Here is a 72,089-nt window from a genome sequence, read left to right as displayed (position 1 = left end):
TGCACTGCTGTCACTACTATACCATCACAATTTCACTCCTATACTATCGTAACTTTATGACTAATCACCTCCAAGAAGCTTTATCAGTCAGCTTTGTCTGTCAGACCAATGATTAAATAACAGAGAACCACTAGCAAATAACTCCAGGCTGCCCTTACCAATAGAAACACCGCAGTGTGACCCACAGAGATTGATGTTACTCTCAGAGATTGCAGCCATACGGATCTGGTCAAACGCCCGTGTGAAGAAGGTAGCAAAGGTGCTGGCAAAAGCAACAGTTCTGTCACGAGTGGCACAACCAACTGCAACGCTCACCTGAAAAGAGGGAGATCATACAGGAACAGTTAATTCCTCATTTATCCACTGTTTCCAGTAGATCATCTGTGCAACTTCAAACTCAAAATCTCCACCCATTCCTGCTCCTACTTGCTGGCATTTCCGAGAACAGAAACAGAAGCAACTCACTCTCCTAGTATCTGTCCCTCCAGCACCTCTGCTCCTCACATCAGCTACCTGGTCTTGGTGATCCATGCTGGCAGCAGCTTCTTTATCTGCACCAAGCAGCAATCCAGTTTTAAGCCTTATCCACTACCCTCTTCCCTGTTCTCCTGGATCAAAGACTTACACTTTCAGTCCAAAGTACAATATTTAATATCTGCAGCAGACAAAATATTATTAAATGGGAATGGATTTATCTGCATTCTTTGGACTAGTATTTACAAAAATGTTCCTTCTTCAGCAGGATGGAAAAATAGAACAAGATCCTTAATTCATCTACTGCTACAATTATCCCCATACATTTATGTCCCATGTTACACATTTTACACATGTTCCTATAGGCAAACTTTTCCCAACTTGATGTAAATCCAAAATACCTGACTGAAGCTCAGGAAACATGCCCTAAAATCTGCAGGAAACTGCTCATGGGTCCTTTATTATTAATCATTCAGGCAGAAATTTGTTGCCATTTTAAATGTGTCTTTAGTTTTATTTGCAGCAGTGAACTCATCTAGAATCAGCTGAAGACTCAGTCCAACAGATGACTTACCAAATTATTTCCATCATTTCTGTACAATTGCCACAAGGCTAACTTTTATTAACTATTTATCTGTCCTCACCTTTATACCCCAGTCTAGCATAGAGCTCACTGTCATGTTGTGTAGTGGTATTCCATTTCCTGTGAAGAAAAAGAGCCTAAAAAGTCTTCAGAATGGACTCTCTACAAATCACACTGTAGGAAATATTACTATTGCTCACATGTTGCCATATCCACACATTCTGCTGAAAAGCATTGTCACGATAAAAATAAGAAGTTTACAGACTTACTGATCAGAAGCAATTCGGCTGTATTACATTTGTAAGTTCTACCAGAGCCTAAGGTTTTCTATAAGTGTTAAGCAAAATTTAATATCCAAGAACACACATATGAAAAATATTAAAACCCAACTTTCTGAAGAATCAGACTGGCTGGTTCCAGAGCCTACTGTGTAATACCAGCACTTTACGAAACCAAGAGACAAGAGCCCAGTTACCATGTTCTGCTCAGCAATGTAGCATTCAATGTAGCGACCAGGATGATCTTTCTTGAAAAGTTCTGAGAAAGTAGAGTTCTTTGTGTCTCCATCCAAAGCAATCACTCGATCATTTGCATGGCCCAGTTTTGCAAGTGCAACACCATAAGCTTTGCGGGTAGCCCACTAGGGAAGGAAAGGCATAGCAGTGCTGTTACAAGTTCCTGCTTCTAGAAACTTTTTATCCTTTATCTTTCCTTGAGTGCATGCACATAAAATTTAGAAAGTAAAAAAAAAACAAACCCAACACATTGTAAACATTAACACTGTGAAAAATATGTATGAGAAGAGTGCCATGCAGGAGAGTAAACAAGAAAGTGAAACTAATAAAGCTACAAAATTTGAAAGCTTACTCAAATAAGTCTCCATTAATCAGGTCTCAAAAACAAAAACAAACAAACAAGAAAATCAACATGACAATTTTTTACTCCCATTTCCAACCATGGAAATTCAAGGAACCTCACAGAGCTTAATTTTAAACACATAAAACAGTTTGGATAATTGACAATGATAAAAAAAAATTAAGAAAGGCATTTGAAACTTCCTATTTTAAGACATTCTTTCAATATCCAGGTAAGTTGAATATCTATACATCACCATATGGCAATAGATGTTTACCAGGATACTAAGAACAGGAGGAAAGAAGTGATAGTAGTTGAAATAATGGCAAGGTACACTATAGTGGACACTGTGCACAACACAGTCTTATACTTGAAACACGTCTGACAAGCTTTGAGAAAGGAAGGCAGTACCTTTTCTCCCACTTTGTAACTTGGTGGTGACGGCATCTTAATGTTTCTAATATTTACTACAGGAGCATCTTCTTCAGGGAGGGCAGGAGAAAGCTTTTTCTTGTTTTGGATTTTCTCTTCTATTTCCTGAATTACTTGTTCAGCCATGTTTTTTGGAAGTGGTTTTCCATGCCAGCTTTCCTTATCTTCAACACCTACATGGTGTTGAAGAAATTAGAAATAAGAAAAATATCTGAGCCTTTGTCTGCAGGTTGTACTAAGTGCAGTGGATTACGACAGCCAAACATTGTTTTCCAAGGAAGAATCTCTGTAGGTTCATCCCCACTTACAATAGTAAGTGAGCACTTACAATAGTATTCAATTGCATTAATAAAGACATGTCTAAACATATAAGAGAAGGAGTCAAATTCCAAACATTTTGAACTAGTCACCATTCAAGACCACAAACTTTCAGTGTCTCAGTACCAAAATTGATCTTAAACTGGCACAAAAACCAGAAACCAAAACAAAACACATCAAGAAGTAAACGCTAAATCAATGTGAACAGTTATCATGAAATTTCTACAGTTAGACCAAAATCAAACTCAGCTAAGTTTCAAACAACAGTTAACCAAGCTGTCTAATTCAAACAAGCCCTCAAATTATACAGCTTTGTTTTAATAGCTTCTGATTACTCTTATGTTTGTGCATCTGGCCCGAACAGCCTCTCTGCCTGACATGCTTCTCAGGGAGTGATTTGGAATAACAAAATTGTTTGCTTATGTAATGTAAAGGATCGAATAAATGCAGTCTTGTTACTAATAATTTTTAGCTGATCAGAAAGAAATTCACACTGTAAAACCAGTAGCTGATTGGCAACCCCTGACTGGCTCAATATGCATTGACAGTATTTTATGGATACAATGCTAGGTAGCCAGCACATCTCATCTGCAAGAGTCACAATCATTTTTTTTTTAGCACTAATGTTGAGAAGGGTAAAGAGTTGAAAGACTTTTTGCACTCAAAACATATACTACACACATGCACACAAAACAATGGATGTTTTATTACCTGATATGCCTTTGCCTTTAAAGGTCTTTGCAATGATAGCTGTTGGCTGATGCTTGGCCTGACCAAAGGCTTTGCAAAGTTCCTCCACACTGTGACCATCAACAATGATTGCATGCCAGCTAAAAACAAACAGATCAACTATTTCTAAAGTGTGTTAGCATGTGACATCCTCTGGTAGCTAGCAATAACAACAATTACTAACTTTGTTCCAATGCAGTGTCTTTTCAAGAGACCCAAGGTATGCCAGAAACATAAACCAGCATCATTTAAGACCATAAAATAATATGGTCTTTTTCTTAAAAACAGAATTAATCACCAGTTAACAGCTACTAGGCAAAACCCGTTACATTACCCCACTTTTTTCAGACAGAACAGCAATTTTTTTAATCACAAAAGTAAATTGAACATCTAACAATCAATTAAAAAACAAACAATGAAAATTGATCAAAATCTTTAGGTTGCCCCATCATAATTTGCATGGCTCATATTGCATCTGATTGTTTCACTGATTCTTCAATCTACATAAAAATACACATTTCTAAATGAAATGAAAGCCAAGAATTTATCTCATGAGTAACGTTACTAATGCCCTTTTTTTCCTGATTTACTTGTTTTATAACAGTACCTGTGGTCACATCCCCTTACTATGAGAAAGAAATTGAGGCCCTGGAGTGCGTTCAGAGAAGGGCAACAAAGCTGGTAAAGGCCCTGGAGCACTAGTCATATGAAAAGCAGCTGATAGAACTGGGATTGTTTAGTCTGGAGAAGAGGGAAGAGCTTATGGCTCCCTGCAACTACCTGAGATGAGGTGGTGAGGTGGAGGTCAGTCTGCTCTCCTGGGTAACAGCAATAGGACAAGAGAGAATGGCCTCAAGTTCCACCAGGGGAGGTTCAGGTTGGATATCAGGAAAAATTTATTCTCTGATTAGGCCCTGGAACAAGCTGCCCAGAGGTGGTGGAGTCACTGTCCCTGGAGGTTTTCAAGAAACACGCAGATGTGCTACTTAGGGACATGGTTTCCTGGGCAGGATTGGAGTAGGTGAGTGGTTGGATCTTTTAGGTCTTTTTTCAACCTTAATGGTTAGATGAAATCCTGTATTCAGTATGATAAAAACGACATGATCTCATTAACATATCTCACTAAGCAGTCCCTCTTGGTGCTGGTTTCACTTAGAATTGAAAACATATTTGAAAAATTCTATAAAAGGTGAATAAAAAACCTGCAGTTTCAAGTGGAGGAACATACTGAGCATTTTCCAAAAACATACCCAAAGGCTTCACAACGTTTCTGGTAGATTTCAACATGATGCTGCAGAGGTGCAGGGTCACTTTGTCCAAGACGGTTAACATCAAATATAGCAACAAGATTATCAAGCTTGTAAAACCCAGCAAAGGCCATTGCCTCCCAAACGGAGCCTTCAGATAATTCTCCATCTCCAAGCAGACAATACACACGATAGCTAGAAAAGGAAATTGAAGTAAAAATTGGTTTGACATTTAAGCAGAGCTAAATAAAAAGCAAAATTCTCCTAACAATTCACCGTGAGAGCTTGTTTTAATTCCAAACATCGGTCAAATCGTTTACCTCGGACAACCTTATGTAAACTTAGACATATTAAAATGCTTCTAAGCTGTTGCATGCAAAAAAATACTTAAGTTGAAAGGTACTGTGCTCCATTTCAAAACTTTGTCTCTAAGAAAAATCAGGTTTTAATCTTTCTAGTACAAAGTTTGAATGAAAAAGCCTGTTAAACACTGTCACTGTGACTCAGCAAGAACACTGACAATGCATGAAAGATTACTGTCTGCTTCCTCATTCCTTGCGTATACTCCCTTCCCTGGAAGGCCAACCAGTAATTTCAGGAAAATATAAACCAGGAATGAACACAGCTACACGTTAATGCCTGTTGCACAACCAAATTAAAAAAAAATAAATCACAATCATAATTTTTTTAGATTATGCATGCACCAAAGCTTTGTATTTAGACAAAACTGCAGTACTGCCTGATCTATTCTATGATTCAGCCTCTGGGTTTTTCTTCAGTTACCACTTGTGTTTTTGGATGACAAGGCTTATTACCTATTAAAATTAAAAAGGAGTAGCATGTAAGCTTTCAAATACATAGTTTTAAAAAAAAGTTTAATCAAATAACCAAGATAGCCATTAGTGATGTATTTATTTTTACTAGACATTAAAGCATTAGAGATTTTTGATCTAAATCCCACCTGCCTTTAGCTAAATCTGAACTCCGTCCATACAAGCTGCTCCTCAGTATTGCATGTAAGACCACCTTTTTCCTCTGTCAAGTAACCACTGGTTAGATTTTTTCCACACGTAGCATCTGCTAAACTCAATTAAAATCAGCAAGTCATCTTTCACAGAAATGATTTCAAGCCAGTGAAGTGTAGGGCACATTAACTGGGCAGCCTACGTTTGAATGTACTAGAACTGTCACATGAAATACATCAACTGCATCAGGCTACTTTCCTCCTCATAGAGATTTGCCTTTAGACATCTACTTTCCTTGTGCACAAAAGAAATGGCAGAAGCAGCTATTTTTTTCCTCTGTGGAGTCGAGTGGTTTCCAGGTAACATTTTTGAGTCCTGTTTTATGACTCAATAATGTTATTATTGACCACAACAGCTCCTCACCCAGAGTTCACGTTTTCCGTTATTTGTCATCTGTCTTTGAACAGACACATCCCTAGTTTGCTCCTTCCTTCCAAAAGGACATATCAGCCTGAAAATTGCTATCAGTTACTCTCTGGAAGTTAGAAGCTGCTCCAATAACAAAATCTCTGTGCAGGATCATCATTTTGCAGTGCTGTCAGATCACAAAATGAACAAGCAAATGCACTGATTCTTGCTAATTTGATTTCTTCAGATTTCCACTGGCAATGACTTTGTAATTATCGGGGTAATATGATTTTAAATCTGAATTTAAAGTTGAGACTTGGAAATGGAGAAAAAAAGAATACAGGATTTCTTCTTTTTCCCCCACGATTGAGATAAAAATTTATTTTCACAAAGTACTCCCATTTAAATCGTGAATTAGAAAGATGGAATTACCTGGCTCTGTCAAAGAACTTGCCAGTGTATGCCATTCCACATGCAGCACCAAGACCCTGACCAAGGGATCCAGTGGCCACATCAGTGAATGCTTGTCTCTGAAAATAGAAAGACAACAATTATTTTCCATTCAACAAACAAAAGAACTAAACTCCAGCATTAGGAGATGGTTCGACATACGTCAGAATCTTGGCCTCGAGAGTACAGTGCAAGTCTCTCCATCTAATCCCTGCCCCCCTTCTTTCACAGCTGCACATGTACCTCAATATCAGTACCACAGGCTAACTGGGTTCTCTGAGGGGTGTTACATACATCCCCAAAATTTCTAAACTATGCCTTGGATGACATCAGTTAAGAACTGATGATTCTGTATTTAAATTTTTAATTCAAAGAAGTGATTTGGAACTCATAGTCCAGGGAGGTGAGCAAATGGAATACAAACCCTTGAAATACCTCAAATATGTTAGAGGGCAAAAAAGCTTTTCTTTATACAAGCATTTTGAAACAGAAAATACTGATCTGTAGGGGATCTTTGCACCCTCATTCAAACCTGGACACTGATTCACTTGTGAAGCCACAATATCCTCATTGTCCTTCATGTAAGCCTTTATCTTTCCTGCACCGCAGCTGGCAATCCAGAATTGTAGCAGAACACACACTATGGCTCTGCAGAAAACAACACCCTGTATCAAAGGCAATGAGCACTCACTGGTACTGGATGTCCTTCTAAGACAGAATCAATTTTTCTCAAGTTCAGTAATTCTGCTTCTTGTAGGAAACCAGCCTCTGCCCAAGCAGAATACAAAACTGGTGCAGCATGACCCTAGAGAGAAACATCAATTTTAAGTTACAAATAAATAAATAAATAAATAAATAAATAAATCAAATTTCATAATATCCCACTATCAAGACAAACTCCACAAAGATGAGTAGAAGTCATCTCTAACCACAGAGTCGTTAGGAGCAAAATAGCATGATCTGAAGCCATTTAGTAGGTTGGGGTGGAAACTCCCATTAGTTAGAGATGGGTAAAGCAAATACAAAGCAAGTCTGTCTCATTCCTTTACCAGCTCAAAGCCAGCTCCTCATCCAATTCCTTCTTTTGAAAAGGCGATCACAAGTGGCAACTGTTATATCCCATGCAACAGATATACATCACCACATACAGTAGCACTGTAAGTTCTGGCTGAGACAAAGGGTCTGCTACACCAGAGTACATCATCTGCTGTCCCTGACACATTGTTATCTTTTCTGAATGCCCCTCAAAAGCCATGAAGTTGCATCAGTGTGAAAGGGCACAAGGCAAAAGGCAACAAGACACACTAATGGTCAGTCAGGACTGTGGTTTTATGCTTTGTCTAAACTAGTGTTTTCAGAAGTAATATTGACTTAAATATCATAGCAGCATAGCAGGAGTGCAAGCTACTCACTAACTTATCCCTACTTCCTCTGTGCTCCCTGCAGAGCTGACAGAATTAGGACACGTTGTGGCATGACTGCAACAGCATGGCAGCATTTAACAAGCAGAGCACAAACGAGTTAGAAAATTAGTTAGGCCAAAATAAGGCAGACTTGAAATTTCCTGATAGAATGTATAGACAATATAACAACCTTTATTGCTTAATATCAGAACAACTTAACGTAGTGAAATATTTGTATCTCTGTAGCAGAAAAACTTGACTTCCTTACTCAAGAGAAGTCCATTGCAAATATTCGAGAACTTGAGGAAGAGAGGTCAGTGATCTACAGACACCTCCTTGCTAGCAGACCGCAACCACACAGTGTAACAGCTTTTACCTTTGAGAGCACAAAACGGTCGTTGTTGGCGTTCCTGGGATCTTGCACCTTATACCTCATGGTATGGAAAAACAGCACAGACATAATCTCTGCTGCACTGCAACACGATGTAGGGTGGCTACAATCAAGACAAACCAAGTATTACCACTTGTGAATATCGATTGCTTAGGCCCACATTTTAAAAATATCACTTGACCAGTTCTCTACCTTGCAGCACTAAAAGACACAGCCGTAAGCTTTGTTTATAAGCCATCCACCGCACAGATGGAAGTTTGGTGATGTAAGACTCGCTTTGTAGAACATTCTGGAACTTTTTTTTTTTTTTTTTTTAAACAGCATAACATCTTACTTTTTAAACTGCTCATCATTTTACATTACTGTTAGGACCAGAATTTTGACTTCTAAAGAAGGCACTAAATAATACAGCTCTCGCAGTTCGTCTTCTATTGAAACTGAACACAAATTTCTGTAGTTCATTATTTTTAATAATAAATAACCAGATGAACATGGTAAAATATTAATTTGTTTAATCCTTGGCTTAAAGAGGGACAGCACTTTCCATTTTTACATCTAAACTGGTTTAAAAATAAAAATATCAAACTAGTTGGTTTAACAAAGATTCAGAACCAGCTGAGTTTTCTCTGTGCCACTGACCCACACGGGGCAACTTCCACAACAACTTTCAAGAGCAGCACGAAGAACACTTGAAGTGTAGGCCCTAGGAGCAGGGAGGCCCATTTCAGAAGCAGCTATGTCATAAAGAAGCAACAAATGTAAAGTTACACGCAGAGTTGTTTTCAGGTGGCAAATAATGAGTTATTCCAACACAAGGTAGGCATTTTATTCAAAACATAACATAAGGGCATACGATTACTGTTATTTATATCTTTACTGCAAATTAAATAATGACTTTTCCAGTTGCTGTGCACCTTGAAGAGAGAGCTTCACCTGAACAGTTGAATGTATCAGACTCGAGTTTACATTCACTTTCAATAAAGCTCAAAAACCACATGGAGTTTGTTTTAAATCCTTATTGAATGTGAAAAGCAGCATTTCTCAGCTCTTACTGCTGCAGTCTGCATACCAGTGCTGGAGTACCAGAAAGTAAGTGCTGAATGCAGGAGGGTTATGGCTCCAGAAACTGGCTCCAGCTTTGAGAGGAAAACAGTCTCACCTCACTTCCTCTTCTACCAACACTTCTGTTTCATCTTTAATGGGATACTCTTAAAACATAGGATCCGTTTTGTAAATCAGAACAATGTTACTTGAAGCTGTCATATCTCCTTTTGCTTTACACACGTACATTTACCATGCGTGTTAGGATTAGACAACACTTCCACTGGAACTTCAAACAGAATATTCTCTTCTGGTAACAACAAACCTCCCCTCCCAACAACCCCAGCAATACTCCAGTAACAGAATAAAAATCATGCAGAACACTAGCAAAACAAGAATTATGGTTAGTGTCCATCCCTTGGTAAGTACTCACAGACAGGGTACCAAGAATTAGCTTTAAACCACGGTTCAAACATATTAGTAGATATTTATGTATTTGAATTAATCAATAAGCCTTACATGCTTGTTTAAAGCTTTCATTCCTTTAATTTTATTAACTTTATACTTAACCATACTTCTATGAACTCCTGGTCTCGGTTAAAAAAGTTTTAAACAACCTAAAATGGTAGCATATAAAAATAAAAATCAAAATCAAAAGGTAGAAAATTCAATAAGTGACCTGAAAATTGAAAAAGTTAAAAATACTAATGAAGTTACTTCCCACTAACAGTTGTTAACCAAAATTTAACTGCATAACAGACACCAGAAATCAATCTAAAACCAGCTGCAGAATTTTGCTGAACAAAGCCATCTTAACTAGGTCAACTGCTCTCATGTTAATTCATACTTTCCTAATAAATTCTACTAAAAATTCCTTGTTGAACCTAGATGTCTTTGGAGTACCCATGCAGCTCATCGATACTATTCTCATGCAATCTTTCATGTTTTGTTCTCGACCAACAAATAATCCAGAACTCGGTGGCTCTCTCTCCCATTAACATTTCCCTGCCAGATAGCTTCTACAGTAGAACTGCTTTAACTCTGAAATGAATCCTTCATTAGGAAACCAAAGTGCATCAAAACCCTGAAAACAGTTCTTCTTGCAATTGATGTCCATTTAGATTGCCTCCATCTACACGTGCCTACATGCTTCACCTGATGAAACAGTAGAGGACGTTAAAAAGGAGGATGGAATGAAAAACAAAGCTAAAATGTTGAAGAAATTCTTTTGTGACAAATGATCACAAAATCATTACATGTTACGAAATCTAACTGCTGCTTAAGAAACTCTGTGAACTTCCAACTTCCACTTTCAGGAACGTAACTGCCTAATTCTAGGAAGCTGGACACTGCTCCAGAACTGCAGAAGTTTATCACTGGCTGCAAAAGACTCCACCAGTTTTAACCAAGATGTCTGCACTGCTTATCTAAAGGGAAAGGCTCCAACACGCCCCAATCCAAGTACATTCAATCTTTGCAACCAACTTAATCAATTTTTCTCCACCTAAGGCATTTTAGACTTCTTTTTTTTTTTTTTTAAACAGTCTACTGATTTTTTCCCACTAAGCTGAGATAGGACTCATCAGATCATAATTACCTATTTGAGCATCTTGAGGACCAGATCACCTGATCTTTTAGCTCTCCTCCAGACAAAGGCTGCATTTTCTTGAATAAAAGTACAAGTAAAGAACGCAAGAACCAGCATGTCAGGCCAACCATTGAACCACTTCTCTTGAAAGACATGCCACTCTTACAGAAATTACTTCCTTGAAAGAAGCAGGCATGTTCTGGTTTGTTTGAAGTGCTTTTATTGCAAGCACTTCCTTCACTTTTATAAATGACACCTTTAACAAATACTGGCTTCCTTAGCACAGTCAATGCAAGCATGCTTTTTTTTTTTTTCTTTCCCTTTTTTAACTGTAAGCCTGTCTAAATTTAAATTTCATTCAAACATTTACCCACCTACTTACACCATACCAGTGCCTTAAGTAAAGCTCAGTGTCTCATTCAGATTTCTAGAAAATACATCCCCCTAACATTTGTTTTAGAAATTAGTCATTTATCTAATATTGCATCAGACTTTTAAATTTCTTTCCCTTACATGTTACTCCACCACTACCCTCTTGCTAACCAAATCCAACATTAACCAAAGAAAATATATGACTTGACAGCATAATCCTCCCTCCAGAGCACATCTTTCATAATCTACCAATTATCAGGTTGTGTAATAATTTCAGGCTCTATGAGACTTTATGTAGCGCTAGAATTAGCTCTAGTAATTAATGAAAATATCTCTGTGCTCAGTACCATAGTACACATGAATAAAAAGCTAAACTGAAGCTATTTTTGCTATTTCTTCACCAGTATGGGGAAAACAGCGTTACTACTACATGTTGGTATTTCATGCCCCAGAAAAGAAAAGCAGAGGCTGTAGCAAGATCCCTGCTCTTGAATGGCACAAAGCAGGGACGGTTTGACCTGCAGACAACTGATGCTGCGCAGCTCTATGGCTGGCCTAAGACACACAGCAGAGCTGCATTAAGCAGCCTGGACTGACCAGGCTTTGCTCAGCACAGCCCCACTGCTGCATTGGTCGCCATGCCCTAGCTGGTTCCACAGATAGAACCAGAGCAAGGTTCTCGCTTGCTTCATGCAGAAGGCACGAGTAAAGTTCAGTTTCTCTGTGTGCTGAGAAACCACGTGAGGCAGACCGCGCCACAGCCGGGCGGGCAGTGTAAGGCAGCTCCAAGAGAAAGCTTTGAAACGTTTTACAGACCACGTTTCTCTGCTCAAACCTCAGCGTCCAAAGGATTCCTTCAACTGAAAAAAAAAAAAAAAAAAAAAAAAAAACAAACCCAAACCACACCGACACAGCAATAAAATCACCCTGCACTACTGCCAGTTTCAAAGAAGTCCAAAGGGAGGAAATTGCCACAAGACTGGATATAAAAGGCTGCGTGGAAGCACTCAAATGTATTATTCAAGCAGCAAAAATGGTTTTAATTTTACGCGGCTAAGAGCGCATTGTTTGCGGAGATTTTTTCCATAGGTAAAACACGATCAAAGGAAAGATAACCCTGGAATCTGCAGACATCAGAGCCTCGACTAAATCCTGTCCAGAGGCCTGAATAAACCGCCCGTCCGAGACCGCAGGCATTTCGCAGATAATCCCACTCGGGCTCACTTGAAATTCTGTGCAGAATTAGTTCCAACTGACGGGCACGAAATGAAAAAGAAACCGCTTGCGCCTCGGGCACGAATTCTTTGGGTTTCAGCCCTGCATCAACTCGGCATTCCCGGCCGCTGCCCGCAGTCACAACAACACCCGCCGGCTCCGGGGACCGACGAGTCCCGCCGCTGCCGCCCCGGGCGGGGCCGATTCGTGCCGCGAGCCGCAGAAGCCCCGCGCCGCGCCCGCGGCCGCCATTTCCCGCCGGAACGTCCCCGCTCCGCTCCGGCACCGGGGCGCGCGGCCACCGGCAGAACGAGGTCCTCCGCGCCACGCCTGCAGCCCTCGCCCTCCCTCGGCGCCGCCCCAGCCCTCCCGCCGACCCGGAGGGGATCTCCCCTTCCCCTCGGGCACTGGGAAAGGGGCGCAAAAAAGCTGAAAGAAGAGGGGAGCTGCTCCCGGTAGGCGGCCTCCAGCCCCGCTCACCCAGAGCCGGCCGCAGTCGTGGCCTTGATGGAGCCGACGCGCAGCCGGTTAGCCGCATCCTTCAGGGCCTGCAGAGTCTGCTGGTCGGGTTTGTGGTAGTCCTCCATGGTGCCGAAGGAGAGACGGCGAGGCTCGCGTGGCAGCGGCTGCTGGGGCCGAACAGGGACGTCGGCGCTCCGCGAGGGCTGTGAACAGCGCACCTCGGCGGGGCCGTGCGGTGAGGGCGGGGAGAAAGAGAGGGCCGGGCCGCCCCGCCTCCCCGCGCCGACACAGCGCCCCCTGCCGGCAGTGCGCAGGCGCAGTGTGAGCCATTTCTCGCTCCCGTCTGCGAGAAGGCGGGAAGCAGCGGCTCTTCGCAGCTGCGCGCGGTAGGCCGCGTGTTTGCAAGCCGCCCCTCGGCGCTCGCGGGGACCGACTCAAGCCTTTCCATCGTTCGATCCTTGTTAAGCACAGTTATTCCGAGCCTGTCCTCTCTTGGAAAAGAATATCGTTGCATCTAGTGTGATCTTCGACAGACAGGAGAAACTGTAGCAGAACTGCTACTTGATATTTCTTTTCAAGAAAGAAGTTACAATTCTGTAATACGCTCTCAAAGATCAGAGCATTCTGCTTTTGAGAAATATGGACTTCAGTTTAAAATACCGACTTCACCAGCCATCGGTCAGAAAATACATTGTCTCTAGCACTTGCAAACATGAGGATGCTAAAATAAAGCTGTGGCCTTAACTGGGCACATTGAATAGTACATACTTGTTCTAGAAAACCCTCGAAGTATTAGAAGTTACAATCTGAGGAAAAAGAAAAAGGTTTAAAACCACAGAAAACAAAAATACTGAAGCGTTCCACATTCCAGAAATCTGTATTTGTGCTCCACGTTTCCCAAGGACTCCAGCGCTGCTTTCAGTGGTAGTTTGTCTCAGAAGCTGCATGACAGTGTTTGGAAAGGTAATACCTTTGAAACCATGTTTTAAATATAAACAGTTACACCGTGGATATAATGTTGGTGTCTCCTTTAGGAAGGCGCTACTGATGGGTACTACTTAAGAAAACAGTGCCTTTGTTTTCAAAACTCCATGTTTCAGCAAACAGGAAACCACCTGTGTTTGTAATGTAGCCATGCTGGTTTGGCAATGTCAGCTGGTCAATAGCACCTGGAACTGATAAAATAGAATAGCAACTGACTTTATTCTTCCATAAACAAAGCGGTTTATTGTTGTTTTTTTTTCTTTTTTTTGTTGCTATTCTAACTGTTACAAACAAGAAAAAAAGACACCTCACAAGAGGTACTAAATTGGGAATAGGTTATGTGCCAGGAAGAAGGAAGAAATGGAGCCAAACCTGACAGTAGCAAAGTGCAGAGTTCATTTTAGACAGCACTAGGTAAAGGTTAGCTGGTGTGACTGCCACTTGCTTTGTTCCAATTTATATCCTACTTCAAAATATATCGCTTTATTTTCTTCTTGTGGAACTAGTTATCCAAATCTCTTACTTTCAGTAAGATACTTTGAAGTGATATAGACAGTAAAACTGGCATGTGGAAGTGTGATGAGAGTCAAGTACAACCTGATTTAAATTTAATAACTAAAAATGCAATCTGCATTGCCGAGAGCTTCCAATGACAGAGCAAGGCCCATTAGAGAAGACCACTATGAACTTAATTCGTTAATGCATTTCAGGAGTCACTGTGCAAACCTGCTCTTGTTTGAATGTACAGAAATTCTCATCATACGTTCTGTAACCTGCCACATCTGAGCTGCAGTCTGGAAATTAAACAGTACTTGGTAGCTAATTGCTATTGCATGGGAAACCATAGCAAAGAGATGCTAGCTGAAGAGGCACAGAAGAATGACTGCCAAACATGGTGGAGGCAGACAACTGCCATTCTTAACAGCAGTTTTCCCCACAATATTCCTGCTGAAATCTACTTACATTCAACAATAGACTTCTATCCTCCTGGAGCTATGGAGCCCAAAGGAACAGGTTAGCAGAGACCAAAAATCTCTGAAGTATTTGAGTAGCATCTACCAAATAATTACTGGTTTAGGGCTCATTCTTTTCAAATTATAAACCCTGCCTTAACTATTGGAGAAGTGACTGTAAGTTCAAACCCAGAAAACATGTAAAGCTCCATTAAGAGAACCTTAATCAAACGTTATAATTGCTATGTACCAGCGAGTATCTTGCTAGAGATCTGCCTGTGCTGTAGGCTCCAATAGGCCTAAGATTAACCTTATCTTGCAATAGAGCAAGGATCACCAAACTCTGAGCAAGTTACACAGCTATTCCTGTACACTTCCTTGCAACCTATCCACTAACTTTTTCTCAAGGCATCAACACTAACAACTCTCTCCAGCCATACAGTTCAAAGATAAGTCTAAATTCACTTGAGCCAGTATACTCCTGCAGTAAATCTCCTGATGACCCCTACTTACAGTGCTTTGGCTTACTCTGCAGAACAGCCTCCATGAACAGGATTCCTTTCAAATAAAATGAAATAGAAGATTTAGCCTGAGAAAGCAGCTAGTACACCTAGGTCATTAATGAATAATCTGTCCAACAGGACTGACTAGAACTAGTTTGTACTATTACTCAAAAACACATCTTATAGGTGTTGAGTCCTCAGCTCTGTCTTGTCTCCTATAGATCTGCTGATGTGGATGAAACCACAGCACCAAGTTACTAGCACTAGCAGCAGTTACTAGGTTGAACTCTGCACAATACTTATTAATTAAGACTAGTTAAAATATTGGCTGTCCTATGGAAGCAAATGACAAATTTTCTGTCATATCTGCTGTTAAACACTGCTCCTCAGACAGACGTTGACATCCGGCTCAGTTTCTCAGTGACATGGATAATTTCGTGCCAGTTGAACAGGCAGCATATCTTGGTGTAGGGGTTAGAAGCAGTGCATGAAGTGAATTCTTTAAATGAGGCTGAGCATAACTGAAGCAATAGCTATGATGCAAAACTCCAATGTATCAATACCTGACTAAAGATATACTAAGGAAACATGGGTGTACACTCTTCCAGTTTCAGTTGCAGATATTAAGCTTCCAAGTAAAACCCAGATGTTTATACCATGAAACAAACAAAAAAAAGCTTATTTTAGATATAAGTGTACTTCACCCTTCTTGATGGCTATTAGAAAATTGCCATAATGGAAGCAGATAGCATGAGAAATGTGAGATTTCCACACTGTGTTTTTGCTTTTAATGAGTTCATGTGCAATGTGAGACAGTGCTCAGCTAGAATACAGTTGTCGTTCCCTTCTCCTTTGTCAGCCTGCTGTGTTTTTCTTCTGAGTTCTTCAAAGAAGGCACTGAGTAGATCACACCCTCAACTTTGGCTCTATTGGTCCAAGCTGATTTTATTTTTTGTCTGAAGAGTAAGGCCTGCAGTCAAGTCTGTGTTTACAGTGTCCTTTAGAATCTTCACTGCAAATACACCCACCAAACTGTCTCCTAAGTATGCTGCAGAAAAGACAATCTCAACAGCCTTGGCAGGCTGGACATATGGTGCTTTGTTTTTTGACTCCAATAAGAAACTAAGGGGGATGATCTGGATGAGACTAGTATTGCTACGGCTCACAACTTGATTTCTTCCATTGTTATGAAGGCTTTAAGATAGACTTAGCTTAGACAATGTCATAGGCAGATTATTGCCTGCAACTCACCCCTCTTTCCCTGAATCCTCATGCTGTACTGAGTGCTTATTTACGGCATTGTGCTGTGAAAACAGCAGCTCAAGCATACACAGGATGAAATGCCACCTTGTGTCAGTGCCTCCACTTTGATCTACTGAAGTGCGTGTATTTCTGCAACTTTGATCCAGTGTGATGGACTGTAAAGCAACAGCTACAGTCATAGTATACACTGTGCACAACAGCCAGCATTTCTTCCACATTCTTGCATTTGCCCCTGAAACCATGTGCAGTACGGTTAAAATAGGGATGTAAATGTATGAACAGTCTTGCTTCAGTGTATACAATCACATCTCGTTAGCTTCAGCATAAACAACTGGACGGCTTCTTAAACACACACAGAACAATAGGATTTTTCCATCCCCTCCTCCACATATTTCACAGTCAGGGCATTATGTACACTAGAAACAGGGAAGCCAAGCTATGGCTGTCATTTGCTGAGATACTGCAAAAATGCATTGCTGACATAAGTCAGTGTGACTCCGTTTACCAGAGCAGGAGTTGCGTGTACTCAGCACCACTGAAATTCAGGCCATTTAGGTACTATGGGACTATGCTCCCAGTTTTACCTTAAAATTGCTCTCAGACAAAATTCCAAGATCCAAGTCTAGTAAGAACACGGAATGGTTAGCTAGCTTATGGTCCACAAAATCTAACCAACAGTAAGCAAAGGAAATGAGTGCAACTGCTGCACTGTGCAGCTTCCAGACTGTGCCATGAGCTGCCAATCACTACTGGTATGGATTGTCATCTGGCTAGCCTTGAACATATGTGTATAGTATGTATGGCTTCATTTCATCTGCAGTCTACTTTCAGGAAAAAGGAAAAAAACCCAAAACCAACAGAGTTAGTTATGTAGATGGAATTCCAAACACTATTTTTGTGCATGTATGTTATGGTGCATTGCAGTTTGCTGCACATGCAGTATATTTTCAGACCAAATTTGGTGCTGCACCTTTTCTGGAGATGCAGTTCATCTTGAGTAATGTACAAGGGTATCATTACTTTTTTTTTGTCAGTTGTAGCAAGTGGATTTAGTTCAGCCCAAGTGCATGCTTAAGTAAATACCCTATGAGAAGGATATTCAGCAGGCTGTGAAATAATCATCATCTCTGCAATTCTAATTGGAGCATGAGAAACACTTCAAACATCCTTAGGTTTCTGTAGGACAGCAATTGTCCTTGTTGCACAAGCTACAACCACTAAGATGGAAAATACAAAGTTCTCATGCAGCACCTGATCCAGAAGTGTGCAGACAGGGAAATCAATTCACCTTTGGTGTCTGAAAGAGCAAGTGCAGACAAAAGATACATACGTGCAGAATATATTTAGTAATCTGGAAAAAAAAATAATGTCATTTAGTAAGAAAAAAACAACAGCAAACCCTGTAAGATTTTTAGAATTACCTCTATTTGGTATGTAACCTATCAGAAAAAAAAAAAAAAATCTTTATGCATCTTATGTGGTTAAAAGGAATTCATTGTGACTTGTTTTGGCAATTGCTCTGCTGTTTCAGGCTATTTAGGGAAGTATTTCTACGAGTAATGGAGAAGAATTACAAGATTTAAATTGTAGCATGTAACGCTAATGCAGCAAGGTTCAGAGCTACCTGAATTTGTTTAATTTGAACAATTGCTAGTCATAATACAACATGCATTTTTAAAAATTTGCTGTCAAAATGAGTTTTCCCTTGATCCAGTTTCTTCATGATTATATTAATGTAGATATTAAGTAGGAGAAGTTTGAGGCATTTGCCTGCATCTGTGCTTAGAAGACTTTGAATACATGAGTACTGCACAGACATTCCATTACATTTGCTTTCCCTATTTATTTCTGCTTAATTCAGATTATCTCTCTCTTCAAAAAAGCTTGGAATTTGCTTTGCCAGTTTAGGCTCTGTTTAAAGACTCAGGAATATCTGTACACAACTAAGTTCAGCGCATCGAGAATAAAGTTACCATCAGTAACTTACACTGAAAGAAATCTTTAACAGCAGCACTTTTGTAAGTTACGTACATTTAGAATAAAGAGAAGAGACTTCTGCAATGACCAAATGAAGCAGCATTTGTTTGTTTCTCATACATATGAAGGAGACTGAAAGAATTCTCCTGCAGTTTGTCCTCTGCAACACTACGTTTTGACTATTTCTGTCCTTCCAAAGAACAGCTGCATTAGAAACTCTTCAAAAAGGGAACTGTTCAAGAACGAGTAAGATTGATTTATACCAAAGTTATTTGATTGTGCACACCATTATGCATCCCTTCACACGTGCAAAAATAGAAGGAAGGTATAAGGAAGATATTGTTCAGCATGACTTCAGGCATAACATTATTTAGCTGCTTATGAGTTTGAGAAAATGTTAAAAAATCCAATTTTTGTGCAAAGTGGTATCAAGGATAGCAAGAAATATTCTGCATGGAAACAGGTGTAGATGTAACAGTAAGATCAGGTTGTGGTGGTTTTTTTTTTTTAAACAAAACAAAACAATCCAAGTGACTAAAATGAAGCCACATATGAAGCTATGCCTTGTGCCCAGGCTCACTATGTCACTATGCAACATGACATCTACACAGTTTCCAGATCTTACATTACCAGTGTTCTCACAGCTGCATATCTGCAGAATACTGAGCTATGTTCATTTCTAGCTCCTTATTAAAAGTTCTGCATGAGTTTTTAACAGAGATTTTTAGTGTTCTCTAAGGGTTTCTTTTGTGGCAGGTTTTCCTTCCCTACTTAGATACCCCACGCCTTTCATCTTGAAGATCCAGGAGCAGGGCTTGCTGTAACCCCCCACCCTCAAATTCTATATAAATCTGAATCCTGTAAGCTCTACCTTCTAACTCAATTCTTGCGGTAAATTTGGAGCATCAGAGTATTCCTTTACAGCACTTGCTGCATGGGAAAATTGTATCTCTAGAGAGCAGAAGCTAACTTGATGCAGTAGAGAAGACAATTAGCATTACTTAGAAACCTCAGTCCACATGAAAAAGCCAGGTGGATAACCTGCTAAGCCTTTCCCATCCTTCTTATGAACCACAAGTAGCAAAGCAGGATGTGCAAGCCATATGCTTTCTAAATTAAGACCGTGTAGAGCTCTGCATACATGAGGCAGACTGGGAGATCTTGACTCCGTTGTTACTCTTAAAGCTTCTTGACTTATTTATGAGGAGAAAAGAAACAGACTTATGCATTTACATCACATACCTGCATCTTCTAAGCGAGGCCCAAGGGCAAGTGCATCCATTTTAGTCTGCATATAAAGGAAGCTTACTCCTTTGTGGTTATGTATTTCCCTAAGTTTATTTTGAAAATAGTGCTTCTTGAATTTTAAAGAATAGCTTATGGAAGAAATGTTTTTTAAAAGTTTATTTGAACTGACCAAAGAAAGGCAGTGAGGTGTGAACAGTCATGTCCTGAGCAGCAGATTTTGAGATATTATTTAAAGGCAGAAAGCAAAAACACAAACTACCTTCTGCTTTGAGTGAGGCAACTCCATTATGCTGCTTCTAGATACCTAAAGATTAAAAACGTAATTAAAAACAAATTTCGCATTGCTGTACCAAGAATGATAGTCTGTTTATGAATACATCCTGAAATATCTGTGGTTCTTATAGGCAAGACTGCTTTGAATTTTGGAAATACCTAAAGATATCTAAGAGCAGTATATATAAAAAATGTAAATATGTTCTTCTGTGCTTTAGGACACATCTTCACAAGGCTGTACTTGTCTCTCTACAGTACTTCCTTTCAGGTTTACTTACATGGTTTTGCTGTTCCTTTCCCAGGAGCTCACTTCTCAGGGTACTCACTGGTTCTCATTGTACTGCAAAGCACTTTCAGAATTGCGGTAACTGCTCTCTTTCCCCACGCTTTTTGAGCCTATTTAGAAGCATTCTGAGAGTGACTTTGTAGTTGCTGCCTAAAAAGGCCAAACTTTACACCTAATAGCGATGTTTCAGTTACCTACCACTGCGGTTTAACTTGGTAAGTCTGCTAAATTGAAGGCCACTCCTCATAAAGTTGGTAAAAGTGAATAAAGGTAAAAAAAAAAAAATCTGATTCTCATTACAGGTTGTGTGAAAATGGAGGAAAAAAACCCTGTTGAATATATGAGCTGAACTGTTATACTTCCTAATCCTTTGAACTTCACATTAAGTTGAAGTTTAAAGAGAAAAGTATCTGTATTAAAAATGGTATTTACTGATTTGACTGCATCCTGTTCATAAATACGTAAGTTGTATGAACGACAGGTTTCCTATCTAAAAAATGATTTGTTGCTAAGCCTGTTCTGTTATTCAGTGTAGTGACAATGAAGTGGAGCAGAATCCTTACCAAATATGTGACTTCAACTAATTTGGCCCATGACCATGAGCTATTCAGTTTATCCGTAGTTAAACAAAGCAAACCAGAAGTATTACTTTGATTTCCTCAACCAAAGGGGAGCACTTTGGGCAGATAACAGTAACCAGTAGCACCTAGATCCAGGGAAGACAGTTTAACAGCAGGACCACCAAAAAGCACTTCCTCAACACTGACCAAAGTACCTAACAAGTTAATGCTGGATTTCAGGCTGTTTCCAGTTTCTCCTCAGTTACCTTAAAGAAAATACACAACTCCCATACTTATTTTATATGATTGTTCTGTCTGGAGTTCAGCATGAACTAGCAGAACAACAAACACTGGTCCTCAGTGACCTCTCCCGACATGGAGTATGCTTCATCTCCAATTCTTTTGGGTAGTTAAAGTGGGTGCAAGCATCCAGTTATGAGAATTTGCTGTAAGACTGCGTAATGTCAAAACCTTTTCAACAGAAGCTCTGCTATGTTTTCTCTCCTTATCAGCCTCTGTTCTACTGTGTGAAATTTGGGTAGAACAATTACATGGCAGCAATCAGATAAGATGACAGCTTCAGATTCCCAAGTCTATGATTAGCACTGGATTTGTTGAGTTTCATGTGCCACGTCTATAAGGTTGGAGGGGGGAAGCATAAAAAGCACAGAAAGGGATAAAGCTCTAAAACCATTCACAGCTCTACAGTGAACCTGCAGCTGTATTTCTTAATGGAAAGGAAACTGGTCAGTTTATCAGGTTGCAAATGCAAGCAGCACAGAGGAAGGCCAGAAGCACTTACAAGTGACATATTATTCTCAACTGCCCTTACAGCAGGACAATTTATTTCATCAATAAGCAGCACTTGTTTTTGCCCCCAGTATGAACTGAAGTTTGAATTACTTGTCTGGAAAACACTAACCCTGAACTCTAGAAATAAAAATGAACCATTACAAGATTTTAGGAGGTGCTGAAACATTGTTTTGAGGTTTTATTACAAAAATATATTTGCAAACATACAAAATTTTGGATGAAAAATGTTCATTCTTAAACATTTATGCAATAACTTAATAACTGCAAACATACATAGGTGCTATAAAATCCATACCATACTAAAAATGTTAATGAAGCAGTATCTTCACTTGTTGACTTAAAATTCCTCTCATTCCCAGTTCCCAGAAATTTCTCCTGAAGGCCTCTTTCCCCGTCGTCTCCATCTCACAGCACATGCAGATGGCTATGGGACTGGTGCACCCACTGAAGTGGTAAAACTCAGGAATTGCTCAAAGCACATAACACACATTAAAAAATAAACTAAAAAACCAAACACAAACTAAGCCAAACAACCATATGCCCATACACTGACTAGATAAATATAAATAGACAACCAAATTAAAGATACTGCAGTATTTCCAACTTGAAGGGAAAATATTTCATCTTAACATTTGTGTAACATTGCCAGACAAAAGTGAGGTGATATATTGCACACATTCCTCCTGTTAAGATATGCTGTTCAAAGCAACACAAATAGCTGGCAAAAGGGTAGATGAATTGTTTACAATACTTTTAAAAACAAGAAGGCCCAAATTAACATTTTATTCTAAACATATTTCAGAAAGTGTTATCAGTGACTACACGTGGCACAGTGGGTTTCAGAAATATACCAAAATGAAGCAGTCAGAAATGCGAGCAAAACCAAGATACATCCAGGAGCAAATGTTTAAATATTGAGTATTTATGCACAAAGCTAAACATACATAAGAAACCAAAACAAATAACTAAGCTTTTTTAAAACGTTATTCAATCATTCCCCAAATCTTGTTTAATTTGGAAAGATACACTGCTTCTAAGTTAACAGATGTTAGGCACCTTTCATATAAACTCTGCATTATTAAATAACCAGCAGATCAAGTCTAACTACAAAACTGAGGATTTTGATTTTCCTGAATAAAGCAGCAGCTGCATGTTTTGTTTTTGATTAGGCTTAACTCTCTCATTTTTAATTTAAAGTGAGTTAAACACCAGCCACAAAAAAAAAACACGCTTAGACAATGCAATTAATGTGAAGAGTAAAGTCTAAACAAACCTCTTCCTTCTCAGAACTAATAGATATAAATCCATTAAGCCAGCAGATCCACCAATAAACTCCACACTTGAAAACGGTGAAAACAAATTGCTGCAATGACTCCGTGGTCACTTCTACATGCCCTAGTTATTGCTAACACAAACCAAGTATGGCGACAAGCTGCTAATTTTAGGTTTATGCAAAAATTAAGAGGAGCAGGAAATTAAAGTTCTTAAATAACACAGGCTACATTACAAATAAACTCAAGTTCTACACTGTAGTTAAGCTTGTGTTTTACAATGCAACTTATCTCTGAAGAGATTTATCTCACTGCTCATAAATGACAGACTAACTGCAGCATACTGGAAGACACCCAAGTAGGTTCCAGTGTCTATGGGCTATACGTAGAGGCCAGGCCAAATATCCACGTAGGTGTTCAAGATGAACAATTTTTCTTGCAGTAGAAGTGATTTGATTGTTTGTCTTCCAATTCATTTTTATAGCTGGGGGAACTGATAACATACTGCTACCAGTGCATGACAAAACCAAGCCAAGGATATTCAGCTGTCAGAGTAGAGTCAAACTCCCAGAACACCACTGCTGCTCTAAGCAGTATTATTTTTCTCAACTCTGTATCACTTAAGAACTCAAAATACAACTCTTTCTATTGTTACTACATATCTTTGGATACGACTGTATCTAGCAACAAATATCATTCGTTATTTCTATTCTTAGAAACACAAATCAAATCTTCCTTCAAAGAAACTGGAAGCTGTCTGTAAAAGCCAGGGAAATATGAACACTCACCTTTGAAAAAGTGGCTCTGCATTTGGCTTACACTATGCATTCACACCCCCCCCCCCTCCCCCACAAACTGCACATGGGTTTATTAAAGTTCTTCTAAAACAACCACCAGATTAGTTGAGACCTTATACCTAACTGGAGTGTTACTGTTCATACCCCCACACAGTATCCTAACTCCAGAATTTGTGTAGGAAGTTCCCATCTTCCTTAGCAAGGCGCAGAGTCCATATTGCTGAGTTCAAATGCTACAATTAAAGCCAATCAATTTCTTGATGAATGTGCAGGACGTTAGCATAATTCCCTGAATCCTGCACATTTTCTAACAAAACTACCATATATTTTAACTGAAAACACTGAACTCAAAGGCTGCAAAGAACTTCTCAGAAGGCAGGTAGTGCTAAAGAAAATATAGTTTCTACTAAAAAACTATGAAAAAACTAAAACAGATCAAATACATAAAAATGTAAGTATCTGTTGTATCTAAAACATACCAGTTTGTGAAAAGTAACAATTAAAGCTCATTGCTAGTCTGCAACAAAAATGACTGGGTACGTTGACTATGTTAATCTCCACTAATCCTTAGGATATGCATAATTTCTTTTTTTTTAAAGGAACTAAATCTTTTTCTTCAATTTCAATAGTGCTTGAGGGAAGGGGAAAAAAGCAGTGCATCAGAACTCACTACAGACTAATTTTTTACTGAATAAACCAAAAAAATTTTTTTTTTCCTTAAATTGCAAAAGCATCCTTTAAAATTAGTATTGCTGGAAAAAGTTCAGACCTGAAGTCCTGTTAACTACCTTTGTATAACTTCATGAAATAAATACAAGCCATGGGTAAACCAACACAGTAGCATAAGAAAATATAGTTAGAAATCTTTCTGATTTCAAATAAGAAAGTATGATGCTAAATTCTTACATTGCTGAACTAGGAAATAATATACAAAAAGCAGTAACATGTTAACTAGATACATTTCAGAGCATGAAGTATAGACAAATAATTTGGAGAGAAGCCAAGAGAAGAGCATGCAGTTGTTCCCCATCTGCTTAGTTCTCAACACTGCAGTTATGATACAACTGAGGAATGAAATCCAAACAAGATATGGTCCATCCTTAAGCCAAAAGGGAAACAAAGTATTTCAGTCATATCAAACACTAATGAACAGGAAAGTGGTCTTCCAGTGGTGGCCTCCTACCTACACTTAACCTGAAAGAACCTCAACTTACAACAGAACTGTTCTGTTGCTTAAAACTAATACAATCATTGAAGATTTTGTATATTTCTGATTGCACCTTTTTAGAGAAAACAGCCTTACTCACTTGGATATCTGTTTTATGTCAAACATGAAGCAGTAAGATTAATGAAATATTTAAAAGATAAAACGATCAGCACGAGCCAGAGACTGTTAAAGTACTCAGCAAATCACGTTTTAAAGCTTTTGTTTAAAGATTTAGCTACAAAGGCCTGGCTTCCAAATCCCTCTCTTCCCCACATCTGCCACCTTAGTCACAAGGCATTCAATTCTCACCTTAGAATTGGAACTAGGTTCCAAAATCAAGTCTTGTTCTGGTGTGGTGTAGTGTACTATACTACATATGTGCTAGCTTAAGTAGTACGTAGTCTGTAACCCTTGAGAGGTGAATACAGCTAGGAACAAAAGCCAGAGCAAACATGTGCATGATCAAAAATGCAAATGAAAGCTCATAAGCAAATTAAATCCCCTCCCCCAATAAAAAGAAAGGTCTGCTGGTGACAATCACAGTGAAAACCTAAATCACTTCTGAGAACATTACTTTCTTGAAGTATTTAAGGAATACTCTTTCCTAACGGGTTCAAATTCAAGACATTGAAAACTAAGTATCTTTTAAAAAAATATCAGTTTTATAGATGAGGCATAATTATTTCTAAAGTGGTAACATTCTAAGCAGATTTAGCTTCGATTATAGCTTAATGTTGTCTGTATTCTTGGTTAGGACTTGCAAGTAGACTTCATGAATAGTGCTGAGAAAACGGGAATCATTCTGCAGGAAAAAAAAACATCAGAAACATTAGTAAAAAGATGTAAAAAAAAAAAAAGTAAAATTTAAGTCAGTTTAAGTTGTGCATAAGAGTCGCAATACGCTGCTATCTATCTGAGGGTTAAGGCAAGGGAATTAGCTGCCTACCTGTACAAAAGGCAGTGCTGTACAGACAACACAGACTTTGAAACTGTGAAGGCAGCTAAAGTGATTACTAAGCACAATGGATACTCAGATAAAAAAACAGCAGCCCCAAGGTCAGCCCTGGCTACACAATTTCACTGTCTTCTATGCACTTTCTTTGAGAAGAGTACAAAAAAATTAAGATACAGTAAATTCCACCCTGTATACCGACATCCAAATAAAGGCTGCAGAAGTGTCAAAAATTACGTGAGTTAGTTCTGCCTGCAAAATCAGTCTGAGGATTGCAGTGAGTTATATGAAAATTCCGTGTCAAAGAATTACTGGGAAGTGAAATAGAAAGCATTTAGAGATATTTCCTGAGTCCTACTCCTTCAGATAGTAGGTAATTATCTAGGCTGAAGATGTACTCTTTCTACTAAACTCTACATAGTGAATATGTGTTCACCTTGGAGCACTCTGCAAGTACTCCTCTGCTGTGGGGGTACAGCAACTGCTGCCTATATACAGCAATACAGAAAGAGAAGACTAGAGACGCGGACATTCCGGTCAGCTCTCTGAAGTGACCACAGCAACTTTCTTCAGACCATTAAGGTGAGAATCTCTAATGAGAACAGCGAAGACCTCTGACAACTGAACTCAGCTGCAAGACTTAGAGGCAAGCTAGTTTTGTATCTTTAAAGAAAAAATTACACACTAATATGCAAAAACAGCCAACACGTAAATCTGGCAATTGAGATGATACTGCGGTCTGGTGTTGGCCCTTTTGATCATAATTTTTTAATTGGGAAGATATTATTTGCTACTTCAGACCTGCATTTTGAGTGCAAGACCAAGTAACATCAGCACGGAGAAAGCTAGAGAATCCTGAACTACGAGAATGGCTGTCATCCATGGTAACTCCTACTTGTTACCTATAACATAGCTGATCTGTCTAGCTACTCCCAACATTACAGACTTAATTCAGCTGAACTTTTTAGTCAGTAAGAATGGTACAGCTAGAACTTTTTGTAACTTCCATTCCAAATATACACACATTAAAGATGAGGAACAGCTTGAAGTAATTGGCAACAGGAAAGTTTTCCAAAGGAAAACAGAAACACTTAAAAGAAACCCAATCCTTGCCCCTCATACTACTGCTGCTATACTCATAACCTTTTCCTCAAGTGTTCACAAGTTGATGTGTGTGAAAGAAAGATTCAAGCAGAACTCTGTCCTTGCAAGTCATCCATCTTACAACTGAAGTCTCAGTACTGGCTACTGTACTGTACTTTTAACCCCACCCCTCAGATACTGAGTTTTCTTCAGACAGGACCTTTATTAGATGTATCAGTGCTTCCTGAAGCTGAGACCTACTGAGAACAGTAGGAGGTACTGTCTGAATCTCTGTTGTTCCAAGTGTTAAAGGTGATGAAGAATTGGCTTTATTTTCCACTTCAGTAGGTTTTGTAGCTGACTGCTGGAAAACACTAGGAGACAAGAGGATTGAAGGAGCTACTGTAGTTGTAGCTGTAACAAACTGTGGAGGTGCAACCTGCAGAAAAAAGAAAGTTAATAAGCACCGTGTCCAGAGGAATGAACGCTGTTATAAAAAAGACTGTAGAAATGAACATAAACATATTAAAAATCGTAGCTACTGGTACAGTAAATTAGAAAGGAACTACAGAACAGCTACTCACAATGCAATGCTATTTACCAAGTAATTCAGTGTCAACAGAAATCCTTATTTTTGAAGCTGAAGAAGCTGGCAGCCTTCAGTGCTCTTACATGTAGACCCATTCCCATGTAGTTGCTACTTCCCAGCTTTTTTTCCCCAAACATCACAGAAGATGAGCTTTTCATCTAAATCGTGAAAGGAAACTATGGGGTTTTTGTGCTGTTAGTTTTTCAAATTTCCTTCTTCTTCAGGAGTTTACACAAAGGGCAACCCTAGTGCATTTGTTTCCTATTGTTTTTGTACTTCAATGGTCTCCAAGTACACGTATGGTTGGGAGTAAAATAATTCCGAATTTCAAATACATTTAAAAATATATTTTAAAATGACCAATGAACTATAATTAAAATATTAAAGCACACAATCTTTTTCACTATAAGGCAACCAGACAGGAGAGAGAGAAAATGGGGAAATACTTTGACAATCACCTTCCCCATCCCATCCTTCTACAGGTCTGTTTGACATTTTACCACAGAAATCCACTCTGAGGCACGTAAGGCTGACAGATCCCACAGCAATGTTATAACAATAGTACTGAAATAGAGCAAATGAAAAACCTGTTCAAACGGTGCTGCAATACTGCAGATCCAAAAATGTATTACCATATCTGTACTAGCACCAGCCATAAACTATACTGTACAGGAGAAAAGCACACTCACAGCAGTTTACAGAAATACTTCCTTGATTCAGTACAGCTTGTTTCTGACCAATGAAAGCACTTCAGATATTGTCAGAGTAAGCAATATGACAATTTCAGATACCAATTACCGCAGTTTTAAAATTTGCATTTTATTTTACAAGTAAACCAAATGTGCTGAAATGTTTGTTCACCTACCTGACTGACTTTAGGTAAAGTCTTGGACTGTGGAAATACTTCTGGTTCTTTGTTTTGTTGTACAGCCTAATTTGAAAAGAGAGCATAATTCACAACTTGGATACAGCAGTAAGTAGTTTTGTTTGATAGTTTTTGTTCTTACATTATCACTGTACCCAGAAGCAAGAAAGATCAAACCTTGGCTTTGCCTATGATTGTAATTAGAAGAGGCAACCAAGTTTGTACAACCTCCAAATAGGGCACTACAGAGAATTACTACTGCCTTTGGAGGAAAAAAAACCCACAAAATCATCTAAAGTAACATCTTTACCACAGAAGTAGCCAATAGTAAAGCAGAGCAACACTAACTGACAGAACGGTTACAGTGCAGCCACAGGCACTAGCCTAGCAGAACAGCAGTAACATTTTCACCTAGTCTCTCAAACCAAGCTTGTTGCTTTGGGTTATACTGAGGCATAGACAATAGATTTGCCTGCAAGAAACAAAAAGTTTAGAAGGCCCCTTACAAGTGATTCTTGGATAATACAGATCAAGGTTGTTAATCAGACAAAACAAATCAGTTTATGGCCTATTTTGCTAAATAACATCTCAGTGGAATACACAGAAATCCCCAACAGAAGTGGTCAATACTAAAATGGTATGAAACTCCCAAGGCAAAATTATCCAAGACAGGAAGCTGTTAGTTTTGTACTTTCAAAGAAGGCATGGGGTATATATTTCCACAGAACTAACTCCTGTAGCACCAATTAATCTGCAACTGCCAATTTCTTCTCACATTACATTTTGCTGCATTTTTCTGACACAAGTACAGGCAAATTCCTTAGAATATATTCATGTAATAACAGCAGCAGCCTGAAAAAACTCTTCCTCCATATAGAAGTCTGTCACTGACGGCAGGTACTAATGGCAAGAATTAGATTTCAAGGTTCACAATCTGATCGGTCACACACAAGAATTCCTTGATTATTTTTAAAAAGTATATATGCAACAGCATAATTTCACATGAAAAAATATTTGCAACCTATACAGTTTAAATCTGTAGGGACATAACTCAAAGAATACCTGCAGGGAAGGGATTTTTTTGCTGTTCAAGGTTGATGATTTACTGTGTGATTCTTTGAAGCTTTCTGGTGTTGCAAGTTGGCCAATCGAGGCAGAGATGTTTGGTGTTAAGCAAGTCTTAGTGATAGACTGCTGTTGCATTTGGTCATGCTGTGGAGTCAACCTGAGTTTCTGGAGAAGATCAACACCTGTATGGGATGTGTTTGAAACGGGTCCTGTGTTTGCTGATGTCAAGGGTGTTATAAGCTGGCTCTGGCCAGCCATTAAATTCTGTGGAGCATGGTTCACTTCAGAAGGCTGATTCACTAGCGGGGTTATCTGCTTGGTAGCTTGCTGCATAACTTGCATTAGACTGTTGTTTTGCTTTAGGCCAGGAAGCATTTGAGCAGGAGAAGCATCCATTGTTGAGGATGAATTAAGTATAGGGCTTAAACGAACTGAATAGCTTGAAACATCAGGCTGGGAAACCGAGGCTGGAGGTATAAGCATAGGTGTCAAACATTCCTGTTGACTCAAAGGATTGGCACTAGCTTTAACGTTCGGACTTTCCGATTTCCCTTGTGGTGGTTGTATTACTGCTGTCTGGTCAAAGGAAAAAGGCAAAAGCAAGTTTTGTTGCTCTCTGGCAGAGGAGTCAGTCTGCAACTTCTCCATTCTCTCTGGATTGGGATACAGAGGTAAAGGCTGTTCCTTTGGTACAGAGGTCCCAAAGAGTTCTTCTAAAGTCAGATGCTTTGGCCTTGACTGAAATGGCTAAAAAGAACAGAGAAGGAAGTTTATAATTAATATAATATAATTAATTTGGAAAGAAAAGATTAATGTGCCTCTGACAAAGTCAGTATTATAATTTCAAGAAAACTATGAGAAACAGCTAGGTCAGATGTATTTAAAATACAATTTGGAAATCAACTGTCCTCTGTTTAGAGAAACGTTTAAGTCCATTTCATTTACAAGGAATATCCAGTCTATATAAACTAATCACATCCTGCCCCTCCCCCTGACTCAAAGGTTTTATACATAAATATTGTTGAACCATGACGCTGCTAATTAACTCAAGACTAGCCATGTTTCACAATACAGCAAATTCCAAGAGACTCTGTTGATATAAAATAAGCTGGATAACTGACAGCAGCCATCTAAAGCTGACAGGATTCAAGCCACGTCAGTTGTTCCAAATGTGAACAAATAATAATATACTAGTAACTGCACACAGCCATGCAGACTACCACTTTTACTTCAGTAAATTAAACTCTATGTTCAGTTATGGCCTTCTGCTGAAGCACTATACGTTGGTAATTTCACAAGTTTTAAGGAGGCAAAAGTTTTAAAAGTTTTAACTGAGCAAGCCTGGCTCTGGGGAAGACATTTTGAGCCACCTGGGGTTTGAAATGTGATAGCTACAGTGTTTTGCTGAAAGTGTAATAAAACATTAAGCCAAAGTTGGTTCTGTCACTAAATCCTACACTCACATTAATGTAAGGTACTGAAAAAAAAAAAAAAAATGTATTTCCTCTAATGTGCTGAAAGTCTCTTACATCAAATTTCCTTGAAGAGAAATTTAAACAGCATTCCCTATGTTAAAAAAACAATACAAGGTCAGCAAAGAGAAACAGCTGTCCACTAAGAACTTGTGTATTACTGTTATTTTTTTCCCCTTCAAAACAAGTTATGTTGTGAACAGTGCACTCCTATCAAATCATATGTTGGCTACACAAATAGAAAAATGCTTTTTTCCTTATTTTAGGAGTCTCCTCAGAAAAAGGATTAGTCTCAGTATAGGAGAAATAGGAGAAGTCCTAATAAGACAACTAAGGTGACACGTAGTAACAAAAATAACCCAAGTCATTTGTTTTCACTTTCTCCTTTCAAAGAAAAAGTAACAACAGAATGAGAAAGCAAATCAAAGGTAGGGTTGAGCAGACCTGCATGCATTTCAGCTGCTAAAGTAGCAATACAGTATAGTTCAAACAGCTGTCCAACAGATTTCAAATATTTTTGGAAGCATTTAAAAAAAAATAAATCAACCCTAATGAATCACAGGCTCATGCTTACCATTTCGCAGAAAAAAGAATGCTTTTTCTCTAGGAGTTTAAGCTAATTCCTCATTCTCTACTTGCCAGTTCTACCATAAAATAAGCAAGATTTATTCCAAGCCAGTTATTTTAGCTGAAATTGTTTCAAATGCATTTTTCTACAGAGAAAAGAAACAGCTACTAACAACAATATCTCAAACTGTTCCTGCTTTTTTTTTTTTTTTAGGTTGCACAGGACCAGAAGTTATGTAAAACAGCTGGACTAAAATATAACCTTCTGTTCAGAAGACTGAATGGCCTGCAGCATAACTCCAGCATGTTCTTATGGTATGTCAAAACAAAGACAGTATTGTGCAATGACAACTACTATATCACAACATTGCTACGCTTGTTCCAATTTTACTAACACTGATAACAGCAATGAACATAGTGCAGTGCAGATAACATGTAAGCAGCCTAGCACAAAGCCTTGAGCTTGAAATCTTACTGAATTCTGCCCAGGTTACTCGTTTGTGCCACCAATGCTGTTATTTATTAATAGCTGGCTTAATGCCAGGCACACTCATCTTGCACTTATGACATTCTACTGTTTATAAACCTTGCCAATTCCTATGCTAGGAAGTCTTCCTATGAAGCTGTTTTCAAATCTTCTCCACTGATCTTATCACTGTAAAGACCCATTCTTCAAGGACAAGAATTCTGTTAAGGAGTAAGCGACTATTCCATCTGAAATTCTGCTTTTAACCTCAGTATGATGAGCTGACTAGCCTCTCTTTATTAACTCACTGCTATCTATCATGCTCCAATCTTGGTCAGGTTAGCTGCTTCCATGGATATAGACACAAACATTGAGTTAATTCCCAACATGAGTGAAGCAAAGGGATGTGCTGTGTATCTCATCTCTGGCTGAGTTGCATTTTAAGCATGTCATCAACCCACTGTGTTACGGAGACCCTTCTCTGCAGGGGCTTGCAAAGAGGGCAACACGATCATTCTACTTGAGAGGAACAGAGCGCTGCCCAGAGGGTTCCTCCAGAAATCATTTCAGATACACTGAGACATGCAAATTAGCAGCCAGAGCTTGTGCTAAGAAATTTAATTTCAGTGTTCTAGTTCAGTTTTGCTGACCACTGATTTTCTTTTTGAACTGGATACATAATTCGAACCTCTAAATATCACGGAGCAGACATCGATTTGCCATTCCCACATCTGTGACATCCTTAGCAAGTAATCAATATACAAATGTGACATTCTGAGAGGGGTTTCAGGATCTCAAAGTACTTATATGCACAGTTGTTTTTAATTTCACTGGTCATCTGCTCTAATGAGGTAAAAATATACTCTTACTGTTGAAATTGTTTTCTTCATTCAGTAGCCCACATTATTAAAAAAGAAATTAAGAACAATCATCACTGTATTGTATTTGAACCCACCCAGTTTTACAAAAGTAAAGTATCACACATAGCAACCATTTCCCCCCCTCAATATCTCTGCAGCTATAGTTTTAAGTTGCTCAACAGAAAAGGCATTAAAGCACACTGCTTTATCTGCTCTGTAAATTTGTTAATTATTTCATAGCATTTTACTAGAATCTCATCTTTCTAATTTTTTCCCTTGTTACTTATTACTGTTCGGCAAGTTCAGCCATTTCAGCTAATTACGTGGCCAAAAAGACTATGTTTCTTTTAAACAAAGCCTCAGGCAGACCTCTGCCAGGCCTCAAGCATAAGCATGCAGCAAGCAGAGCTGGCTGCCAGGGGTCAGTCTATCACTTGTGCTGGTTCTACATCAGAAGTGCTGTTGAGATGGAGGGCACTGTGACAGCCAGTAATCCGAAGAAATTTCTCTTGTCCTCCTGTTTTAACCCATCAACGTAAGCAGATTTTTGCTACTCATATCCTAACCTGAACTAGATATTATTTTTACTACAAATTAAGTTTTTGTTTACAAATATTAAATGAAAGGTCACACACATTTTCCTCAGGCATTTCCTTTTGCAGACATGGTGGTTTACGGCATTCAAAACATAACAGTAAAGCTACAGGAAGGACCTGGAGGCAGACTCCTCCAGATCACCTCAGTGGGGTATTTTCTGTAGAGAACTGCTCCTGATCTTTCTGTCCCCACTGGGTGGCACTGTAAGCAGGTACAAGTTGGTACAGAGAATTTAGATGTAGCACAAGCTATCATTTTAAAACCAATTTCTAGAGAGTATTATATGAAAGTGCTTTGTTTATAAATGCTTACCAGAAAAAAGGCAATTAAAGTCAATTAATGAACTTTTGCAGCCTATATTTCAACCACTCCAGTGATTACACTATTTTGATAACAAGTTTCCCACGCTCAAAGACACTTAAATGAAGCACAGGTTATTGCCACTACCTTTTTTAAAAAAACAACAAAAAACCAACTGTGGCTTTATCTTCAGTTACAGTGGTAACACTAGGCTTTAGAATCTGTACATATGAAGATAGATGCTGACTGAACATTTATCTAATATTTATCCGAAACAGATCTAAGCACTGTGCATGCAATTAAATTACCACAAACTTGAGCAACATTCTTTACTGACAGTGCTGAAAAATGTTTGGAAGATATTCTTTGCTGCCAAGGAAGGAATGCAAAGCTGAAGTCTAAAACAAAAATAATAATCAGAAAATCCAGCAATTCACCAATGATTTCAGTTAGTAGGAGTGTAGCTACACGTTTGGATGCAGCACAGACAAACCTTAAGTACAGGTCTCACACACGGGAAAGCAGGGCTTGAGCTTCTGCTCTGAAGTCTACAGAACAGCGAACAACGGACTGATGCCATATTCACTCTGTCGCTGTGACACAGGTGATTTTTGTCTGCTTCCTCACTCCGCAGTCATTTTGCACAGAACTCTACACTATCATGGACTGACAGCATAGAGCCCACGACACACCAGGATCTGAGTTAACCCATTTAAACACACTTGAATATTCACTGTACCGTGGACACCATCTTATATTTTTAAGCATTAAGGAAAAAAAATGGATTGTAGGCTCCTAAGAGCCTTAAAACCCACTAGTTTATCTAGAAGGGGGTGGAGGTGGTGAATCATACCAGCCGATCTCAGACAAGCAGTCAGGAGATGAGAATAGAGACTAAAACCCATTCTTAAACTGAATTTACACTTCCAAATGTATTTAAAGTTAAGCAAAATACATTCAGCAAGATGATGCTGCAGGCATTTCTGGTACAAAAGCAAAGTACTAAATAAAGAAGTAGCACCTTATATATGTTTGAATTAAACTTACTTGATCTTGCACTTGTAATGAAGTGTTTTGTTCAGAAGTCTCTGTGCTTTCTGGCTTTGTGGCATTTGCATGTTGTTGCACACCAGAACTTGACATGACACTCAAATCACTGACTTGATTCTGGGGAAAAAAAAAAAAAAAAAATACGGACCCACTTTGGTCAAAACACTGACTTTTGACAGACATCACAGAATTCCCAAGTCTCAGGAAGTAAAATCATACCAAGATATACATTATCTGGCATGAGTTCATAACGCTTATACATTATCTGGCATGTGTTCATAACACTTTTCCTTTTAAAGGAGTGAATAAAACAAAGAAAATAAAGACAGGCTTTTCACATTCTTTTCCTGCATTAGCTGCCATTGAGGACATTAAATCAAGAACTTAAAGCTGCTTAGAAAAAAAACTTGCCAGAAATCATTCTGAAGCGATTGGATAAAGAGCTTGTTGATGACTTATTTCCACTAGATTTTAATAACATGCAGTATTTTCAGAAGATGTTAACTGGGTTTTAGGTGAATAAGGCTAAAAGGACAAGAAAGTCAAAGTAATAATAAGCTCACAACTGTTTACAGATTGAGTTGACTTTCATGCTTAACAAATACATGAACAACACTTATTACAACCTAAAGCACTAGTGGAAGAGCAACCATAGAACTAACAGTCTAGCATTTAGTAGATGAACCTAACTACACCTTATCTCTGTATGGCTGAACATCAGCACAACATACCATTTCTTTGTCATTTACCTGTCACAGCAACAAAATATAGGTTAAACCTTTCAGCAAGAAGTTAGAAACAATCTGAGCCTTATTATTGTTTTCTAAATCTATTTGAAAGAGATAAATACAAAATGGACAGAGAAACAACTCCTGCCTTTATGCCTTTTAGCCACCAATTTGAAAGGTTAGCAGGCCTCTTTTTGGGCCTGAAGTAGTGGACTGCCTTAGAGTTAATTACAGAAACAAAACAAAATACAGAGATTTCCTTCAATAGAGGATAATCCGCAATGTTTCCATTCTCAGAATGAAATGAACACAAAAACACTATAAAAAAACATCCATTCACTTCATTAAAAAAAAAATCTCAGAATTCATTCATTTTCACATATGGCCTAGATGCAGCAAGTACTTGAAGGATTTAAGCTGATTTGGAATCCTAGATTAAATCACTCAGACCTTCATAAATCTCTTTTTCACTCTCTGCCCCCTTCTCACGCTGACACTCTGCCAATCTCTCGTGGGCTGCACACAAGGATTACTGTATGATCCATCTGGAATGTACCATGCAAATAAGTACTTTCTGCTCCTAAATACAAATTCAAGTGTAATTATTGAGTGCCATAAAATAATTTTTAAAAAATTTAGAAAGGATATCTTAAGAAGCCATCTTCAAGTTGCTTGCCTAATCATATTAACAATGATGTATGCTGGTTACGAGGAACTCTATAATTAACACACCTGAACCTTGGCACTAAAGCTGAAGCGGTCAGCAGAACATCCTCCAAAAAGTTTACTCAATTCTATTTATCTACCAACTTGTTCAGAACTGCAGTCATAGCAGGTTAATGGATTAAGTTTGGCAGATTCAGTTTTCAGCTCACATACATACAAAGCAAAGTTTTTCTAGTTACAAAGGTGCTCTAAAAGCATCAGGCAGCAAAATCAAGATTGAGATGTAAAAAAGTCAGATATGTAGTACATCTGTGCATTTCCATACTGTGTGACAGCTGCCACAGCCTATTTATCAGTATTTTACTTTTCTACAGAGCTTCATCCACTATGCTTAGGAATTCTGTTACTAAGGAAAAGCTTTCAACATTCTCACACAAAAAGACCAGAAAATTAAGAATGGAGAAGCCAAAATATCTGGAGTGATTTTTTTTTCCTTTAATAAGAAAAAAGCCTTCAATTTCTTCAAATCTGTCTTACTTGATACAACATTGAAAAATGAGTCATTCAGCTTTTGATGCTCCCTTTTGTGCTCTAACAAAAACTGCTACTTCGTATGAAAGCCAACATTGTGGAAGACCTTCTTCTCAAACAGGATTAATGCATTAAGCATTAGAGGCAGATTTTCTTTGGTATTTACATTAAAACATTCTGAAAACAATACTGATTTTCACAAACTAGTATCTAGTCCAGGTCAACTACAGTCTATGGTCTGTCACATTCATCTATCCTCACGCTACGTGAAAAACTGCACAGAAGTTGGCTTGCACATGGCTTAGCCCACGTGTTTTTTTTTCCCCTCCCATTCCACAATGTGTTGTAGCAACCTCGAATCCTATGAAGGTCTTGCATTTACTCAGTAGGAACTCTGAAGCATCCCACAGCACAAGAAATAAAACACTGAAATGCTTCTACCTTTCTCCCACCAACACAGCTAAAAGAACCCACACCATCTCTGCCACATTATGCCAAGACATTACTATTGTATATTCTTGTATCAGTAGGCTTAGAAAAAAATGCCTTCAGAATTTCTAGGGCAATTTGTGCAAAACCCAGAAAAAGTAACACTTGTGTCTTCCACGTTTGAATTTGGCTCTCAGGACTATGCAAATTAATTACTTCAAGAGAACTAATATTTTCCTTCATTATCTAAACTTGTGAATTTAATAGTGGCAACAGACTATTCTGCACTCAGAACCCACTGTTCTGAGATAATTTATTATGGGATAGACACATGGAAGGCAGAATGAAGTAGTACACTAGGGAACAGCAGGAAAAGTTTACACCTGGTCTACAGCAGTTAAAATATGCTTTATAGAATGTAAATGTGCACTGACTAAATTGCAGCCCTTTTCCACGGGATTTATTTTTTTACTATGAATACTGATATCGTCAGGTATAATATTTTTTTTGCTACTCCTAGAGATAGTTTTCTCACAGCATTAGCAATTTTTGTGGAATGGGTCTATCAAATTCCATTTTCAAGTCATATCACAGAATCAATGAGACTTTCTTAATACAGTATAGTGAGGAAGCAAACAAGGCAGCAGTGTGACAACAAGGCTACTGGAACAATGGCAGAGAATGCTTTCTCTTTAAAAGAAACACATTCAAGTGTGTTAAAAACTACTTTCTATATAGGTTTTCCAACCAACAAAAAGATAAAAAAAAAATTGGCTAAGTTGCCTGCTTAAGCCAAGAATTTCACCTCGTATAACCACAGCCCTGTAGGTCACTGTGCATCTCTGCTCATATCACAAACACAGGACAGTGCACAGCTAGTGGGCTCTTTCTTATTTAAGGCCAAAGCAATTTGGTATGCAACCCAATGAATGTTGTTGATTATGGCATGAATAACAGCAAACCTCCAGTGATTTTCAATACAGAGGGAAAAAAACTAAAAAACACAAATGTCAGCTACTATTAAGGAATATTCACAGAAGTGGAGCTTCAGGATCAAAAAAAACCAGTCATCTACTCTTCTACAGTGTTACATATATGTTCACATTTTCTTTGCGACTGATTTCAAGACATGACAGTAGATAAATACTGATACTATGGAGCCTTGGCATCTATTTGAGAAAAAAAAGTATTTGTTGCATTTGCTTCCCCAGGTATTTGTTTTCAATACAGTGTTTTTTCTCCAGGAGGTAACAATTCAAATATACAAGATTTCAGGCCCAATAAATTACAGGTTACATGTGCTACTTTCAATCTTAGATGACAGCACACTACACGGTACAACTTAGTACACAAGAATACTTCTCTACCATTGCTCTCACACAGGTCACAAGGGATGCATTTCACCAGACTCCATATGAGGCCTTAACCCCCTTACTCGGAAGGGCTTTCTTTTGCTCATAATGCAAGAAAATAAATACATTTCCTTACTCGCTCATATTCAACCTTGGCTTTACTGAGCATTTCCAGGATGTCAATAGGTCTGTTCTCACTGCAGCCATTTGTTCTGCTGGGACTTTTTCTGTCCTGAGAAACTTGTTGCGATCTCTGAGCTTCTTGTTCTACCACTCTGTAACAGGAAAGGAGAAACGGGTTTTCAAAATTTTATCTGGAATGCACATCTTGTAGAAGACAGTGAAGAAAACCACAATTCACAGCATATAAACACATTTTGTTCTGCTTAAATGAAAACCTAACACGTAGTTGGCCAAAGTTACAAACACAGCACTGGTTTTTAAGTCAGCATTTGCCTGCAGTAAACACTGCTTCTGTAAAACTGTCATTTTATTATAAAAAAATGTCTAAACATGTGGACATCAGTGTCATACAAAGAGTACACGCATTATAACAAAGACTGAGTAAAAGATTTTTTTTTTTTAATTTCTTACTTCTTAACATGCAGTGTTTCCATGTTCAGCCACACCAGGTCATGCTATTCAACAAAATCAATTACAAACCAGTTCTAATTTAGGACAAGGCCTACCATTAGAAAACAACACTCAGGGGAAGAAGACAGCTGGCTCATACCAGATGTCTCTGGAGCCAGTCTGGAAAGAAGCTTAGAGCAAGCTACCTTTCCTCCCTCTAAGAGCTTTGGAAAGAAGAGCAAACCATTTTCTTCTCTAGCTGCCTAGCAGTAAATCCAATTACTTGTAGGCTTATAACAATGCACTTCCTCTGGTCTTTGACACCTACAGCTCATTCACCACTTCTTCACTATCCATACTGCCTTAAGACTAAGAAAACTTGTTAAAAGATGATTAAGATGCACATAAGGAAGATGTATTCCTCACGCATTTCATTAACGAAAGTAAAGGCAACATACATTTCTACCCTTAATCCACATGCAGTTCACAAGATATACATGGCCATGCAATGCACTAATGCTTATCTTCTTGAAATAAACACACACCAGCCTGTAATCCCCTCTTTTTTTAAGCCTGCATTAATCAAATATGTTAAGAAAAAAAACAAGCACAGAAAGCAGGGCAGAGCTCTGGAGCTGGCACATCACCTAAACTCTCATGCTGCAGAGCTGATGGGGCAGCCGAGAGGTGCCATCACAGCAATCACAGAAAGTGCCAATCATTCCAGCCTCCAGTTTCTTCTGGTCAGCTAGGATTCAGGAATAACTCTGCAGCATATAGACTGCTGAGTAAATAGACGTTTGTATGTACCTCTATGTTACCACTCCTAAAGAAAAAACAGCACAAGTCTGCAATTCCTCCCAGTTTTCTAGCAGCTAAGACCCTTCAGTAGAGTTCAACCGGGTTTACTTCAAGAAAGATTAGATTAAAAAAGGCAACAGACTTAACCAGGAAAATTAGTTTCAAAGCTTCTAATCATACACACTGCTTATTTATCCAGATTTTCATTATTCAGTACAACTTTCTCTATTTGTATGCAAGCATTAACCTGCAAACCTAACTCAGAATCTGGGGGCCAATCTACTCTGCCAGACAATTTCTAAGAATTGCAACATGTGCTGGTTTGGCTGAAGCAGCTTAATACTGTACAAACGTTTCTATGGTGACACCATCAGAGTACATTTTGTTCTAGCACCCCACATGGTCATACAGTCCTGACTTGGGACTTGTATAAATGTAAATCCAAAACTAGGGATGAGAGAAGGCAAGATGAAAGAAACAGAACACTTTGCTGAGATTTAAGTGTCAGCGTGGCTACAACAGGAAAAATAAACACTTCAGTTAAAGGGCAAATTCTGGACAGCTGAAGTCATGCATGTTCTGCCTTGTAGGTGAAAGGAAGGCTTGTGGCTTCGGACTCTCCTTTCCTCACTAGTTGTTCCAAAAGCTTTCAACAAAACATCTTCCCATTGAAACGATACTAGCTGGTATAAAAAAAACAATTTCAACAAGTATATCAATTTTACAGAGGCATTTCAGAAATATTGCTACAGAGCATTTCACAATTGTTTTTTTTTGTGTCCACTACAAGGTGTTACTTACCTTTTTCTTTTTTTTTTTTTTCTTAAAGAATAATAAAAATTATCTTCTCATGTAGACAAGCATAAATACCTCTTCAGTGTAGCCTTGTGCAGGTTACATTCAGATGCCGGCGGGAGTAAATGCCCCAAACTCTGTACCCCCAAAACTCAGATACAAGCAATGAACTAGAACTGGAAGAGTATCTCAAAATAGTTTAGGTCAGATGGCTGAAATAGGTTAAATCAAGCCTACAAGCTAACCTCAGTATAAAATATTACAACTTTCATGTCAGAAAGCAATGAAGTTCCACAAAGACTTGGATTCTGGCAAATATGAGGAAAAACTCTGCTTTATGCCCATGCCTTTTAGAAATCCTACCCTTCGCTAACAATTTCCACTTGACCCAAATTAATTCCTTCTGAAGTGGTTTGAACACTCCTATAGACTTCTTTCACACTAAGAAGTATTCCAGAATTTTCTAAAGACAACGCTCAGAAACACATTAGCTGGAGAAAAACATCAAAAGAAAAAGCTTCCACTAACACTAGTCTATACTCTGAGTACGCTCTGTATGCAATCAGGATTAAGACTTCTTTAAACAAGGTCTGCTGTTTCTTTCCATTATATCAGATAGTGGAAGAGGCACACATTCCTTCAGGGACACAGTAGTGGTTGTGACAGTTTGCTCAAGAATAACTGCAGTTACAGCACTAAAAAAATACCTGGCACAACCTCACAGAAGAGTATGGGTGGAGGACAAGGAGAGAGAGAATGTGAGAAGTGAAGATTACAAAGCCTGTGAAGAGTAATTTACTTTCCTTTTGAAAGATAAGCCACCAAAATATAAATGGAAGGCTGACAATCTTGTTAACTCAATCTGGCACAATAAGGTCAACTCAAACAGCAGGAAAGAGAATGCAAATCTCCTTGCAACCTTTTATGGTTATGTTTTTGAATCTCCGAGGTGCTCAGAAGTCAGTACATTTTCCAATAAGCAACACAACAAAACCCACCTAAACCAACCGGTACTAACAGCCACAATCCAAAATTCCACTGCTCACTACAAAAAAAAAAAACAATGAAACAATATTTTTGAAAGACAAATAGTTACTGAAAAATACACTGAACTAAAGTATGGTACGGCCTGCTGCCATGCAGAAAAATGCTAAATACCTCTCTCGATATACAAAAATGGCTTCCTCAAATTCTTTTGTTACTCCTAAAGCAATACACATGAGTATTTAAGCATTCTATATTCTAATAATGCAGAAAGACCTAAAAATAAAAAAAAAATAAATAACTTAAGTAATGAAAGTAATGAAGGACTTACTACTAGCAGAACTTCAGCTAGCACAGTCAACTTACACCAAATTAATACTTCTTATTTATTTCCATGGAAACTACAAGAGATAGAAAGAGCACAATAACACTATTTGAGCGTCCTGTAGCTGAGAATTTGTTGTCTTTCAACAGTCACCACCACCAGCTATGCATTTTTGCCAGCAGTGAACAAGGCCCATGCACTGAGCTACTAAAGTCCGTACCAGCAGAAGTGCCCTGCTGCCACCACTGCTGAAATGCAACACCTACCACTCACTGAGCTCATGTCTACTGTTCGGTCTCCATAAACATTCAGCAAGCACCAATATCAGTGGATGCCATTTTTTCCACCGAGAGGAATTTAATCCTATCCCTTTGCTTCATACTCACATCCACGTCGGATGCCCTTTTGTCAGACTGCCCGTCTGCTGCCATCCGTCACACGACAGCAACATGCCATGGAATACCGCCTTTCCACCAACAGTCAACTCTGATGTCATGGGCCAACGTAATACAGGAGGAGCATTACTTTCAGAGCAGTCCTTGTAGTAGCAAAAGACAATCATACTGACACAGGAGTCCATGCTGTTCAGAACAATGTAACTATCTGTATTCTGTAAGTATTAAATCAGTAAGTTTTTATAACTACATATTTCTCTAGTTTCACTTGCATCAGAAGTTTTAAGTGACATTGGTCAAGACAGGCATGAAACAGATTTTTAGGAATGTTAACTCTAATTTCAGTTTCCAAGATCTTGCAACCCACAATCATTCCAATACAAAAATAAATAAATAAATAAATAAATCAGCAATTCATCTTGAAATGACATTCACACTACATCTACTTTACATATTATGTTTGCCTGTCTTTAAAGATGGCATGACTTGAAAGACATTTTGTTGATTAAGGCATCCAGCAGAAAATTCAGAAAGCAGTAATGGTGAAGAAAAGCAAAGTAGAGTACAAAGGAAGAGAAAATACTCCATAAAACACATTCTGCATTTTTGCTGGGGTGACTACCCCATCCCATGCTTCAAAACTCTTCCCTTTTGCAGAATCACAGAACTGCAGAGGTTATACTGAAAATGTACTTAAGCCTATTCTCATCCTCTTCAACAGACCAGACAATCAGCAGCACAACACACCTGAAGCAAAGAAATAACCACAAGACGACTCTCTACCTTTCAATCACTAAGCACATCATACTGCAAACTTAACCAGCTTCGGCTTCCCTTGGCCTCTCTTGCTCAGACTTCTACACTCTGAAGTCCTTTCCAGCAGTGCCAGTGCAACCATCCGCACTACAGAACAGATGCGGAAACTGTACAGCTGTACGGACAGCAGCTTGAACACTTTGTTACTGCAAACACAACTTCTAAAGTTCCTCTAAAACGAGATCATTTCAGAAATGCTCCTGCTGCACAGCCTGTGAAGAGACTTCAGGAGTCTCAGGAGCTCCAAAATAAGAGCAGACATGGCAGCATTATAAACAGCCTTTTATCTCCAGAAAAAGAAAAAAAATAATGAAATCAACACTGAATAATAACCCAGCAATTTAGCAACAACAAGCCTTTTTATTTCACTATTCAGCCAATGCTCCTTATGCAATTTTTAGTTCTGCAATATTTCTCTCTATGCAAAACAAAAGTACAGTACATAGTGGTTGTATTACGTAAAAGAATTACGAAGAACAAAACAGCAGTACTTACTTAGCCATGAGTTTTGCTATTCGATGACAGTCATTCTTGTCATAAAACCAGATACTGTAAATTGACACTTGAAAACAAGGAAAAAAAAGGCAGTGTAAGACAACAGTTGGTAAATAAATCAGTAGGAAGGAAGCAAAAAAAACAGCCCATTGGCTCTGCAATATGTGAATTAACATCAACTCAAACGTCCTCTGCATGATCAAATACTTTTTAAATAAGTGATTACAAATAGCATGTAAGCAAACACATACACAGTGTAAATCAGATTAAATGGATGCATGACAAGACTTTGATGTTTGATCACAAATAAAAATATCAAGGAAATAACATACCAGATGCCTTCTTACTACCATTGCAACCCTCTACTTAGAATGGCAGATTTTACAACTAAACTAGGCTAAAGACCACCCTTGTGGCAGGGTTTGTTTTTTTTTTTTTTGTTTTCTGAACACTCATTTTTAAACTTGTCAGTTTTTGCAGTTCAACGAACACATTCAAGTTTGAGTTACGAGAATTCAGTCAGAGGCTCTGTGGAAGGTGCCCTCTCCAAATTCTTTTTTTCTAAGGAGTAATAGACTGGAAGGAAGTGGTAGCAAAGCTCCAATCACACTTTCACATTCACGGAGCAGCTTAAAGCTAGATGCAGATTGAACACTACTCATTGAAGGCAGCAATGACAAAACAGCAAGGGCAAAAGGTTTTCAGCTCAGCAAGGCACCAAGCTCAACCTGGCTTTCAGGACAAGGAAAACTCCCCGAAAGTTGGCCAAATTAGATACTGACCATTCAGCTGGAAGACATCAGAAACATGGTCAGCAGTGCCACATGGAATTTATTTAGCAACCACATCGTAATGATGTCATTTTACCCTCACACATCCTCATCTCCTCATGGGATGGCCCACAGCTGTGCCAACACAACAGATCTTCAGAACCATATTTGATTCAATTCACACAGCTAGTTATTTCATATCTTGCTTCACCAATGAAATTTACCAATGCAGAGCGTAAAATTTCTCAAAAGGCAATTAGACACTTTACATGTTGCCACTGGATTGTTTTCATGCCTGAAAAAGATATTTTTAGCCTAAGTCATCTTTATATTGATGTTCATGCCAATATTTTTATTAATTGAAATCCGTAAAGGGAAAGAATGAGTTAAAGATACAAAAAGTTAGTTACAAATATGTAACTAGCAATATCTTGACACTTCAAGATTTTTATTATTTAAAGTCCCTTCCTGCCCTCCCAACTCAAAATCTCAACCAAAGCCCATTCAAAATTACTTTGTCACACCAAAAATTTCAGAACTTCTAGTTACCCTAGTCTTACTGTATCAGACAAAACTGCTGTGCCCACATGTTCTTTCTATAACAACATCCTAGGACAAACCACAGTCCTACTTCACTGTACCTTCTTATTGTTCTTCTAAACAACTACATTCAAGTATGTTTCATTAGAAGTTCTAGAATAAGTAATAACCAATAAAGCTCTTCTAGTCATAAGCAAATAAGTCAATATAGCACAATTTAAAGCCTGTCCTAGAAAACAACATAAGCCAATTAAAAAGCACTTCATACATGTAGACAATGTTTATGAAACATTTATGAAAATTGACTTTAATATAACTGGCCATCTATCACATCGAAACCTAAAACACTTCAGTTTGAGCTATTTCTTTAGTCATAAAGTAGATTTTAATGCTAAATAAAAGCTCCTTCCTTCCCTACTATCTTTTAGCAGATACACTACTAAAAGAAGAAAGCTTCTTCAAAAGCATACTTACTGAAGAAATAAAGATAAGGAACCTATAATGATAACTTAATGGGACCAATGATAAGAGTAGCACACTGTTCTGAAGTAGATTCAAAAACTTGGCTCTGTCTACAGAGTATCATTCCCACCTCACCAGACACTTTGTAGTACTGACAAATAATTGCAAGGAGTCACCAAAGAACACTAACAATGTTACAAAGATCTAAAGCAGATTATGAACATGTGCCCTTGGGCATTACATTAAACAGAGTCCAACAGACTCAAGTGTTCGCCTTCCTCTTTTAGAAAGAGGACTCCTTTGTACCATCAGTTCAGCTCTCTCAGACATTCTTCAACTCTCTGCATCAACTGATCATTACATACGATACAACTTTAGCTATCAGCATCCTTGTATTAGACTCAGTACTTCTCCAACCTGGATTGTCAGATCCAGTAAACATTGGCTGAACGTTGGACATCTCATGGCATGTCTTTCCACTACAGCTCTACACCAGTTTCATCCAACCTCTCTGCTCACTTACTTTTCCACCTACTTCAATACTTCTACTCTGTCTTTTCTATACTCACTGCTAGGCAGCATCTTCAGTAATTAAGTAGAGTCAATCTGTAATCATCATCAATATCTTTCAGTTGGATTCACTTTACATTAACAGATGAAGTCATGAGTAACTCATATCAAAGCCAAACCAGACAATAAATTACTGGCAAATTGTTTTATCTTCATCTAAATTGTTCTCAGGCATTAGGTATCTGGGCAAGTTCATTATGCCACTTTTATTAATAACAGCAACTCAAGTATTACACAAGTAATATCCAACTTCTCATGTTTACCTCTTCTACAATGGGATCCTGCTGCTTCATGGAGCAGTCAGATTACTGTTCCAATGCTGTCCAGCTACCAGATCCATCTCAGAGCAGGGATAACACAACACCACACCAAGAGAGGCCATACACTGGCAACATAACAAAGACTTCATTACACGCCTGCAGGTTTCATTTTGAATTAGTGGAAAGAGACAGCCTTACCACTCACACTCTCACAACTTTGCCATTTGTTGTCAGCAACTGGAGGCAATGCAACACCATTACTCATACTACCTCAATCCACCCTCATGTCAGTTTCATCCAGACCAGTTCCTTGATATTGTTTGCACATCAGCTTGACAACCATGCTGTCTGTCACAAGAGAGAGGACAGAAACAAGACACTCAGGGCTGCAGAGGAGGGCAAAGTTGCTGAAACGTTCATGAGAATGTTGCCTGAGAACACTGTGTTGAAAGAGAAGTATGTGGGGTTCATCAGGAGTGCCAGTTTGAGAGACTGCAGACACTACCACTCTCTTGCCTAAGGCAGGTTAGCCATCTGTGCAGATACGGCTTGATCTCATCCAAAAAGATGATACGTTTTAGAAAGTTACCATAACTACTTGGAAGACTTCATGGGAAGAGAGAAAAAACATTTTACAGTTCCATTTTATACATTATACAGTGACTGAAGCAGAAAGAGTCAAACTCTGCGAAGAAAGGCTCATATTTTGAAATTGTCCTAAAATATAATAAATGACAATAACTTAATCTCACTCCCATAGAAGAGCTGACATAGGCATCATTTTACATTTCAAATAGTTAAAGACAAATGCACATAATTAATGTCTCTTCAAGCTTGTACTTACTTCAGCAGAAGGATTAGCTGAAATCTCAAGCCTCCCCAGACACTCTGCTCTAATCTCCTTCTCACCAAGATTCCTCATTCACTACTTTTATTTTCCTTAATTTTAATGTGAGCGTTTGCATAGATTCATAAATCAGGAGAAATCATTCTATAAAAGTCCCATTCCATTCTTATTGTTTTGGATATCTAAGGGCATTTCACAAATCCAGTTCACAAAGCTGCACAATCCCACAAGCAGTTGCACAGGGGTAACTCAGCAGGTGGCAAACAACATCCAGGATCCAGAAACTACTTAATTTGATTAAGCATAGCATGGAATGAGAAGCACTAGGACTGTGGGATGCTGAGCTATGGCAGAAAACCTCTTGCAGTTTGAATGCCACATTTCAGGTCAAATGGAATATTTTTAGCACTGCTTAACAGCTTTCAATGTTGTTTCCTCCCTCCCCCTACTTGCATTGCCTCTTCTGCTGAAAAGTATCAAGAACAGACTCCTTATCTCTGACTAAACCACTAAGTTGATGTGCTTGCTGGAGAGCCACTCAGCTTCACTAGTCAGAGATATCTTGCATGCTACACACTGGCAGCTGAATGGAGAAGAGATAATGAGATTTCCCTTAATAGTAGAGACTTCCTATTTTGAAACCAATCAGAAGTTCTTTCAAAGAATTTTAAAAGCCATTTGAAAAAAAGCAATTTCTTTTGGTTGTGCTGTTCAAAAAACAAGTTTAATTAATGACAATATAAGAGATCCAGAAGACACTGGATCCACACTGCAGGGTTATAAGTCTCACAACATCCATTACTTTTGTTTCACTAACCACTGCACCATTGGACAAGGAGTAAGAAGCAAGAAGAGAAAAAAAAAATCCAAAATACTGAGTGTTTATTTTAATAATTAAGTTTTACACTTGGCATCTGCCTTTTCAGGATGACGGAAATAAATCCACTCGACGTTCCAAGAGAACTATCCTGCATTGGAAAGCCTTTTAATCCAGACCAACACTGCCACTGCAGAGGGCAAGTTATAAATGAGAAGGACTCAGAAGAACACTTCTTGAAGAAATTGAGAGGTAAGTTACTCATTATCTAAAACTTTTACTAACTTTATTATTTAGCAAACTTTAGCAATACCTGCAAAAAAATATTGCTGCACAGTAGTGACCATGCTCCAAATTCTCACATTATAGATTAAAAGGAAGTACAGGACTTTCAGACTGGGCTATTACTATTTTAACTGGCAGAACCACATGCATTTTTTAGTAGACTCGAATATCCTTTTTCACTAGATACGAGTAAGAGGAAGCAAGCTATGGTTGGTGAGAAATACATCACTAGAATTCAGTGCTTTACAAACACATGCTCTGAACACCCTGAAGAACATACATGCATCCAGACAGAAAGCTAGTCAAGGTTCAAATGTACACAACCATATATTGCAGATTAAGCAAAAATAAATAACACATTAAATATGAAACAAGCTAATCTAACTTTTGAGAAGAACTCTAAATGAAAACATCTGCTATATCACCAAAAGAATTTAACTGCATTTCTTTCTTGATTCATTCTTACTAGGAGATATTAGTTTTCTTATTCTGTCTAGCAATAGAAGAATACTTTCTTTTACTACTGCATCTGGTATAATGTTTAACAGCACCTCATTCACCACACTGCTGTCATTTTTGCTTTAGGATGTGACTGCAGTGAATAAAAAGCTCAAATTTTAACAGTGTTTATAATGCTGCTTGAAAAGTATACATAGCCTGTTTCAAAAATGTTAGGTTTTCATACTGTTTTTAGGCTTACATTGTCAGAATAATTTTCTCAGATTTCTCAGTTAACTGCAAAAATACTAACAAAGTATTGTTTTCTGAGGAACAACAGACATCAGGCTTCAAGTATTAAGTGAACCCAACAGACAGCAGGTATAAGAAAGATATCCTATCATTTGATCTATTCTGGTAGTAGCATAGCCATGAAAAGCTCCTCATTCCAACCTGCATAAACAGGGAAAAACAAAAAACAACAATCGAAGAGAGGTCTCCCTTCCATTGGAATAATTCAATTCCCTCAGCTGTTCTTAGAATGTTTTAAGAACTCGAAAAATCCTTCATGTAAATAGATAAAGAATCTCAAGTTTCAGCTTAGCAAAGTTTAGTTTTATCACACAGCAATCTAAAAATCCCATTATATATACAAAACATAATTTGAACAAATCCAACTGTAAAACAATGGTAAAACCCACAAACATTGTCATCTAGCTTGACAGGCAGATCATTCTTACAGCCCCTGGCCAAATCAAAACAATGGTTATCTTCAATTTGCAAAATTTCTCTTAAAACTCGTTAGTGGCTCTGCATAGACTGCTGTACATCACCCAACATCCTCATGCTCCCATGTCACTTAAGAAGTGCCAGAGGCCTGAACACAAGATAATAAGATAATACATAAGATAATAATGGCAAAATCCAGGGCGACTGAAACTGCGAAATTTAGAAAACAGTACCATCATCTCTTATAAATATCGTTGACATAGAGCCTGTCTCAAATGGTGGCACAAAGGCACAGTGGCACAATGCTATTTTGATCATCTTTTATTTCTGCCATGCCCTGGGGAAGCATAAAGCATGATTTGCCATTGATCCTGTTATAACCTAAATATACTGCTGTATATACTACTGGCAGAGACAAACAGCAGTAAAAACAAACGTGATTTTGCAGTTCTAAATCAGGTAGTCTGAACTGGCAAGCTAAGGAAACAACTGTCAGTTCAATAGTTCAGCAATTTTAACAGGACAACTTAGAATCTTGCTCAAGAAGGATAGAGAAAACAGCCTAACAAATAAGATTACTGCCAGGACTCTAAGTGGCATTTTGATCTTGTTCAACCTAGCAGTCCATCCTCTCCATCATTAAAAGATCTTTGAAGAACTACACATTAAATTTTTCAGTTAGACAGCACAAAGCCCTCAGAGGTGTGCACTGCCTTACCCACTGACTTAGAAAAAAAATGTAGTTTTCACACCAGCAGACAGCTGAGCAGAAGCAGATCATTTACTGCATGAAGAGATCCTTCACCAGTAATTGCCTCACTTACATACATGTGTTGAAGTTTGTAAATACAAACCAGTCCTAGAGGTGACATTTTTATTTGCTTTATGTTTTTGGAATACTAAGCAGATAGAGGAAAATGTATTTAACACTGAACATTTCCACTACATGTACACATTTTTTTCCCTAATTAATTCAATGGATGGAGGTCAGGCAATTGGGGAAGTTGCATTCAGGGAAGAAAATTCCAAACCCAACAACTAAAAGCAGAATATAATAGAGTTAGCAGCACTGAAATAACAAGGAATAGAAAAAAATCTAGATATAGTTTTCTGTAGGGGATGGTGCAGAGAAGGACAAGACGGGATTAACATTTGACTCTTCTCCTAGGTACACTGAAGCGTAGCCAAAACAGCATTCCTATTTGCCATTCAAGGGGACATTAGGTGATATGCAGTAGAGATTGTGTTGAGGAAGCAATTTATCCAGACACAGGCTCTCCAAGTAATTTAGTAAGACTGTATCATTACACAGCAAACTAATTTCAAGAACTTAGTCCAAATCAAAGATATAAAAAGACAGTTTTTATATCATGAGAGCTCTCTAATCTTTGGCATATCTTTTATTCCACCAGCCTTCAAGAGAACTTCATACACACACACCCCTTCATTTCCTCTGTAAGAGCTATCTCAATTCTAGACTGAACTTTTTGGAGCAATAGGATTTTTACTGCGTGCCTAACTGGAACACAGCACATGGGGACTCTAACTTAACTGCTAACCCAGTGCTGACACTAGAAATCAAGTAGTAGCAAGAATATATGACTTCTTTTTTAAACCATACATCTCCCAGCACTCACAAATTGCTGGAGCCTAGATCTGCAGAAATTTAGCAGACATTTTTCTCCAGAGTACACACAGTACTCTAGAGAAAGAAACTAACACCTACAGCTAGGTAATTACCTCAATCCCTTCAAAGAACCACTGATGAATATTTAAAATTTCTTTTTTTTAAAAAAAACATAAAGTCTCAACTGTGGCTCTTGAAGCCCTCAGAACTACTTAATAACATCCATCACCAAGTGTAGCAAGTAAATGGATCAATACAGTGGGAAAGGCATTGCAGCAAAGGTGTGATGACAAAAGGACTGGCACAATGAAGAGGTACTATAAGGAAAGGAAGGAAGACTGCTCATCCATATCAGACGATTCTAGTTTCACAGGGGAAAGCTTCACTAAGGAGGGATCTCCAGGAAGAGATCCTTCCCTAGCAGCAGTCAGCCCTTAACTGAGGTCTAAGAGAGGTGCAGCCAAATTCCACCCCTTCCTGTCACACAGCTGAATTGCCTTCACCTGTGCTCCCAGGGCTGACTGGATCCTTTCCCAGGTGCTCAATCCGTGGTTCAAGCCAGACTCAACAGTTACCACACACCAAGAAAATTATCAATCTTCAGTATTCTTGTAGCACTGTATATGTTCAGATTAAATCAGTGAGGCCATTAATTAAAAACATGAGAATAACAATATTGAACTTTCATAGTCAAACCCTTTTTTACTGAAAGCAGGTGATCATAATGCATTGCACTGCTACTTAGATAAATCTAGCACTGTAGGCACAAAGCACCACACATCCCACTGGAACCTGGCCCACTGCATTATGCTTGAAACACACCACAGTAATAGAAAGCAGTCTAGGTTATAAAACAGAATACTACATTCGTATGGATTAGAGGAAGTTATACTCACAGCTAGCATTTCTGTAGAGAAGAAAAGGTTCATGAAGCTGAAACTCCAAGTCTTTATTCACTGGTTCAACTAAGTTGTGCATGTTCAGTCGATTCACTATTGTAAAAACATGGTATGGAGAAGCAGACCTATTGTTTCAATTAAAACAAAAGCAAGGATTGAGACCTTGAACAACACACAGTTTTCTGAAACAGTTAAGAATTAATCCTCAAAACTCCATTATTTTATGAACTGACACTTCAGTAGTTCTGAATATCCAATATTTGTTCTTTTCTTCCAAGTCATCTCTTGGCGAGCCAACTAATGTCAATTTAAAACCATGCTTAACTCAACTACAATTAGAATTAACATAACAGTTGTGAACTACAGAATCAAAGATACGCTGCAAAAAAAAAAAAAAAAAAAAAAAAAAAAGAAAAAAAAAAAAATGCTGTTAAAAAGCAAACATGTTGTACCCATAAGCAGCCACATAATGAACACAGCAGCACAATGAAGGCCTCTGGGGCAGTAGTTTGTTTTAGGTCATTCATGTCTAATAAAAATAATTAGCTAAGAAAACAAAAGATACTCAGGCAAAAATCAGACATAATTAGGTATTAAGTACAAAGATTTTTATAGCAACATGGCCATGTTTACTGAATGACCAGCAACAAAATCTGCCAAGAGCTGCTATGGAGGAGGCAAACAGTCCTTGCCATTCCAAGGCTGTCTTTAATGTTCCTAACAGAGCTTTTGTGAAATAAACAGGTTGTCATGGGAAAACTCTCTCTTTAGTTTTTAATTTGATTGTTTTTCCTACACTATTTCCAAACTTGGAACTCAAGCAAAGTTAAGAGCACTAGGTTATTCACATCCCTTTATAGTGCCAAGACAAAATTATTGGAACAACCTATAGTTTGTGACAGTATGCTTTGGTACAGGTTCATTATGTCTGCATTACTCACATCATACACACAGCAGACTCATTTCATTGTTAGGTTTCTGATTTGCAACTTAAAATGTTTACTATTAGTTGTATTTATGGAGTGCTTCTGAAAAAAATTATTCCTGTTCAATCCTTTTCTTTACCACAAGTAATTGTGAATTTCTTTCTGTTCTAATGAGGAAATCAAGAGGCCCCCAAGTGACTTAACTAGCATCATCCATTTACAGAACCAGACAGGATATTAAAGAAATAAAGTGATGAGAGATTTTTTAATTTGTCATCTATACTGTTTTCATTAGCAACTTCACACGTTAGAAAGCCAAGGATTTCTCAGCATTTAACAAACACATAACCAAATGCTACTGTATTAACAAATGCAGATTGATAAACTACATTTCTGTGTGGATACATATGAAGCAATTACTAAGTATGACGATTTTTCAGCAGTAATTTTAACAGGGTCATTCGCCTTTGCACAGTTTAGTCCTCTCAAAATACACACATATATGTTAATCACTAGACAAACATTATTGCATGCAATAAATCTACTATGAAAGCTGCATGTGGAGCAACATGAGTCTTGTTTTCTTCTTAGAGCAGACAAGAAGACACAAAAATAACCCTTACCTTTTGTACACAAACAAGGTACCTTCTATGTCAGTCTTCTCCTACAAAAAACAGTACGTATGTTTAGGGAATATCCTCGCTAGCTTCTGTGTAATGCTTTAATTAGAGGTATCATTTACAATATTCTTATCTAGCCACAGAAGTTTGCCATCCCTCCTTTTCAGCAATGACCTCCTTTTTCCCTAGTAAAACTAGGGAATTTAAATCCACTTCCAGGAGATGTACTTCACGTTCTTAACTCACTGATGTGTTACACGGCATACGCCCAGCCTGACCAGTCAGAGCTGAACGCTTTGCTCACAGCTCCTTATTCTCAGACACTGGCTGCTATCTGCACACAGCAGACAGGTCGTTTACTTAAATGCCCACAGTACCAGCACAGACAACAACAAAACAACATAGCTATGCACCACAGCTGCTTCCCACTTGAAATTTCCAAGCTTACCACACGTGTCAAGGTCCCCAGCGCTGAGAGCCGCACACAGCTCCAGGGCTGAGCACAAGAAGGTGAACTGCAGCGTATTTATGCCTTCTGAGCTTTGTGATGAAACGGCAGCAGTCAGAGAAAGTTGGAGGGGCACGGTACGGCTATGCCCTGACCCTGGGTAGCGCTTCTTCCTTAACCAACACCGCTAAAGGTGCCTCTTCCCTGCCGTTCGGACACCAAGACCCAAACCAAAAAGGAAAGCACCTCAGGCCAAAGCTACGCTTTAACGCAATGACGAACGCTGCTTCTCAAAGCCCGCTGTTCCTAAAATAGGGCTGCGAGCAACAACCGACGGCGAGACCCATCGAGCCGCCCGCCCTGCGGCACCAACCCCCGCCCCGCCGCCGCTCCGGCACGGACCGGGCACAGCTCTCCTCAGGCAAAACCGCCTCCCGAGCAGAACCCTGCCGGGGGAAGGCCCTAAATCCCAAACCGGGCGGCCGCGGCCCCATCGCGACCCGCCGCCCTGCGGCCGGAAGAGCCGGGAGAGCCGTTCCCTACTTACCCACTCGTTAGCCTTCGGGCTGAAGCTGTAGAGCGCGACCTGCCCGGTCACGTCGGCGATACTGGTGATGTACGGATCGTGCTGCTTGAGGGCCGCCAAGCTGATCTCCTGCCCCGCTCTGCTCGCCGCCTCCATCTTGGCTCCCGGCAGCCACCCGCGGGGGCGGGCGAGAAGCGGCCGCGCGGTGTCACTGTGCGCACGGCACCGCCGCCGGCCGGAACGCTGAACTCCGCGCCTGACGTTCCGCCCGCGCTCTGGGCCCCCGCTGCGCCCTGCTCAGCCCCACGGCAGAGCACGGTGGTACGCGGGGCTGGCTGAGTAACCCCGGGGTGTAGCTGTAACCCCCTTTACTCAGAACAAAGCACAAACAAAATAAATGTTCCCTTTTACTGTGTTACGCTGCAGCTGTCTTTGCATTTAACGAATCCGCTGTGATCATTTAAATTGCCATCGGTGGAATTGCCATCAGCCGTGCTGCCATGAGATGAAAAGACACACTGTGTAAAAAATGAAGAGACTGAAAATTCAAAGTCATGTGACACCATGTCTCACCATGGGGTATCCTCCAGTACTATACGCCTATAAAAGACACCCAGTGTGAACTGCGTCAGATGAGATGTTCAGTTTACTGCACAGTTATCTCCCCACATCTGGGCATGCCTGGAGGAGGAATGGCATGAGAAATACAAAACTTCAAAGCTCACCATAGCCCAAGACTGTGGGAAGATGCTGTGTGCTCCATCCTGTACTGCAGAGCAGCACTCATGGGGCTTTCCTGTGCTGCAGGAGGAGCTGCAGAAAATGGTGCAGTCAGTGCTACAGACTCAGTGGTTCTAATCTGGTGTCTGATTATTCCACAGTCTACAGCAGGATGTGGAAATATGAAAACCCTTCTGAGGACGTAGAGAACGTCATGTAAGCTCTCCCTTACCACAGGTGATGTTCTTTACTGCAGATAGATAGACTTCTAGCAGTTAGCTCTTTAGTTTAATCTTCTAGGGGAATTGCCAGGTTGCTGCCTGAATCAATGGCTGAGCACCAGGTGCAGCTAAACTAGGGAGCTCAGGATCAAGCAATGCACTTGAGTGGTCCAAAGAGGTGGGGCCTGGATCCATCCCTCCTCTCATTTAAGGGTAGGGTTAGCAGACAAGGGAACTGCATCTCATTGAGACTGCATTTCTTTGGACCTGTTGCTGGTTATTGGAAGGAATGAGTCAATTTCTTTTCTTTATCTGTCATTCTGTTTTATATTGTTTGTATTCTAGGAAGAAGTTCTGTCATTGCCTTTGTTTGCCTTGTCTATCCTTTTCTATATAGGCAGATGTTTAAGGTATGATAAGGGTCTGGCTGTTGTGTGGCTCCATAAAAAGTCTTTCTGACGAATAGTAGAAAAGTCAAGTTCCAGTAGGATGCAACTTACTTATTTTCCAAGTAATTCTTCTTTTTTTGAGTGAACTCTAATTTATTTATTTTGATGTCAGACAGTTCAAGTATGAAGTCATTTCATTTTTCTTTAAAAAAGGTAATCTAGACAAAAAAATTCCTATGTATTTCATTCCACTAACTTGCCACAGAATCAAGAGAACTAAACACGAGTTAAAGAAAAATCACACAAATTATGGAGAACAACCCATGAAGAAAGTCCCATGAATCTTCCATCTCTTCTTTTTCTGAGGAGGTCTTATGTAATCTATAAAACTCAGATTTTCACTGGTTCTCTTGGTGAAGTGCATAAAATCAATTCCATCAAAGGGTAGAGAATGACACGTAATATGTTGTCAGAGAAACTTTGTAAAAATGTCTAGTCATGATTTAATAATGCTTCAAGTTTAGTAATAATGACAGTATGAAAAAGTCCAATTCTGAAAGGAATATTTGTAAATAAGACATTCAACATTCAAAAGGCTCAAATGACGAATGACAAAAACTTTTTAACAGTTGATTTTAAATAGCATCTGAAACACCAATCAATTTATTTCTATAAGGTCACATAAAACAAAGGTATCTTAAAACAAAAAACTTGACGAAGAACAGCTTTCTGCTATGCCAGACCTTTTCAGCTGTGAAAACTCCTTGACTGTATCTTAAATTAAAAATGAAACATAAGGAGCAGTGTTTTCCAGTTATGGAATTGTTATGGATTGTTTTCCTCCTTTGCCTGCTAATTCCACTTCTGCGTTTGAGAGATTTATTCTCTCTGCCCTTCTTCACTGCTGTTGCCTTGCAAGAATACATTTTATATCAGAAATGAGTCATATGACCTGCCATCTGCTTCCTCAACCTTGAAGGACGCTGAAGTGTATGATATACTTAGATCCGAGCTGTGACCTATGTGAACTGAAATGTTTGTTGTCTCCATTCAGGCCTGTTCTGATTGTTGTATGTCGCAGATTTCTTTGTCCTTCTCTGAAGCTATGCAACAGTCACTGCTGGGAAAAGTTCATCCATTGCTCTCTTTCCCACAGAAGTGGGATGCTGTACATCATTATGTTATGCCCTTTTGATGTTTCCTCTGTGAGTAGGACAGATTCCATTTGTGTTTCAACAAACAAATGAACATTGTCATGTATTTCAGTTATTTAACTGTGGTTTATAAGACAGAATATTTTGATTTATTACCCTATGTACTTTTATCTGCTTGATATATGTTAATATTAAGGTAGGTGAAATAATAAAAATCCTCTTTTACCCCTGCAGTTGCTTGTGACAGCATGACTGGGCCTCTCTACTGATGGCTGCTCTGCTCTTTGCAATTGTACAGATTCTTTCTCTCTGCCCCCCCCTTTTTTTTTCCACACAGCAAATTAGTTATGTGCTTCCAAAGCTAATTTTGCTTCCTTTCAGACTTAACACAGGAAAAAAAAAAATATTCCATATTCTGCAATACCTTTGTTTTTCCCCTGTTAACTGCATGCTGTCAGGAAAGAATATATGGCTGCTGTTAAAATGATGGAGCAGTGCAGTAAGCATTCCTAGTCAGTGCCTTTTCTGTTATTACTACAAGTTGAATCATAATCTGGTGGAGTCCAGCAAACCCAAGTGACTCACAGAGCTGCCATTCTGTAACCTTCACTGTTTTCCACTTGAAACAAATTTCAGAAGTTTCTGATATGTCATCTGTAAAATATATTATGATGCTTTTTATTGATTTGATTTCTGATTTCCTTGAATTGCAATAGCAGGCAATTCTAGCTTTATTTATTAGTAATTGTATTGGTATTTATACCTTAAATTTTAGTGATAATGGTTGTAATTCTATGGAGTTCATTTATCTGGGCTTAGTTTTAGCTAGGGCAGATTGCCCTGATGAATACTTCTCTTATCTATTGATTAGAGAAGTCTTAGCAGACTTCCATTTTGCATTTGAATTCCTTGGACAGGCTTGCAAATATTTGCCTTCTCCTTTCTGTGAGAGACATCAATTTCTAGGTGCTTTTTTAGATTTTAAAGAGGTGAAAACTGTAGGGAGGGGAGGATGCTAGAACTTTGCTGGGATGCCGTTTTGTTTGAAAAATAATTTTTATTCTCAAGAAATGCTACTTGAGCCTTTTTATTTGCTTGCTATTTATTAGAGTATTTAATTCAGCTGTACTCTTTGCTCTTCTTTTAAGGCACGTTTGACCTTTGCCATTGGTGAGGCTGTCAGTTCCTAATATTCAGTCTCCTCACTGTGCTTTACAGTTAGAAATAATTCTTCATATGATGATTCTCTGGTGTTATACTGGTGTAGGGTAACTGAACGCTACTACGTTTGGAGGCAAAGACCCATCTCCTTGTGGCTGACATCTGAGAATTATAATTGTTGAGAACTATTTCAGGAATGGGCTTCTGTGCTACACTCACTAGCAGTTTATGCTATATTTATGTGCGTGCATAAGGCTACCTTTCCTGGAAATCATTTTGCTCTTTAAGAGTGCTGAATGAATCCCAGGCTTTTAATGTCTTCCGACCTGCAGTATGTTCTTTCTTCTCTAATGCTGTGTCCACAGGTACTTTCTTGCCATTCACAGTAATGGATATTTAACCTTAGCTTTGAAAAATCTTCTTCAGCCCTTAGAGGAAGCTTTTCCAAATGATTGTATATTGCAGTTATAGAGAAGCAACATCTACAGTCTCTTGGTCACCAAGTTAGTTTCCATTTGTTTTTCCCTTGGTTACAAAACTAAACTTATTAGAACACTTGCTGATCGTCATTAGGATAAAAAAGCATCAGGTATACAGCCAGGGTATATTCCTTGAGTTTTTAATGACTAAATTTTTGATAAATTTGTCAATTCATTATAGTGTGAGTGTTATACTTTGTAGGAATTGCATAAAACTGAAGGGAATTCAGGGATAAAAGCAGAAGAATGGCACAAGACTTGGAGAACTGGCCTTGTGAGAGAAAGCAAAATAATTTCCTATGTTGCTGCATCACAAGAAAGAGAAAATTAAAGGAGTATGGTGGTCATTTGATGTATAAAAGATCTTTATGAAAGTCAGCTCTCCACAGCTACTGGCAAAAGGACAGAATCAAATCTGGTTACTGTGCAGCAGATATAATTAGGTTGTGTTCATTACAATTCTAATCAGAAGGAATTGTTAAGTGATACATATTAAAAAGGTTCTGATTTTTTTTTTCCTCCACTGTTACTTCTTAAAGATCAGATGCTTACAGTATCTATCAGAAATGATCTTTGCATACTTCCTACATTTGTGCAGTGCCTCTTGTTAATTATTCCTGTTTGCTGTTGTATCATTTCTCTTCCACTTTTCTCAGGAGATTTGTGTCCCTTCTCCTCTGCCAATAAATTGCTTATGTCACCTTACTGAAATAAGCCAACCAAGTGTATCTACAATTCTCCATATCAAAAAAGGCAGTTTCTGGTCTGGGATTTGTCAACAGGGCCTTGTGATTTTGCAACTATATCTGTAGTACAGTGTGAATGGATGCAGAACAATGATAATCTAAACAATTAAAACATATGGGATTGATTGATGTGTATCTACTCCTCCTTTTGGACTGTCGTTGCTTTAAAGAAGTGAGGTGTAGGAAAATAGCAGTGGGACTGGAGACTTATCCAGCTGTAGTTTGAGCTATTTTTATGCTGTACCTAAAACATGGATAATATGAAACAATTTTATAAAGTATCTCACTTTAGATCTTGCAGTACTGAAATCTGATTTTAAGTATAAATTACTTTGGTTCCATTTTGTCACATGATAGCTGCAGTCATGATTCTGTGACAAATGGATGAATCTTTCTTTTCCTTTTTTTCCTTGTACAATTGGCAAAATGTTATTCATGATTCCTGCTTCAGATTTTCTAGAACAACCCTGAATTATCGAAACAATAAAACAGAAGTGGGGGAAAAAATTAATCAATGAGTTCACTGTGATTTTGGACATGATGATCACCAACTGTCTTTATGACAGATGCTAAAACACTGTAAGGCATACAAAAGCCATTAAATTACACTTTGCTCAATAAAATTAAGAGAATGAAAATAGATTTTTTTTTTTACAGTGAAGCTGTCTCCACAGCAGCATAAGAGGTTGAAATAGGTCACAGGCAGCCCTCCTTACATTGCTCAAGAACATTAGAAGGATTAATCATTTATGGATTATCTCCTAGAAACAATGATCTGGTGCAGACAGGTAATCCAATCTCCTCTATCTTTCTAACCTGGTTTGCCGTTTCGCAGGGGATTGTGCAAGGGTGGCATTTTTTTCTAGGAAGACATTGTCTGCCTGCCAGCTTGAAACGTGTAAATTGCTGGAATTTGCATCAAAAATATGACAGCTCTTCTCTGACAAAGGTAGGTAGTGAGATTAGGGGGTAAAACTAATTCTTTTAACTAGAGCATTGAGTTTTGGCTCAGAAATGTTGTTTTCACCTTTAGCTGAAATTTCTCAATGAAGAGAGTAAAGAGAAAACTTTGTCATTGACAAATCAGAACTAGAAAGAAAACTTTATTCCTGATACTCTGGGCTTTGCATTAATATCAGGTAGTATCTTCTGGACTAAATTTGCCCAAAAATTTAACTACATTTTATGTTTGAATACTGGCCTTTCAGCAACTGCAGTCTTTACAAGTACATTCAAACTAGGTATACTGCCTTACTGTTGTAGATTTGTGTGCTCAGTGTAATATACAGGGCTTTGGACATACACTGTTGCCAGTTTTGTTATTTTATGCAACAAGGAGGTGCAGGGCTTGCTGCTGGATGTATTGCTGTACTAATCTAATTAATGAAAATGAACTCTATTGCAAATCCCCATGGGGGCAAATTACCAATTGGACTAAGATATTGCAGAAGCAAAGGTGCACCATCAGGGAGTCTCAATTGCTCATTTCATTTTACATTCAGTTTCTGTTTTATTGATATAACAACATTATGGAAAACAATACGCAGTTACTGTTAGAAGGCTCTGAGTAGCCTCTTCTTAGTTTTCCTGCACACATCACAGACTGCACAGATTGAAAAGTTACAGTTAGTTTAGCAAGATTCTGCTTTCTGTAGAACTGAGAAATGCAGAAAGAATAATTGTGCATCAGTAGTAAATATCATAAGCCTTGAGCAAAATACTTCATTAGAACAATGTCAGTCTCCAAGCTCTGAATAAAAAATGATGTTAAATATTGAACAATTGACTCTAATTATGTTCTGCCCGATTTATGGCACTTCTGTGTGCTTATATTTTTATTTTCTTTTAAACATCCTTTTGTATTCAAGGTTCCTGAGCCACTTTGAACATCTATGTCTAGCCATATCAAAACTGAGATTATCATGCAGATCTTAAAATGTGGCTTTACATTCTTTCTACTCTTAGAAGCGTTGCTATAAAATAGCTTATCTGAAGTTCCTTTTCAATATTCTTTGAGCAGGTCATCTTACAGAGCATGCACATGTTGGAGAATTGGCTTTAAATTCGGTTAGGTGAATTTTGTATAATCCAAGACTATTTTTTCAATAGGTTTTCCTTGATGTGGTACAGCACTAGTAAAAAGAATGCAACATAACAGCTTTTAGAGCTGCTCAGGTGTGATTGGGAACAAATACAACATAAAACAGGTTGGTGATGTTGGCTTCTTTTGGTGCTACTTGGATTGCTTGGTGTCAGCAGGATGGGAATCTCCCGAACCTTGTATGGGGAGCAGTAGTGTCCATTTTGCATGTTATTAAACTACTTCAGCTCTTGGTGCTTTAGTTTTCCCAACAGGGAATAAATACAATGGCTTTACACGTAACTACAAATTTAACTGAACTACTTTTTTGAAGAGTAACATGAACTGTGGGTGTTAGAGAGATATTCCCTTCCTTTGAGGAAGGGCTGGTGAGTTCCTGGAGCACCCCAAGGCCCAGTGGAAGGTGAGGACAGAAGCTGCTGACCTGCTGTGATCCTAATGTTGTGGCAAGACCAAATAAGTGGTTTCAGTGCTTTCAGTCACTTTTGCTCCAGGATAGGTTTCCTCAGCCCCACTGTCCCATAAAACCCAACACTGGAAATTGACAACCTAGCTGTGGCACAGGGCTTAGCACATGGAACTGTTTGGTTCATGCAGGCCTTGATGGCTGCAGAGAGAGAGCAGTTGCAGCCCTTTGGCTTGGGACCGCATATCCCTTGGCTCGGTGTTCTAAAATGAGTGATCAGATATTACTGAATTATTTAAGAACAGATGCAGTAACAATTTTTTTAATTTCAAGTGGAATATGTGCGGTTATGTGTCTAAAAATAGCAGTCAACTAGTAAAATATTGCTTACAAAATAGTGAGTACACATTTACTGAGGCTTTCATTTTGCAAATGGTTGTAGCTTTAGAGATCAGTCACATGAGATTGCTTACTTTGGCACATTTGTAAAGGAAAAACAACTAACATATTGTGCATCGAACCGTCCGCTGCATTCGTACAGTAATTTTCCCCTAGCAGTATTTCACAATAAAATTACTCGTGTCTTGTGGAGTTAGTGTACTGTAATGGCAAATCCAATGAGCTTGTGTAGGGCTGGTGCCTTTTGTCAGGCAAGTGATTGAAGAGCTGATAAGCATCTCTTCAATAAATTGTAATAATCACCAGCAGTTATTTAAACACCTCCAGAGTACCAGTATACATGACAGGCTCTAACTGGCTCTTTCAATATTCTCAAGTCAATAGAGTGATTACTTCTCACTTTCAAAAATCATCACCTCTTCTAAAGTCCATATTAGTTGCATGTTTTCAAAACAAATTTAACAGACTGATAGTCTCAGTGTAAATAATGCACATGTGTAAAAATAGCTAAGAGCCCTCTGTCTCTTCTTTTGTGGCACTGATGCTTCCCAGATCTGGCCAGCCCAGCCAAGTTTGGTAGTTCTGGGGATCTGAGCCCAGTCCTTGCACCAGCACCCAGCCCCTTTTCTGCCCATTAGAGAAATCTGTGGCTAGTGGCATCTCGATAGGTCAGACTTACTGTGGATGCCTTTCCCATAGCACTGTGTACCTGAGCATGAGGTGTTGGTAAGGCAGAGGTGGGGTGTTTTCAGGAAGGCTTGCACCAGTATTACAAAAGAGGCCTGCCAACTGACAGAAATGAATTCCAGCAGTGCTGAACAGGGCCAGAATGACCATAGTTTGCTACTTTCTTTAACTAAAAAAAGGTCAAAACAACTTAGCAAAATGAAGAACAAAAAATTAGCTCTATAAAATGTTTCTGCTCTGTGATAAAACCAGCATACAGAGTATTTTTGCTTCTTCCTGTTCAGAAAACTTCCAACCAGCTCCATTTTCATGATGGACTTGTTGCCTGAATAATTCATGACTGGTGTTATGTCTTGGAGGTAAGCTGAAGCAGGAGTGAGAGCTGCTGGTGTACCTGCAGCACGTGGTAAGCAGCATGGGACCGGCTGGAGAGGAAGGCAGGCTGCTTCATCTGACATTTGTTTTAATTCTCATTAGCAAGAGTGTCTGCATGAGGGTAGCAGGGACAGTCAGGTTGGAGGATGTCTTAGCTTATGAATACAGCACGGTTTTTAGGGTGCATTTGTCTGAGAAAGAGCATCAAAAACACACGCCCAAGGTATTTCCAAAAATCTTCCCATTAGAGTCTGTTTTGGTTATTTTTCTTGGTGGTTTTTGTGTTTTTTTTTTTTTTTTTTTGGATTCAGACATAAATTCTAGGTGTGATGGGGAGCTGGCCAAGCATGCTGTGCAAACCTTTGAGGTTTAGCACTCAAAGGCCACTAAGTGAGTCATGAGCTTCTGTGACATGAGAGTTAGCCAGTGCTGTTGGCTTACAAGCAGTCACGATCTGTCACAGCAATGATCAGTTATTCGTGTTGCTTCAAAAAATCTTCCAAATATTACTGTGTAATATCAGGTTCTGTACATTTGTTTTGCTTCAGACATTTGTTTTTGTGGCCCTCGCCCACTTTGTGGTGCTTGTCTAATGCTCACACCTCTGCAAAGTGCTCTCTCCCCACAGCTTAGTGGCACCATGCCAAGTGCTGAGGCATTTAAGGGTAGGAGTTCTTTTCTTTTCAAACAAGGAGATGCCTATGAAGTGAAATTCACTGCAAGTGAAAGCTGGTAGCTGAAACACTGATGCTACCAGGTGGGTTTAGCTGCCAGTGTGAGGGCACTTTGTCGAACATTTTAACGGAGAGGAAAAAAGTATAATGTAACTGTATTACAGTAATTCATTTACTACCATCACATAGTAGTGCAGAGGCACTTATTAAACTTACTCCAATTCTCTTTAGTTCTTTATACACTCAAGAAAAAAAATCAAAAGCAAGAAAATATTGTCTCAAGTTATTTTTTTATTTGCATCTCTATTCAGAATTTAGTATTGGTGTTCACAGAAAATATTCTAGTCCATGGGCTATTTGCAAACTATTCACTGGGACTGTTACTTAAAAAAAAATTTTATTGTAATTTTCAATTCCTTAAGCAACACTGTAGCAGTTCTTGAAAAGCTCACAAAGCCATCAAGTGTTCTCTGGAGGGTGCATGTAATAATAATAATGTAAATAATAATGCATGTAATGAGACATCAAGACACATTGATGGCTTTAATTTATATGTAAAAAGATAAAATATGATTTTTTTTGTTGTTGTTTCTCACTGAAAAGCAATCCAATGCAAGAAAAAGTTTGCCCTGTAGAATTGGTGAAAGAGAGTATCTTGCTTATTTGTACCTACTCAAAAGACAGTGGTGGCAGCAGAGCTTGTATATAAATGCATTTCATAATTGGCAAAGAAGTAATAGAATAAAAAAACAACTCGAGGTCTTATGTTAACACATGGATTTGTGAAGTTTCTATTGTCTCATTGTGGACCAAGTTTTTCTCGTATTTCACCTGGGAATGCGATCACTGTGGTCACTGTGATCACTGGTAGCAGCAGTGCTAATTAACAGAGCTTTGAAATGTGTTTTCTGGCTACTCAGTAGCTGAAGTGTGTGGCTCTTTGAAAAGGCTCTTTTTGTGACCTTTGGCTTGCATCCAGGACCTATTTCAGTCCTAGCCTTTGGCTTGTGCCTTGGTTTCTATAGCTCATGCTCTTGACCTTTAGCATTTAGGCTGATGGACTTTGGGCGCCAGATTGTTTCTTGTTCGAGCCTTGTATTCTTGTTTCAGATATCAGCTCTAGCTGCTTCTTGCAGCCTGGCACTTAAGTCTTATTTGTGCTTATGAAGTTTTTCCCCAAAGTCATCAATTATACCTATATTTATCAGCCTTTGTATAGGTGAGTTAAAACCTTTGCAAACAGAGCAGCTCTGTTGCTCTTTTCTACGTGTTTTGTTTCTCTAGTGGTCACTCGTGAGAATGCAGAGCTGCTGGGACACTCTTCCCTTTGATTCATACTCAACACAGGGAGTCCCTGGGCTCCCCTCATTTTCAGGATGACTCCTGGTCTCTGTGCAGGAGATTGGGAGCCTCTCAGCCCAACCTCAGCCCCAGATGGCTGCTGGAAGTCTGCTGTGTGGCCGGACGGTCCTAAAACAAAACGTGTGCAAGTCTGAGTGCCAGCAGCCTGTTTGCTAGAAATCTGTTGCTGAAACACCAACCTGTAAGTTGGCTCAAAGAATGATTTGGGAAGAAAACTCCATGAATTAAATATGAAATCAGTTATTTTCCTCCTATGAAAATTGATGTTAAATGACAGTAGAACTGTATTTATGAAGAATAAATGCAACACCTCTAATACTTTCCATGAAGCCACTGATAAATCTGTTGGTTTTGAAGGTCAGATGGTAGACTTCATGCTCTCAGTTGTGACTACATGCTCACATGAATTTGTTTCCCTGGCTTTGCTGCAAGTGTTTGCATGAATAAGTACTCCTGCAGAGTGAATAAAGGCATTGGCAATCTGGTACCAGCTGGAAACTTATATCTGAAGCCAGTTCAACCCCTTCATAAAACACAGATTCTTATCTTATCCTCTTTAGCATTTACTTCATATAATTTGAGATTTTTGGTTTGACTGCTCCTCCATCCCAAATAATTTTCTAATGGAAGAGATGTGTGCTTCAGAGCTCTCAGTTCTCTTTGGGTATGTATTTGGAATAGATATTTTTTTTTGTTTGGGAGGAGAAGGATAATTGCTGCCTGCCTGGGTATCAGTTAATTAGCAGTCTCCTCACTAGTGGATGCCTGGCTAAATTCATTCCTCTGCTGAGTAATTTATTCAATAACTACAAGCCCATTCAGGCAGTCCCAATAGTATTTTATAGGAAAGCACTAATTACTTCATATAGTTAGTGGGGGAAAAAGAGACGTAAGGAAATGCAGGATACATATTTTCAATTGTTTTACCAACCTTTAATTCACCCCTTTCTCCTAGATCCAGTTCTTCCTCAAGTGAGGATGTGATTTCATAGGAGAAGGACTATCCTTTTCTTCCACAATTAATGCCTTCTTGGCACTGATGGAAATGAAACATTACATTTCAAATAGGAATCACTGTCACAGCCTTAGTGAGGCTGCTCAGATAGGAGAATCAGCCCATTAAGTGCTGATGTTTGTGGAGCAGCACAGAGGAAATCTCGATAAACCTCACTTTGCCTCCCTGTCACATCTTCTGCCGTGCAGCTGTCCATTAACATGCCACACGCTCAGCCCGAGTGCTGGGCTGTGCCCAGATCACTTGGTAGCTGTCAGGTGGATAAGACAAGCTCTCTGGGAAATGCACGAAGATAAGGTGAAGCTAAACCACATGTGTGTGCTTGGCTGTGCGCTCCGAGCAGAGGAGGCTTTATTCTGCTGTGTGGGAACCAGATGGACTCGATGGCTGTTCTTTCAATTTCTGGGGGAGAATTCAGTACATATGGTCTGGAATCAGCATATTGTTCTGTGAGCTGGAGTTGCAGCACTCTGCTCCTGTCCCCCATAGTACCCTTTTTTGTTTTATTAACAGAAAATCCACTGGTGAGTACAAGGAGGTGTGTGTTTGAAGTGTGTCATCTCTTTATCTCTTTGCTGAACCCCTTGGAATCCAGAAGCCCAAGCTCATTTCTCTTTCCTGCAGGGTAGAGACAGATGCTATTTTGAAAAAGAGAGGCTGTGTGCCACAGTCGTTCTTCTCAGCAATTAAAAAAAAACAAACCAACAACACAAATGCTCTGTTGCTCTGCAGATGATTTGCCGTTTATAATACAGCAGAGAGTTGATATAATATACAGCTGGACAAATTGTGCAAATGAAAGGTCAATTGATCGAATGGTTATATACAGCCCTGCTCTTTTAGGAGTGCCAATCCTAGCAGCATAACTGAGATGCTAGTGCAAAAAGATGTGCAGGTATTTCCCATTATTAATGAGTCATACCAATGGTCAGTTTCAAAGCTAACTGGCTCCTGTAAAGCTGGCACATCAGTGTAAAAACATAATTCTACACAGCATTAAAGTTCCTCTGCTGTAGTTCAGTTTTTCTGCAGGAAAAATAAGGATTAACTCCATACCTTTGCATGTTGAATAATTTCATATGGTGCAGAAGATGGATTTGTAGAGCCATTTTTAAAGTAGTGAATGAACAACCAAAAAATTGGGAAACTTGCTTAATAGCTCTAGTTTAAGTATATATGACTGTAATTTCTGGTATGGGACATAATAAAAACCTCCACTCTTCCTGTTAAAAGCTATGTTTTCATTTTATCTAGCAATTTTCTACATTTCAAATGTGAAATCATTTGTTAACGAAGCATGTGTGGAAGGAAGAAATAATCTTGTGTTTGCTATTCCTACATAATAGCAGAGAGCTGAATGATAGAATAACAGAATTGCTAAGGTTGGAAAAAACCACTGAGAGTCCAACTAGCAGTCCATTCCCATCACGCCCATTAACCATGTCCCTCAGTGCCACATCTCCATGTTTCCTGAATACATCCAGGGATGGTGACTCTACTGTGTCCCTGGGCAGCTTGTCCCGCTACCTCACCTCTCTTTCTGAGAATATTTTTTTTTCTAATATCCAACCTGAACCCAGTAAATTTTCTGTAGTGGAGGCCCTACCAACATTTGTCAGAGAATGAGGCTGGAACTTGTCTCTGTCCCTCTACTGTAAAATGTAAAATAGGAGTGTAGACAGCACCAGACCAAGTAATCTTTGGAGGGATTGTCGGGGACTCTGCTCAGAGCATTTTTCATAAATAGGAGAACAGAGCTAGTCTTATAGGTAAAGGATAAGCAGGTTCTCATGGTCATCTCTCCATATTTTTAATGGTAGAATTAAATTGTCAAGGCCAAAGGGGTGAATAATCCTTTAAAACAATGATGATAGTATTTTTATTAAAAAATGTCTCCATGCTGGAGACAGAATGTAGGAAACTCAGATGGTGATGCCAGTTTGCACTTCATGAGGACGAGAAGGATTGCCATAGAATGGAGGCTACTGCAGCCCTTGTGTCCCCCAGACGGCTGAAGCTGCTGGCTTTTCTTTCTCAATAAAGCTAGTGGAAGTTTTATTCATCTTGGCTGACTTAATGCCTACTTTAAGCAGTTCAGCAGCATGTGTGAAGATTATTACTTTGAAAGAGGCACTGTAACTCAGCCTTATCAGTCTTATCTCGTAAGCATGCCTATAGCTTGCAAGATTAAAAAAAAATCATCAAAACTGTCATTGCCCACTGCACTTAGGTTTGGGCTAAGAACCAGATCAGGCTGCCCAGGCCCCATCTAACCTGGCCATGAACACTTCCAGAGATGAGGCACCTCCAACCTCTGGGCAGCTGTGCTAGTCCCTCACTGCCTTCTGACTGAAGTTTTCTTCTAATGTCTAACCTAAACATCCCCTGTTTTAGTTTAAAGCCATTCCACCTTGTCTTATCACTATCAGATTGTGTAAAATTTTGGTTCCCCTCCTCCTTGTAAGCTCCTCTCAAATACTTGAAGGCCTCCGTGAGATCTCTCTGGAGCCTTCTCTTCTCCAAGCTAAACAAACACAACTCCCTCAACTTTCCTTCACAAGAGAGGTGCTCCAGCTCTTTGATCAGCTTTGTGGCACTCCTCTGGCCCTCTTGAAGAGATCCATGCCTGCCTTGTGTTGGGTGACCCAGAACTCCCAGGTATCAACATTTTTTATTCATTTGAGATTAAACTTCAAAATATCTGAATCTCCACAGGAGGCATAACTTGTTACTCTAACTCTATGGAGTTTTGCCATAGATTTCTCTAAAGAACGTTCTGTATTTTTACTACGGTGAGCAGAGTGATTCTTTTTTCAGTCACAGATATTGGAGAATGAGAACTGTCAGCTAAGGAAAAAAATGTGTAGCTAGCAAGTACTCTCTATCAGTAACACACTGTTTAAAATTAAGGGAAATTAAGACCAGGAAGTCACATTTCTTTTCACCTTACTGTTAAATGACCTTCTGAGACAGCAATAACATCAAAAACTAATATTTCTACCGGTGAAAAGCTCTTGTTCTCCAAATGCATTGCACAGAACTCTTCTTACAGTTGCAAGGGATTATTTAAAGAAAAAGGTTGCATCAAGATTTTTAGTCTCACTGAAGTTCACAAGCATTGAATTAGGTCCTTAGATCCAGTTATGTAAACATTTCTGTAACATTTTTAGACTGTAATGTTTGGGCTGTTACTACAGAGCACTGCAGTGCTTTTCATAACTCAGTATTTCAATATCTTCTCTTGAAAAGTTTATAATTTGTTTTCCACCTGATTCATTCTCTTCCTATGTTAACATGCACATGGATATTTGAGTACCACTCTTTCCTTTCTTTACTGCCTGAGGTATGACAAAATCTAAGAGTGCTGCTGAGCCTCAGTGATCCTTAACTCATGCAGTAGTAGAAGATATCCTTTGCATTTTATGTTGCAGCTATTTCCTTATTTCTTGTAGGCTTTTTTACCCATTGTCTTTGCTCCTCATGCCTATTCAGTAGATAAATGTGGCCACCCATGTAAATGTTGCTTGGAAGGCTTTCAGTTTTGACCCATTTTCTCTTTTTCTTACACTTTAAGTTAGATTTATCCTTGCATAAAGAATCAGCACAAAGTTGAAGAATGCTCAACTCCACTTAACCTTACTTCACCTGTTAGCTGGGGCTTCAGCGACATGGAAAGTTGGCCAGGCTTTGCAGAGGAGGCAGATGACCAGGAAACATTTGATTTTAATTCAGGGGGCAGTGTGGACATACAAGAAAAAGACAACACTCATTATGCTGGGTGCAAATTAGGTGCAAATGAGGACCTCAGTTTTAGGAAGACCAGACTGCTCTCCCATTAATTCTGTAAAATGAGCTGACTTATTACTTTATTATTATTTTTTTTAATCCTAGGAGCGTATCTCATTATTGACTAGGTAATGTTAAACAAAAGCAGCAGATTAATCAAAAGAGACTAAATAATAGATGTCTTGCGTCAGAACTGCCGACAGATAGCATGCTGGCAAAGTGAAACACAGTCTCCCCTGCATTGTTCATTCATTCTATGCAACAGTGACATCTGTTATGCTAGCACAGTAGCACACTAAATCACTGCATCTCAAACACATCTGTATTTGCACAAAAGAGGCAGACTGGATGTCAGGAAAATGGTTTTGAGTGTGTGACCTATATCTTATGTAAACAGCGTGCCCGTCCCTGAGAACACTGGCAAGCATAGAAGTGGACTTCCACTTCCTCTCTGTCATAAATTTCACTAAATTATGTAACAGCACCAGCATGAATACGTGTCTGTGGTCATAAACAACAGAATTGCTAATTCTCCTGCTAATAAATTAAACTAATATTGCATGGGTACATGATTCCTTGTCTTTTACAACCATCAGAGTTCTCAGATGATGTGCAGAATTTATTTTTTTCCTTACTCAGTTGTTGGATTGCTTTAAGAGCGATGAGGTAGACTTTCTCACTCAACCAAACATGAAAGATACAGAACTGCCCACCTTAGCTTCACAAAGCTGCATCCATTTCTGAAGTCAAGGAAGAAGCTAATCTAACAAAATCAATGGGTCTAAGTGACCTACATAATTATTATCTTAGGGTCATTTTTGTAACTAGTTCTAATTTGACTGGAAGTTTTCAATCTTCATAAAATTTTACTAAGGTAATAAAACCGATTGTATGTTCCATAGATATTACTGTTCATCTCTAAGTGCTTTTTAAAAATAAGAACCGTCTTCATTAATGCTGAAGCAGAATTAAATGGCTTTCACCAAGTCCCACAGCACCTACCAACAAAGCTTTGGAGTGAGTAATCCTTCCTATGCATCACATCTGTGTAGCAATATCTGCTTCTTTGCAGTTCTTACTGTTTTCTATTTAAGAAACTAAAACTGTTAAAATCTTCATAAAATAAATCTGAAAAATAACTAAGACTGTGGTTCTGCACACACTTCAACCTAGTGTTGGCTAGTTCTGTAGCTACAAGAAGTGGTCCTCCCCCTCTGTGACTTTATCACTATCTGGTACGTGGGAGCAGAACCTCCAGGGCTGGAACAAGATGCAGGAGGTCACCTGGCCCCACCTCCTACACGAGCCAGCATCAAGACTGCTCTCAGATTAGGTTGTTTTGGCTTTTTCCAAGTCAAAACTAACTAACACACCACCACCACTTAGTTTTAATCTAGTTCAGTTCCTCCTGCATATCACAGCTGTAGTATTTGCTTGTGGTGTGCCTCCTTTCCTCATTTATTTCTGTTGTTGTGTAGCATAAATTCAACTTAAATTACCATATTAATACTTAGCCTTCTGGGTCTGCAAAGCCATTCATAGTAGATTCGTAACAATACATCTCACTGACTTTTCAGTGTCATTCCCTCTCTGTGACACCATCTAAATAAGAGAAGGCATAGTTCTCCCAGCTTAACTGCTTGCATCATGCTTTGTAAGATGCTGCTTGCTCTTGACGTGTGAGGTATCTGTGGATACTGTCCTTGAAGCCCTTGCTTTCCTTTTCACTGTGTTCTTATTGTGTCTGTCTGTGCTCGAAGTTTTATGCTCTGCCAAATTTTAGCCTAGAGTGACAGCAGAGAAATAAGCATTACAATGAAAGT

General features: G+C 38.9%; 2 protein-coding genes across 2 annotated transcripts in view; both read right to left on the bottom strand.

Moving 5' to 3' along the window:
* Window positions 1-13,153, bottom strand: part of TKT (transketolase) — a 22,307-nt gene extending 9,154 nt beyond the window's left edge. Inside the window, exons 1-9 of the mRNA XM_042823875.1 lie at window positions 12,952-13,153; window positions 8,241-8,358; window positions 7,153-7,266; window positions 6,444-6,541; window positions 4,642-4,833; window positions 3,374-3,492; window positions 2,324-2,517; window positions 1,533-1,697; window positions 159-315 (exon numbers count right to left, since the gene is read on the bottom strand). Of these exons, the coding sequence (XP_042679809.1) occupies window positions 159-315; window positions 1,533-1,697; window positions 2,324-2,517; window positions 3,374-3,492; window positions 4,642-4,833; window positions 6,444-6,541; window positions 7,153-7,266; window positions 8,241-8,358; window positions 12,952-13,058 (1,264 nt within the window). The 5' untranslated portion in view covers window positions 13,059-13,153. The remainder of the gene's footprint in view (window positions 1-158; window positions 316-1,532; window positions 1,698-2,323; window positions 2,518-3,373; window positions 3,493-4,641; window positions 4,834-6,443; window positions 6,542-7,152; window positions 7,267-8,240; window positions 8,359-12,951) is intronic.
* Window positions 13,154-21,938: 8,785 nt separating this feature from the next.
* Window positions 21,939-54,767, bottom strand: DCP1A (decapping mRNA 1A). Its single transcript, XM_042823747.1, has 10 exons — window positions 54,613-54,767; window positions 53,621-53,661; window positions 52,069-52,196; window positions 43,828-43,894; window positions 38,780-38,918; window positions 34,935-35,054; window positions 29,620-30,372; window positions 28,558-28,623; window positions 27,324-27,542; window positions 21,939-25,870 (listed from the first exon to the last, which is right to left on the bottom strand). The coding sequence occupies exons 1-10, from the start codon at window positions 54,745-54,747 to the stop codon at window positions 25,790-25,792; spliced, it is 1,749 nt and encodes a 582-aa protein (XP_042679681.1). The 5' UTR covers window positions 54,748-54,767; the 3' UTR covers window positions 21,939-25,789.
* Window positions 54,768-72,089: the final 17,322 nt, after the last annotated feature.

Source organism: Centrocercus urophasianus, unplaced genomic scaffold (genome assembly GCF_019232065.1).
Source record: "Centrocercus urophasianus isolate 14NV4802_14NV808 unplaced genomic scaffold, USGS_Curo_1.0 seq_22, whole genome shotgun sequence".
Taxonomy (NCBI): domain Eukaryota; kingdom Metazoa; phylum Chordata; class Aves; order Galliformes; family Phasianidae; genus Centrocercus; species Centrocercus urophasianus.
Note: the sequence above shows the minus strand (reverse complement) of the source record. Positions and strands in the feature narration are given on the sequence as shown.

Bases quoted from the DNA above. Each gene is read 5' to 3' on its own strand.
- DCP1A (XM_042823747.1), bottom strand. From the start codon at position 54,747: ATGGAGGCGGCGAGCAGAGCGGGGCAGGAGATCAGCTTGGCGGCCCTC. The intron at 43,895-52,068 runs GTGAGTATAACT...CTTGTTTTCAAG, and splicing joins TCTCTACAGAAATGCTAGCT to TGTCAATTTACAGTATCTGG. The intron at 38,919-43,827 runs GTAAGTACTGCT...TTCCTGTTACAG, and splicing joins ATAGCAAAACTCATGGCTAA to AGTGGTAGAACAAGAAGCTC.